The sequence below is a fragment of the Bos taurus genome, chromosome 16, assembly GCF_002263795.3.
Source record: "Bos taurus isolate L1 Dominette 01449 registration number 42190680 breed Hereford chromosome 16, ARS-UCD2.0, whole genome shotgun sequence".
Lineage (NCBI taxonomy): Eukaryota > Metazoa > Chordata > Mammalia > Artiodactyla > Bovidae > Bos > Bos taurus.
This window is the reverse complement of record NC_037343.1, coordinates 6966910-7038998: the sequence shown is the minus strand read 5'-3', so window position 1 is coordinate 7038998 and position 72089 is coordinate 6966910. Positions and strand designations below refer to the sequence as shown.

The 72089-nt window shown below is 41.0% G+C and overlaps 1 protein-coding gene and 1 long non-coding RNA gene across 4 annotated transcripts; one reads left to right on the top strand and one right to left on the bottom strand.

Moving 5' to 3' along the window:
- Positions 1 to 14378: 14378 nt before the first annotated feature.
- On the bottom strand, positions 14379 to 37258 carry LOC112441816 (uncharacterized). Of its 3 annotated transcripts, none has more exons than XM_059875653.1 (10): positions 37091 to 37258; positions 26113 to 26238; positions 23507 to 23577; positions 23021 to 23045; positions 21318 to 21388; positions 20788 to 20863; positions 18896 to 18966; positions 18452 to 18476; positions 16721 to 16791; positions 14379 to 16269 (listed from the first exon to the last, which is right to left on the bottom strand). In XM_059875653.1, the coding sequence occupies exons 2-10, from the start codon at positions 26198 to 26200 to the stop codon at positions 16180 to 16182; spliced, it is 588 nt and encodes a 195-aa protein (XP_059731636.1). In that variant the 5' UTR covers positions 26201 to 26238; positions 37091 to 37258; the 3' UTR covers positions 14379 to 16179. The 3 variants fall into 3 exon arrangements, with proteins under 3 accessions (XP_059731636.1, XP_024832439.1, XP_024832440.1); XM_024976671.2 differs by lacking the exon at positions 37091 to 37258 and adding an exon at positions 28585 to 28683; XM_024976672.2 differs by lacking the exon at positions 37091 to 37258 and adding an exon at positions 28585 to 28683 and having other exon boundaries at positions 20839 to 20863.
- A 1222-nt stretch (positions 37259 to 38480) lies between these two features.
- On the top strand, positions 38481 to 68649 carry LOC132342440 (uncharacterized). Its single transcript, XR_009490813.1, has 3 exons — positions 38481 to 39260; positions 40235 to 40370; positions 67807 to 68649. It is a non-coding gene; the product is annotated as an uncharacterized lncRNA (long non-coding RNA).
- The last annotated feature ends 3440 nt before the right edge of the window (positions 68650 to 72089 follow it).

The following is a 72089-nucleotide window of genomic DNA, read 5'->3' as shown; positions in this document are numbered from 1 at the left end:
GAGATGGAGGTGGGGGAGGGTGGTCAAATTCTGAATGTTGATCTGCTGCTGCTGCTGCTGCTAAGTCTCCTCAGTCGTGTCCGACTCTGTGCGACCCCATAGACGGCAGCCCACCAGGTTCCCCAGTCCCTGGGATTCTCCAGGCAAGAACACTGGAGTGGGTTTGCCATTTCCTTCTCCAATGCATCAAAGTGAAAAGTGAAAGTGAAGTCGCTCAGTCGTGTCCGATTCTTCGAGACCCCATGGACTGCCGCAGATATTAAATGGGAAGGGAAAGAAAGTGAGGGATTAATCATGATTATCAGCTTTTTGTCAAGAAAAAACTGTAAGGAGTCTGTGGGGTTATGAAGTCAGGCAAATTGGGGCAGAGAAAGATCTCTTCTTCTGAGTTGTTGGCACACTTCAATGTTACTCACAAGTTCCAGGCAGAATATTTGGGAGACCCAACAAAGTGATGTTTAAATATGAGACCAAAAATCCATTAATTGCTTATAAAAGATGAAGTCATTTTCATTTTTTATTTACTTACATTGTAATACTGTAAGAATTTCTAAGGGTGTTATTCATTTCAAAAATTTTCATTTAAAGATAAAATTAATATTCTAACAGACATATTCTTGAAGAATACTATTATCAGAACTAGAGGAAAGTAAAAACAAAATGATATTATTTGAATAATATTTTGTAAATATTATGCAAATGAAATTTCTGTAGATGCCTTTGATTATTAACTTTTTCTCTTCTCATTTTCTGCCCTTATATTTATAACATGAACCACTGATGGGATTGAGTTTGTTGTTGTTTAGTTGCTAAGTTGTACCTGACTCTTTGCAACCCCATGGACTAGAGCCTCCAGGCTCCTCTGTCTGTGGGATTTCCCAGGCAAGAATACTGGGGCAGGTTGCCTTTTCCTTCTTCAGGGGGTCTTCCTGACCCAGAGATAAAACCCACATCTCCTGAATTGGCATGTTGTTTCTTTACCTCTGAGTCACCAGGGAAGCCCTGGGAATGAGTTCAATGGAACTGGAAGTCCCAGGAAAAACATACTGAGAGAAAATAAGATTTATGGGTATGTACATCATTGTTTCTAGTTTATTTCACATGTTAGTCAATACAATCTGTTGTCATTATAAGGTATATAAATAGTTAAAGTAATTTAGATTCAAAGATGTTTTAGGATCTTGTCTTAGTTTACTAGGGCTGCCATCACAAAATACCACAGACAGAACATTATTCTCTCATGTTCTGGAGGCTAGGAGTTAAGATCAAGTTGGTTTTTCTTGAGAAGTCCGTCCTTGGCTTTGAGATGACTGCCTTCTCACTGGGCTCTCTCATGTCTTTCTTTCTGTGTAGATACAGAATTAAGACTCCAACAGAAAAGTGTAGGAGGACAAAATTAAGTTCATAACACTCAAATGGCTATTAAACAATAAAACTGGGATTTTCCTTCTCCCAGATCCACAATGCAAGTTGTGCACATGTAGTGTTTGATGTCAGACTGAGGCCTGAGACTAGAGATAGAGGTAGGAGCATACAGTGGGAAGGGAGCAGGGGTCACTTGAAGAGTCTTATGTAATGGAGATATATAAATGGTGATACTTAAATTATTGCTTACTTTTCTTGGAGTCAAATTACCTGTAGGCCATTTAAAAATTTGTTTTTTGAATTAATATTTCATTTTTATTGAAGTATAGTTGATTTACAATGTTGTGTTAATTTCAGGTGTACAGCAAAGTTTATATATATATATATATCTCTGGGCTTCCCTGGTAGCTCCTCAGTAAAGAATCTGTCTGCCAGTGCAGGAGGTGAGGGTTCAAGCCCTGGGTGGGGAAAGTGCCCTGGAGATGGAAATGGCAAACTGATCCAATATTCTTGCCTGGGAAATCCCATGGACAGAGGAGCTTGGAGGACTGCAGTCCATGGGTTTATAAAGAATCGGACATGACTTAGCAACTAAACACACATACACACACACACACACACACACATCTCTATTTTTTTCAGATTCTTTTCTCTTAGAGGATATTGCAAAATACTGAGTATAATTCCTGGTGCTATACTGTAGGTCTTTGTCAGTTTTATATTTTATATATAGTATTGTGTACATTTTAATCCCAAACTCCTAATTTATTCCCCTTGCTTTACCCCTTTGATAACCATAAATTTGTTTTCCATGTTTTTTGGTTTGTTTTGTTTTGTATGTAAGTTTGTTTGTATCTCTTTTTATTTTTAAGGATCAACATATACACAATACCATACGATGCTTGTCTTTCTCTGTCTTACTTCACTTCGTATGATAATGTCTAAGTCCATCTATGTTGCTGCAAGTGGCATTATTTCATTCTTTTTTATGACTGAATAATATACCCTTGTATACATGTCCCACCTCTTCTTTATCCATTCCTCTTTTGATGGACATTTAGGTTGCTTCCGTGTCTCAGTTGTTGTAAAAGTGTTGCACTGAACATCGGGGTGCCTGTATCTTTGTAAATTATGGTTTCCTCTGGATGTATGCCCAGGAGAGGTATTGCTGGGTCATATTGTAGCTCTATTTTTAGATTTTTAAGAACCTCCTTACTGTTCTCCATGCTGGTTGTAGCAGTTTACATTCCCACCAACAGTTTAGAAGGGTTCTCTTTTCTCCACACCCTTTCCAGCCTTTATTATTTGTACATTTTTGGATAATGATTGGACTGGTGTGAAGTGGTATCTCACTATAGTTTTGATTTTCATTTCTCTAATAATTAGAAATGTTGGGCATCTTTTCATGTGTCTGTTGGCCATCTGTATGTCTGCTTCAGAGAAATGTGCATTTAGATCTTCTGCCCATTTTTGGATTGGGTTGTTGTTTTTATTTTTATTTTTTATATTAAACTTCATAAGCTGTTTTTATATTTTAGAGATTAATCCCTGGAGGTTAATCACATCATTCACAAACATTTTCCCCTGTTCTGTAGGTTGTCATTTCTTTGTTTTTGGTTTCCTTTGCTGAGCAGAACTTTTTAAGTTTAACTATGTCCCATTTGTTTATTTCCATTACTCTAGGAGTCAAATTCATAAAGATATTGCCGTGATTTATATCAGAGGTTCTATGTATGTTTTCCTCTAGTTTTGTAGTATCCAGTTTTATATTTAGGCCTTTAATTCCTTTTGAGTTTATTTGTATGTGTGTGTGTGTTGTTAGAAAATGTTTTAATTTCATTCTTTTACATGTAGTTATCTAGCTTCCCAGCATCATTTATTGAGGAGACTGTTTTTGTTCATTGTATATTCTTAACTCCTTTGTTGTAGATCAATTAACTCAATGTGCATGTGTTTATTTTTGGGCTCTCTATCTTATTCCATTGGTCTGTATTTTCATTTTTGTACCTGTGTGTCATTTTTAAATTAACATATAAATGCTTCTTGTAAAATCCCGAGTTAGTCTTCTGGGAAAAGGCAAAATATGGCAGTAGTGTAAAAGACTGCAAAATTGACCATCATCATCAAGCTATAGCAATGTTGTACTTCTCTTCAGTCATAAATATAAATCTTAAATATTTAGAGCAAACTTAAAAATTTGTGAGAGAATAAATGTTTACAAAAAATGCAAACTGTGCATTGGGACCTCTGGTATTCCAAACTTTCTTTTCTTTGTACATATTCATGATCCTATTTCTTATATCTATGAACACTGGATTCATTTTTCTGCTTTAACTTTTAAATAAAATGTGAAACTATTGACACTAAAGAGTATGAGATAAACACTGGCCTAAAAAAAAAAAAAAAAAAAGCTGATTGTGCATGTGTGTGCATGTGTGTATTTCTGTGTTGAGTTAAACGATGCTTTCATTAGATGAAATGAGATCCAAAGAAAAAATTTGGTTTTATCCAGTAGATAAAATTAGGTACTTTGAGAGACAGGAGGCCTTTACTAAGTTGCTGATAGTATGGCAAGTGAACAATAACTTTTAATGCCTGCATTCAGCGGTCTTTTCCTCTTCAGGAGATATAAACACAGATTTAGATGTAGATATAGAAATGGTGAGATATACATGAATATTCTGACCTATCATAAGATGTACAAACCCACAGCAAACATTATCCTCAATGGTGAAAAATTGAAAGCGTTTCCTCTCAAGTCAGGAAAAAGACAAGGGTGCCCACTTTCACCATTACTATTCAACATAGTTTTGGAAGTTTTGGCCACAGCAATCAGAGCAGAAAAAGAAATAAAAGGAATCCAAATCGGAAAAGAAGAAGTAAAACTCTCACTATTTGCAGATGACATGATTCTCTACATAGAAAACCCTAAAGACTCCATCAGAAAATTACTAGAACTAATCAATGATTATAGTAAAGTTGCAGGATATAAAATCAACACACAGAAATCCCTTGCATTCCTATACACTAATAATGAGAAAACTGAAAGAGAAATTAAGGAAACAATTCCATTCACCATTGCAACGAAAAGAATGAAATACTTAGGAATATATCTACCTAAAGAAACTAAAGACCTATATATAGAAAACTATAAAACACTGGTGAAAGAAATCAAAGAGGACACTAATAGATGGAGAAATATATCATGTTCATGGATTGGAAGAATCAATATAGTGAAAATGAGTATACTACCCAAAGCAATTTATAGATTCAATGCAATCCCTATCAAGCTACCAACAGTATTCTTCACAGAGCTAAAACAAATAATTTCACAATTTGTATGGAAATACAAAAAACCTCGAATAGCCAAAGTTATATTGAGAAAGAAGAATGGAACTGGAGGAATCAACCTACCTGACTTCAGGCACTACTACAAAGCCACAGTTATCAAGACAGTATGGTACTGGCACAAAGACAGAAATATAGATCAATGGAACAAAATAGAAAGCCCAGAGATAAATCCATGCACATATGGACACCTTATTTTTGACAAAGGAGGCAAGAATATACAATGGATTGAAGACAATCTCTTTAACAAGTGGTGCTGGGAAATCTGGTCAACCACTTGTAAAAGAATGAAATGAGAACACTTTCTAACACCATATACAAAAATAAACTCAAAATGGATTAAAGATCTCAACGTAAGACCAGAAACTATAAAACTCCTAGAGGAGAACATAGGCAAAACACTCTCTGACATATATCACAGCAGGATCCTCTATGACCCACCTCCCAGAATACTGGAAATAAAAGCAAAAATAAACAAATGTGACCTAATTAAACTTAAAAGCTTCTGCACATCAATGGAAACTATAAGCAAGTTGAAAAGACAGGCTTCAGAATGGGAGAAAATAATAGCAAAAGAAGCAACAGACAAACAACTAATCTTAAAAATATACAAGCAACTCCTAAAGCTCAACTCCAGAAAAATAAATGACCCAATCAAAAAATGGGCCAAAGAACTCAACAGACATTTCTCCAAAGAAGACATACAGATGGCTAACAAACCCATGAAAAGATGCTCAACATCACTCATTATAAGAGAAATGCAAATCAAAACCACTATGAGGTACCATTTCATGCCAGTCAGAATGCCTGTGATCCAAAAGTCTACAAGCAATAAATGCTGGAGAGGGTGTGGAGAAAAGGGAACCTTCTTACACTGTTGGTGGGAATGCAAACTAGTACAGCCACTATGGAGAACAGTGTGGAGATTCCTTAAAAAACTGGAAATAGAACTGCCTTATGATCCAGCAATCCCACTTCTGGGCATACACACTGAGGAAACCAGAAGGGAAAGAGACACGTGTACCCCAGTGTTCATTGCAGCACTGTTTATAATAGCCAGGACATGGAAGCAACCTAGATGTCCATCAGCAGATGAATGGATAAGAAAGCTGTGGTACATATACACAATGGAGTATTACTCAGCCATTAAAAAGAATACATTTGAATCAGTTCTAATGAGATGGATGAAACTGGAACCTATTATACAGAGTGAAGTAAGCCAGAAAGAAAAACACCAATACAGTATACTAACGCATATATGTGGAATTTAGAAAGATGGTAACAATAACCCTATGTATGAGACAGCAAAAGAGACACTATGTATAGTACAATCTTCTGGATTCTGTTGGAGAGGGAGAGGGTGGGAAGATTTGGGAGAATGGCGTTGAAACATGTACAATATCATGTATGAAACGAGTTGCCAGTCCAGGTTCAATGCAAAATACTGGATGCTTGGGGCTGGTGCACAGGGACGACCCAGAGGGATGGTATAGGGAGGGAGGAGGGAGGAGGGTTCAGGATGGGGAACACATGTATACCTGTGGCCGTCTATTTTGATGTTTGGCAAAACTAATACAATATTGTAAAGTTTAAAAATAAAATAAAATTTAAAAAAAAGAATAAAAAAAAATGTACAGATCAGATCAGATCAGTCACTCAGTCGTGTCTGAATCTTTGTGACCCCATGCATCACAGCATGCCAGGCCTCCCTGTCCAACACCAACTCCCAGAGTTCCCTGAGACTCACGTCCATCGAGTCAGTGATGCCACCCAGGCACCTCATCCTCTGGTGTTCCCTTCTCCCCTTGCCCCCAATCCCTCCCAGCATTAGAGTCTTTTCCAATGAGTCAACTCTTCACATGAGGTGGCCAAAGTACTGGAGTTTCAGCTTTAGCATCATTCCTTCCAAAGAAATCCCAGGGCTGATCTCCTTCAGAATGGACTATTTGGATCTCCTTGCAGTCCAAGGGACTCTCAAGAGTCTTCTCCAACACCACAGTTCAAAAGCATCAATTCTTTGGCGCTCAGCCTTCTTCATAGTCCAACTCTCACATACATACATGACCACAGGAAAAACCATAGCCTTGAGTAGACGGACCTTTGTTGGCAAAGTAATGTCTCTGCTTTTGAATATGCTATCTAAGTTGGTTGTAACTTTCCTTCCAAGAAGTAAGAGTTTTTTAATTTCATGGCTGCAGTCACAATCTGCAGTGATTTTGGAGCCCAGAAAAATAAAGTCTGACACTGTTTCCACCGTTTCCCCATCTATTTCCCATGAAGTGAAGGGACCGGATGCCATGATCTTCATTTTCTGAATGTTGAGCTTTCAGCCAACATTTTCACTCTCCACTTTCACATTCATCAAGAGGCTTTTGAGTTCCTCTTCACTTTCTGCCATAAGGGTGGTGTCATCTGCATATGTGACGTTACAATATTTCTCCCAGCAATCTTGATTCCAGCTTGTGTTTCTTCCAGTCCAGTGTTTCTCATGATGTTCTCTGCATATAAGTTAAATAAACAGGGTGACAATATACAGCCTTGACGTACTCCTTTTCCTATTTGGAACCAGTCTGTTGTTCCATGTCCAGTTCTAACTGTTGCTTCCTGACCTGCACACAAATTTCTCAAGAGGCAGATCAGGTTGTCTGGTATTCCCATCTCTTTCAGAATTTTCCACAGTTTATTGTGATCCACACAGTCAGAGGCTTTATCATAGTCAATAAATTAGAAATAGATGTTTTTCTGGAACTCTCTTGCTTTTTCCATGATCCAGTGGATGTTGGCAAATTGATCTCTCGTTCCTCTGCCTTTTCTAAAACCAGCTTGAACATCAGGAAGTTCACGGTTCACATATTGTTGAAGCCTGGCTTGGAGAATTTTGAGCATTTCTTCACTAGCGTGTGAGATGAGTGCAATTGTGCGGTAGTTTGAGCATTCTTTCACATTGCCTTTCTTTGGGATTAGAATGAAAACTGACTTTTTCCAGTCCTGTGGCCACTGTTGAGTTTTTCCAATTTTCTGGCATATTGAGTGCAGCACTTTCACAGCATCATCTTTGAGGATTCGGAATAGCTCAACTGGAATTCCATCACCTCCACTAGTTTTGTTCGTTGTGATGCTTTCTAAGGCCCATTTGACTTCACATTCCAGGATGTTTGGCTCTAGGTCAGTGATCACACCATCATGATTATCTGGGTCGTGAAGATCTTTTTTGTACAGTTCTTCTGTGTATTCTTGCCATCTCTTCTTAATATCTTCTGCTTCTGTTAGGTCCATACCATTTCTTTCCTTTATCAAGCTCATCTTTGCATGAAATGTTCCTTTTGTACCTCTGATTTTCTTGAAGAGATCTCTAGTCTTTCCCATTCTGTTGTTTTCCTCTATTTCTTTCCATTGATCACTGAAGAAGTCTTTCTTATCTCTTCTTGCTATTCTTTGGAACTCTGCATTCAGATGCTTATATCTTTCCTTTTCTCCTTTGCTTTTCACTTCTCTTCTTTTCACAGCTATTTGTAAGGCCTCCCCAGACAGCCATTTTGCTTTTTTGCATTTCTTTTCCATGGGGATGGTCTTGATCCCTGTCTCCTGTACAATGTCATGAACCTCATTCTATCTATATATATTTGTGTATTTTAAAGGTCCTTATTTGATTTAATTTTAAAATAGAGCTTGCTATTGTTGATCATAGAATCTTCCATGCATAGAAATAAATAGTTTGGCCTTAGAGAATTTTTTTCACAGCTTAATCACACAGAAAACTAAGTGACACCAGGGACTCATTCAGTATTAGAGCACTCAATAACAGACAAGTAACAAAGCAAATACCCTTAACATATATATATTTACTGGACAAGAGAAATAATGTCAGAAGACTTTCTCTACAGGGAATAAAAATCCTTTTATTATATTATTATATTTATTATATTATTATATTATATTATATGTTACATTCAAGTCACTCTTAAAGGAAATCAACGTCAAATACTCATTGGAATGACTGAAGTTGAAGTGCCAATATTTTATCCACTTGTTTTGAAGATCAGACTCATTGGAAAAGTCCCTGATGCTGGTAAAGATTGAAGACAAAAGGAGAAGAGGGCAGCAAAGGATGAGGTAGTTAGAGGTAGTTAGTTAGCATCACTGACTCAATGGACATGAATTTGAGCAAAGTCCAGAAACAGTGAAGGACAGGGAAGTCGGGCATACTGCAGTCCATGGGGTTGTGAAGAACTGGACATGACTTACTGACTGAACAACAACAGCAGTGTCACACAGTGATGGTTTTAGGTTTAAAAGTAAGATCAAGACTTATTTAATTACACTCATATCCAGCAGACTGTATTATACAGGAAATATTTTCAATGAGAAATAAGTGATGCCAGGTGCTCACTAATGGATTTAATTATGATACAAATACAATAATAAGTGAAGGACTAGGAAACCTCGCATGCTGCAGTCCATGGAGTCCCAAAGAGTCCGACGTGACTTAGTGACTGAACAAGAAGAAACTGTATTTTAATAAGTTCTCATCAATTTTACCCTGGCTAATACGCTTGCAAATAGGAATAAGCACATGTCTGTATGTGTTCAGGGGTCTGGGTGTCTCAGGGGGATCCCAAGCTGATAGCAGTCTGGGATGACTTCTAGCCCCTCACATTGTTACCATTACAAGATTAGTCATTATAATATATACTCTAATATCATTGAGCAAAACATCCGAAAGATTTGATTTGTTGTCATTATCATATTTGTCCTTCATTAAAATGTACAATTGTAAAGTATGTATTAATAAAAAGGTATTATCAAGAATGCTGAGGGATTATTTTTACTGTTTCGTTTATTCAGAGGTTCTTCATGAATAAACCACAATGTAAAATGATTAGCAGTGCATGTCTACCAGATCAACAGATTTTCTTTTGTTTATTTTTCCCTTTCTATCAAGAGTAAAAAAGCAAGAACTAGGGCTTTATGAAAAGGGCTTTAACAGTCCCCACAGTTTGTATAAACTTCAGACATTTGTAAAAACTAATTTGTCTTGGAGTACAGTTGCTTTACAATGTTGTGTTAGTTTCTGCTGCACACCACAGTGAATCAGTTACATATATACACTCATTTTCGACTCTCTCTCTCTCTCTCTCTCTCTCTCTCTCTCTCTCTATATATATATATATATATATATATATATATATCAATTATAGAGTATTGACAGAGGAACCTGATGGATTACAGTCAATGGGGTCACAAAGATTTGGGCACAACTGATTGACTAAGCACAGCACATAGAGTATTGAAGAGAGTCCCCTGTGTTGTAGAGTAGAGCCTTATTAGTTGTCTACTTTGTATATAACAGTGTGTAAATATAAATCCCAATCTCCCAATTTATTCCAGACACTTTTTCTTGATCTCCTTATTCTTTGACCATCTACTTTAGAAGGTGTGTCAATTCCTTGTCTACCATGATGACCTGTGAACATTTTACAACCCAGGAATGTCTTTCTCGAGAACCTGTGAGCCCGCCTTCCCAAAAGTGATCATCTGAAAAATGGGTCCCTTTATCCCAGTCTGTGTGGAAAGGTGGAAGCTTCATTTCCACAACTGCCAATGACTAAGCACAAATGGGAACTTTGAGGCTGAGGGCCTGTGTTATGTTCTCATTAGCTCACTCAGTGTTTACAAATCCCCCTATCCCAGTCACTTTTTTCAGGGGAGTTGAGTTCAATCTTTCTCCTTGCAATAGTCTTGACCTTTATCACAATGTCTTGAAAAAAGTTTTCCTTGCCTAGTTAACTCTTTCCAGTGCAATGTTTTTGGGAGGATCTGTGGCTCCTTTCTATGAACTAAATAGCTAAAGAAAACTCTTTACTCTCAAAATCCATAATGATATGTGCTTCAGTCAGTTAGGGGTGTTGTAACAGAATACCTTGGATGAGGGTGCTTATACAATAATTATTTGTTTCTCATAGTCTAAAGGTTGAGAGTCAAGGTCAGGATTCAGCAAGGTCAGGTTCTGGTGAATGTGTCTTCCTTAGATTTTGCCGCCTTCTCATTTATCTTCATGTGGCACAAAGAGAGAAAGGATGAGCTCTATTCCTCTTTTTAGAAAGATGGTAATGTCATGGAGACTCCCCCCTCATAATGTAATTACCTCCTAAAGGCCCCACCTCCTGGGACCATCTCACTGGAGGTTAGGGTTTCAACATATAAATTTATGTGGGGACACAGAGGTTTAGTCCATAACAAGAATAGCTCACACTACTTATAGTCAGCAGAATTTAGTTAGGGTGTTCGAGGTACTATGCACTTAACAGAGTAATATTCTCTAAGTTGGTCCCGTTTCCTTGTTTTACATAATTTACCCTGTTTAATTATTATAAATATTCACCAACTTTTATAAATAGTTCTTGAATCAACTATAGGAAAACTTTCAAAAAGTCCAATATGTTGCTTGGTCAAAGAAAAACAAATATACTTGGCAAATTGGAGCTGTATTAAAACTCAGTGAATTCTCCACCATTGAAATCATTAATAGGACATAACAAATTTAATCACAAATTCTTGTAAAGTTCTTTAACTAACATGAATTGAACGTGCCCCTCTTTTCTCAGAAAACAACTGCAAGTTCATTATCTGATGAATAGACACATTGTAAATGACATTTGTTAAAATGACTTAATCATTGATATACCATCATTATCACTTCCAAAATGTTTTCAGGTTTTTGAGACATAAATTATCACATGTGTTTTAGAAAATACTCAGTTCCATTTATGACTGTATCAGGATATTTCTACTCTATATCATTTCTGGGAGGAAATTTCTATCATTACCCTAAAAAATTAATTAGTTCATTTTGACAAACATCTTTAGAAATATTTAGAATTGTTTAATAGAAAAGTTGTCTTTAAACACCTGCTGTTATTTTCCTATTTATTAAAATATGTTTAAAGGTGTACTTGGCCCTTAATAAAAATATTAGTCATAACATCCCTCCCCTTTTCCTTCTAACAATCAAAATAACAAAAATATTTAAATTACTGATGTTTTTGAAAATAAATGTCTTCATGATATAAGTAAAAGTAACCATAATAAAAAGACACTGATGGGACTTCCTTTGTGGCCCAGGGGTTCAGAATCTGCCTGCCAGTGCAGGGGACATGTATCTGATCCCTGGTCTAGGAAGATCCCACATGCCGCTGAGCAACTAGCCAGTGGACCACAGCTACTGACCCAGGGCTCTAGAGCCAGTGAGTTACAGCTACTGAAGCCTGTGCACCTAGAGCCTGTGCTCCACAACAAGAGAGAAGTCCCTACTCAGGACAGCTAGAGAGAAGACAAGCATGACAAGGAAGACCTAGCACAGACAAAAAACAAATAAACAAAAATAAAAAAAAACTTAAAGATAGTGATAAATTGAAAACATGCTTGCAACACACGACAAAAACGTTCATTTTTGTGAGAAGAATTTACAGGGGTCCAAATAAAGAGTACAAGTAGATACATTAGGTATGAAACTTAATTTTGTTTATAAGATTAAATCTTAGGCTTTGTTTCTTCTAGGGAAGTCTGGGGACTTGGAAAGAGTAGAAATGGGTGGAGGAGACTGTACTAGGGGTGGGGTGGGCCCACAGTCAATATTGTAAGACCTTCAGTGGGACCCTTAGCCTAGGGTTAGAGGTCATGCTCCACCAACAGGAAACCTGTCAGCAGTCCTCGCCAGAGTTTGATGAGTCTGGGACAGAAGCCTTCTCCATACTCTATCCAGGCCCTCTGGCCTCAAGGCAGGCAGGTGGATGGCAGCCCAGAACAGTTTGGGGACTGTGTCCCACAGAGTCCCAGAGCCCTCACCACTGGTGCCCACAGGCCAGATCAAGGCCACAAAGCAGCCGAAGTGAAAGTGAAATTGGCTCAATCTTGTCTGACTCTTTGCGACCCCATGGACTATAGAGGCCATGGTGTTCTCCAGGCCAGAATGCTGGATTGGGTAGCCTTTCCCTTCTCCAGGGGTTCTTCCCAACACAAAGCAGTGAACCTCTCCCCAGTCCCTGCCTCCATGACCTATAAGCTGCAGAGGACGATATGGGCATGGTCCCCAGAGCCCTAGGCAGCTGGAGGATATGACCCTGGCTACTAAGGGAAGAGTTTCCCAGCTCCTGTTTCTCCATTCACATTTCCACACTTGGTCCAGCATTGATCGGTTGTCCACCCCCAGGAGGTGGCAGGAGGTTAGGTTGGTGTGCAAGGATCTTACACATCATTTCAGGCTCGCCTCTGTGGTTGGGACCTCTGTCAAAAAGAGTAATTGCTGTGAACTAAAGATTAACCCAGTTGGAAGTTGCTACAAGTGTGTCTCTGCAGCTTAAATGAACAGCCTGAGTCCCAGCTGGGTCCTGGGCGCCAGGGGCCCAGAGAAATGAAAGTTGGGTGGGAGCTGGGACTTGGCTCTGAGGTGCTGCCAGCTGAGACCTGCCCCCTCAGCCAGGGCCAGGCACTGGATGGAGGACCCTGACGGGGTGCCGGATACCCTGCCTGCCCAGGACCCCCTCCTCCTGGCCTGGGCCTGGAGCCCAGAGGTAGATGGTGGTGCCTGGGACCTGATGCTTTCTTGTCAGAACTGAGAGTAGCGTTTGTTTTGGGGGGAGGTTTACAGCAACATTAGTGCTGTACAAAAAGGATCTTCATGACCCAGATAATCACTATGGTGTCATCACTCACCGAGAGCCAGATATCCTGGAATGTGAAGTTAAGTGACCCTTAGAAAGCATCACTACAAACAAAGCTAATGGAGTTGATGGGACTCCAGTTGAGTTATTTCAAATCCTGAAAGATGATGCTGTGAAAGTGCTGCACTCAATATGTCAGCAAATTTGGAAAACTCAGCAGTGGCCACAGGACTGGAAAACGTCAGTTTTCATTCCAATCCCAAAGAAAGGCAATGCCAAAGAATGCTCAAACTACCGCACAGTTGCACTCATCTCACACGCTAGTAAAGTAATGCTCAAAATTCTCCAAGCCAGGCTTCAGCAATACATTAACCTTGAACTTCCAGATGTTCAAGCTCGTTTTAAAAAAGGCAGGGGAACCAGAGATCAAATTGCCAACATCTGCTGGATCATCAAAAAAGCAAGAGAGCTCCAGAAAAACATCTGTTTCTACTTTATTGACTATGCCAAAGCCTTTGACTGTGTGGATCACAATAAACTGTGGAAAATTCTGAAAGAGATGGGAATACCAGACCACCTGATCTGCCTCTTGAGAAATCTGTATGCAGGTCAGGAAGCAACAGTTAAAACTGTACAAGGAACAACAGACTGGTTCCAAATAGGAAACCAAGTACGTCAAGGCTATATACTGTCACCCTGCTTATTTAACTTATATGGAGAGTACATCATGAGAAATGCTGGGCTAGAAGAACACAAGCTGGAATCAAGATTGCTGGGAGAAACCTCTCTCTTGTCAATATTTCACCAGCAAGGAATTGCATACATAAGTGCTAATATACATTGTCAGATTACTCTAACTGTATATTGCTGAATGAACCATAAAGAAGTGAAGAAGCATCTATGTGAGACACAGACAGTTGAGCTTACCTCCAGGGGTTGGAGAGGCGATTCCTCAGCCTCGGCCTGGGGCAGTTCCACCACGAGGTGGCTCCTGGGGAGCTAGAGGGAAACAGAAGGCCATCAGGACAGAGGAGAGGCTGCTTCCAAAGATCTCAGGTTTCTTGTTTGTTTGTTTGATGGGACATGGGGTGCAATGTGTACATCAGAGAGGTTAGTAACTGGGGACTGAGCTGCTCTTGAACCCTCCTCTTTGCTGGATGAAGTACAACAAAGGAGACAAGCAGGAAGGCAATGAAAGAGAGTGCCTGCATTTAACTGGTGATAACCAAAGTAATGGGAAAAGCGAAACATTACAATGCATGCCAGCTTTCAATGACAGAGACGCATGTCCCTCCTGGCTGTTAGAGCTTCTGGGAAATCACACCTATCTTCTGGATTACTTCCTAGATCACTGCATCCTCAGGATCCACTGTTTCAGCTATTGTACTTACCAAGTCTGTGAGACTTTATTCTCAATTAAAAGCAAACTCTTGTTAGAGGACTAAATTCAATACTACCTTTCCAAATAGCTATTATTAATCATGCGATGTTGTTTTCCAGGCTTGATTTTCCAAACAACGTTTGCAAGTCCACTGAGTCAGTGGCGGTTCACACTCACAGAAGTCACACTTTTAGTGGGACAGTTCATTATGGAGAGGAAGCATGGAGTGAACCTGACTGTCTCTGACCCAGCTGTGTATGAGATTTACGACAAGAGTCATGGTCACTAGACTATCATGTTCCACTGTGAGCTTTATTTGACCATTTCCCTCGAGTGTGTACTACAGGGTTTAATCAATGTGAGGTTATGGTAATGTTACCCAGTACAATGAAATACACCTCTGATGATAATATGCTTTTGTCCTTGTGTAAACAAAGACAGGAACACCAACACATATGGCTTACACTCTACAAAAGGCCACCCAACACTCAGAATCTGTGACTTTACCAAGAGGATGTGAGTCCCGAGATTCTCTTCCCAATGATGACTGTGCCAAAGTTGGCGATAATCCACCTATGGTTACCCTGGGTTCTTTGACCACTGTGCCCACCTTATAATTATAATGATGGGCACGATCTGAACCCCTGGGCCTGCTAGTACCTCCAGGGATGGATATAGATGCCAGGACCCCCTTTCCACATGACTGAGGATCACGTGGCTGACTGGTAGGAGCAGCTTACTCATTCAGAAGAGCCAAATTTGGATCAACCCTAGGTACTCAGTTTGGCTTTTCCACTAGGAGGTTAAGATTTTGGGCCATTTGTCCAATTGCCATCTTCACCTGAGGAAAATTAGTATTAAGCTATTTGGGGAAATGGATTCCCTGATAGCTCAGTTGTTAAAGAATCTGCCTGCAATGCGGGAGACCTGTGTTTCATCCCTCGCTTTGGAAGATCTCCTGGAGAAGGGAAAGACTACCCACTCCAGGATTCTGGCCTGGAGAATTCTCTGGACTCTAGTGCATGGGGCCGCAAAGATTTGAATACATACTGAATGGCATTCACTTTCACTTTCACTTTTGAGGAAAGACTGAGTTGAGGAAAGAATCAGGTAATGTATGGCCAGTGTGCAGTGGTAGTGAGAAGTGTTTAGAAAGTTCACAGTTGACTAGTGCTGTGTACCAGGGAAACATCTCCAGAGGCAACACCCACAGACACAGAACTTCAGAATCACACCACCTGGACTCACACAAGGGCCCCCAACCCTGATTCACACAAACCCACAACATCTAAATGATGTAGTTGCTTCCAGGTACCATAGAACACAGACACTGTTCTTTCCTGGGAGATCAGTCTCTTCTCTGCACCTACAGCTCACACCCTAAGTAGGAATCTAGCATCAGGGCCACTCTCCAACCAGAGCCAGTCAGAGAACCCCACCTTTATCAGTTGGATTGTCCCTCAGCAGAATGATGATCCCTGAATATTTACCGTGTTCACAGGCTTCCCCAGATTCCTGTGATTGCAGAGAAGAAAACAGAGTGAGTGTCTCAGCATCTTGAATTTTCTGCACTAAGTCTTCTGTTATCTGTTTTTTTTGTCCTCAGGTAACTAGCACTCTTCATTTCAGTGGCTCCAAAATAAAACAGTCTTCTGTTGGGAAGACTGGTCTGTTTCACATAAGATCTCTCAGTTTTAATTTGACCAACGTTTACAAATTGTTTTTCAAGAAAGAACACTTTCTGCTGAGCAAAGTACCTACAGTAGTAAATGATGCTGTCTTATTTAAATGTCCTTTTGAATCAGGACTGTGTTAATAATAGATTTATCCTCTCTACTTTCCCAGCCAAGGATTCGCATGCCTCAGTGGTAACATAAATTGTCAGATTACTATACCTGTGTTCGACTAAAAGGAAAATAAAGCAGTGAAGCCGCAGCCTTGCCCCAGTTAAGAGAGGTGCACTTACGTCCACAGTGCTCAGAGGCTCGTCTTCAGCCCAGTCCTGGGGCAGCTCCACCACCCTGTCCTCTTGAGGAACTGGAGGGACACAGAACAGCACAGGGACACAGGTAAGGTGCTCACTAACCTCTCAGGAGCCTTTTTTCATTGGAGGGGCATGGGGTGGAATGTATGCATAAGGCATTAGTAACTATGCACTGAGTTGCTGCTGAATCATCCTCTTTTTTGTATAAATAAGAGCAAATCAGAGGAGCTGGAAATAAAGAAACAAAACTTCTGTATTTTAACCAGTGATAACCTAACAGTTCGGGAAAAAAGAAACACTGAACTGCATGCCACCTTTCACTGACAGAGACTCATGAAACTCCTGCCTGTTTATATCTTCTGCAAAACCACCCCTATCCAGAAGGATTTCGTCCTAGATCACTGCCTCCCCAGGATTCAGTTTCAGCTGATGCACTTACTAAGTTTTCTGTGAGATTTTATTCTTGATTAAAAGCAATCTCTGTTAGAGGATTGAATTCAACCCTACCTTGCCAAATAGCTATAATCTATCATGTGATGTTTCTTCCTAGTCTTCACTGTCCAAACAATATTTGCAAGTCCACTGAGTCAGTGTATGTTCACACTCATTGAAGCCATACATTTCGTGGGACAGTTCATCATGGAGAGAAAGCATGGGGTAAACGTTGACCTTCTTGGACCCTGATATGCAGGAGGTTTACAACAAGAGTCAAGGTCACCAAGCAGAGTGTCAAGTTCTACTGTGAGATCTATTTGACACCTTCCCTTCAAAGTGTGCTATAGGGTTTAACCAATGTAAGGCTTATGGTAATGTCACCCAGTACAAAGAAATATCTCCCTGATGACAATCTGCTTTTGTTCTTGGTTAAGCAATGACACTAGCACCAACAGATATGGTTTGTACGGTCGAAATAAGGGAACACAACTTTCAGATCTTTGAATTGAATTGAATTAAAGATAGGAAACCCAAGGTGCCTTTCACAATAATGACTGTGCCAATGTTGTCAATAATCCACCTATGTTTGCCCTGGGTTCCATGACCACTGAGGCCATCTTACAATGATGGGCACAATCTGGACCTCTGGAGCTCTAGTACCTCCAGGCATAAACGTAGATGCAGGGACCCCCTTGCTCTATGACTGAGGATCCGATGGTTGAGTGATAAGTTCAGGGCAGGGGTCCAGAGCAAACACACTGTGACCACCCATAGGTTCCCATTTTGGCTTGTCCACTTAGGAGGTCAAGAGCTTGGGCTGTTTTTCTCAGCACCATCTCCATTTGAGGACAATGAATATTAACCAAACTTGAGGAATGGCTTAGTTGAGGGCAGAGTCAGGTAATATGTGAACAATGTCCAGTGGTGATGAGAAGTGTTGAGACAGTTCACAGTTGACTTGCGCTGTGTAAGAGGGAAACATCACCTGAGGAAACACACATACATAGAGCTTCAAAATCACAACACATGGGCCCACACATGGGCCCCCAAACCTGATTCACAGAAACCCACAGTATCTAAATGACATAGCTGTTTCCAAGTACCATAGAACAGTGACATTGTTCTATTCTAGGAGATCAGTCTCTTCTCTGGACCCCCGGTCCTCACCCCCCGTAGGAATCCAGCATCAGGGTGACTCTGCAAAGCTAGCTGGAAAGAGAGCACCAGAATCATCAGCTAAATTGTTCCTCAGCAGAGGGATGGTCGCTAAATATTTACCATGTTCATTGGCTGCTCCGGCTGCCTGTGATTAGAGAGAAGAGAACAGTGAGAGGGTTGCCAGCACCATGTGTTCTCTGCAGTAACTTTTATATTATATGATTTTTTGTTTTCCTCAGGTAACTAAACTCTTAAAAAAATCAATCGTTCCAAAAGAAAACAGAGAGGACCCTTGTTGACCCTCTTTCACTTAAGATCTTTCAGTTTCCAGGAGGAAAAAAATTCTACTGAGGAAAGTACCTACAGTAGTAATTGACGGTATTTTTTAGTGTCCTTTTGAATCAAGTCTCTGTTGATAACAGAATTAACGTCAATATTTCACCAGCAAGGAATTGCATACATAAGTGCTAATATACATTGTCAGATTACTGTAACTGTATTTCACTGAATGAAACATAAAGAAGTGAAGAAGCATCTATGTGAGACACAGACAGTTGAGCTTACCTCCAGGGGTTGGAGAGGCGATTCCTCAGCCTCGGCCTGGGGCAGTTCCACCACGAGGTGCTCCTGGGGAGCTAGAGGGAAACAGAAGGCCATCAGGACAGAGGAGAGGCTGCTTCCAAAGATCTCAGGTTTCTTGTTTGTTTGTTTGATGGGACATGGGGTGCAATGTGTACATCAGAGAGGTTAGTAACTGGGGACTGAGCTGCTCTTGAACCCTCCTCTTTGCTGGATGAAGTACAACAAAGGAGACAAGCAGGAAGGCAATGAAAGAGAGTGCCTGCATTTAACTGGTGATAACCAAAGTAATGGGAAAAGCGAAACATTACAATGCATGCCAGCTTTCAATGACAGAGACGCATCTCCCTCCTGGCTGTTAGAGCTTCTGGGAAATTACACCTATCTTCTGGATTACTTCCTAGATCACTGCATCCTCAGGATCCACTGTTTCAGCTATTGTACTTACCAAGTCTGTGAGACTTTATTCTCAATTAAAAGCAAACTCTTGTTAGAGGACTAAATTCAATACTACCTTTCCAAATAGCTATTATTAATCATGCGATGTTGTTTTCCAGGCTTGATTTTCCTAACAACGTTTGCAAGTCCACTGAGTCAGTGGCGGTTCACACTCACAGAAGTCACACTTTTAGTGGGACAGTTCATTATGGAGAGGAAGCATGGAGTGAACCTGACTGTCTCTGACCCAGCTGTGTATGAGATTTACGACAAGAGTCATGGTCACTAGACTATCATGTTCCACTGTGAGCTTTATTTGACCATTTCCCTCGAGTGTGTACTACAGGGTTTAATCAATGTGAGGTTATGGTAATGTTACCCAGTACAATGAAATACACCTCTGATGATAATATGCTTTTGTCCTTGTGTAAACAAAGACAGGAACACCAACACATATGGCTTACACTCTACAAAAGGCCACCCAACACTCAGAATCTGTGACTTTACCAAGAGGATGTGAGTCCCGAGATTCTCTTCCCAATGATGACTGTGCCAAAGTTGGCGATAATCCACCTATGGTTACCCTGGGTTCTTTGACCACTGTGCCCACCTTATAATTATAATGATGGGCACGATCTGAACCCCTGGGCCTGCTAGTACCTCCAGGGATGGATATAGATGCCAGGACCCCCTTTCCACATGACTGAGGATCACGTGGCTGACTGGTAGGAGCAGCTTACTCATTCAGAAGAGCCAAATTTGGATCAACCCTAGGTACTCAGTTTGGCTTCTCCACTAGGAGGTTAAGATTTTGGGCCATTTGTCCAATTGCCATCTTCACCTGAGGAAAATTAATATTAAGCTATTTTGGGGAATGGATTCCCTGATAGCTCAGTTGTTGAAGAATCTGCCTGCAATGCTGGAGACCTGTGTTTCATCTCTCGGTTTGGAAGATCTCCTGGAGAAGGGAAAGACTACCCACTCCAGGATTCTGGCCTGGAGAATTCTCTGGACTCTAGTGCATGGGGCCGCAAAGATTTGAATGCAAACTGAATGACTTTCACTTTCACTTTCACTTTTGAGGAAAGACTGAGTTGAGGAAAGAATCAGGTAATGTATGGCCAGTGTGCAGTGGTAGTGAGAAGTGTTTAGAAAGTTCACAGTTGACTAGTGCTGTGTACCAGGGAAACATCTCCAGAGGCAACACACACAGACACAGAACTTCAGAATCACACCACCTGGACTCACACAAGGGCCCCCAACCCTGATTCACACAAACCCACAACATCTAAATGATGTAGTTGCTTCCAGGTACCATAGAACACAGACACTGTTCTTTCCTGGGAGATCAGTCTCTTCTCTGCACCTACAGCTCACACCCTAAGTAGGAATCTAGCATCAGGGCCACTCTCCAACCAGAGCCAGTCAGAGAACCCCACCTTTATCAGTTGGATTGTCCCTCAGCAGAATGATGATCCCTGAATATTTACCGTGTTCACAGGCTTCCCCAGATTCCTGTGATTGCAGAGAAGAAAACAGAGTGAGTGTCTCAGCATCTTGAATTTTCTGCACTAAGTCTTCTGTTATCTGTTTTTTTGTCCTCAGGTAACTAGCACTCTTCATTTCAGTGGCTCCAAAATAAAACAGACAGTCTTCTGTTGGGAAGACTGGTCTGTTTCACATAAGATCTCTCAGTTTTAATTTGACCAACGTTTACAAATTGTTTTTCAAGAAAGAACACTTTCTGCTGAGCAAAGTACCTACAGTAGTAAATGATGCTGTCTTATTTAAATGTCCTTTTGAATCAGGACTGTGTTAATAATAGATTTATCCTCTCTACTTTCCCAGCCAAGGATTCGCATGCCTCAGTGGTAACGTAAATTGTCAGATTACTATACCTGTGTTCGACTAAAAGGAAAATAAAGCAGTGAAGCCGCAGCCTTGCCCCAGATAAGAGAGGTGCACTTACGTCCACAGTGCTCAGAGGCTCGTCTTCAGCCCAGTCCTGGGGCAGTTCCACCACCATGTCCTCTTGAGGAACTAGAGGGACACAGAACAGCACAGGGACACAGGTAAGGTGCTCACTAAGCTCTCAGGAGTCTTTTTCATTGGAGGGGCATGGGGTGGAATGTATGCATAAGGCATTAGTAACTATGCACTGAGTTGCTGCTGAATCATCCTCTTTTTTGTATATATAAGAGCAAATCAGAGGAGCAGGAAAGAATGAAACAAAACTTCTGTATTTTACCTAGTGATAACAGTTCGGGAAAAAAGAAACACTGAAATGCAAGCCACCTTTCACTGACAGAGACTTATGAAACTCCTGCCTGTTTATGTCTTCTGCAAAACCAGCCCTATCCTGAAGGATTTCTTCCTAGATCACTGCCTCCCTAGGATTCAGTTTCAGCTGATGCTCTTACTAAGTTTTCTGTGAGATTTTGTTCTTAATTAAAAGCAATCTCTGTTAGAGGACTGAATTCAACCCCTACCTTGCCAAATAGCTATAATCTATCATGTGATGTTTCTTCCTAGTCTTCACTGTCCAAAGAATATTTGCACGTCCACTGAGTCAGTGTCTGTTCACACTCATTGAAGCCATACATTTCGTGGGACAGTTCATCATGGAGAGAAAGCATGGGGTAAACGTTGACCTTCTTGGACCCTGGTGTGCAGGAGGTTTACAACAAGAGTCAAGGTCACCAAGCAGAGTGTCAAGTTCCACTGTGAGATCTATTTGACACCTTCCCTTCAAAGTGTGCTACAGGGTTTAACCAATGTAAGGCTTATGGTAATGTCACCCAGTACAAAGAAATATCTCCCTGATGACAATCTGCTTTTGTTCTTGGTTAAACAAGGACACTAGCACCAACAGATATGGCTTGTACTGTTTAAACAAGAGAACACAACTTTCAGATCTTTGAATTGACCAGGAGGATATGAATCCCATGGTGCCTTTCACAATAATGACTGTGCCGATGTTGGTGATAATCCACCTACGTTTGCCCTGGGTTCCATGACCAGTGAGCCCATCTTACAATGATGGGCACAATCTGAACCTCTGGAGCTCTAGTACCTCCAGGCATAAATGTAGATGCAGGGACCCCCTTGCTCCATGACTGAGGATCCCATGGTTGAGTGATTAAGTGCAGGTCAGGGGTCCAGGGCAGACACACTGGGACCACCCCGACGTTCTCAGTTTATCCTTTTCCACTTAGGAGGTCAATAGCTTGATCCATTTTTTCTCAGCACTGTCTCCAGTCCAGCAAAATGAATATTAACCAAACTTGAGGAATAACTGAGTTGAGGAAAGAATTAGGTAATCTATAGCCAGTGCACAGTGTGATAAGAAGTGTTTAGAAAGTTCACAGTTGACTTGTGCTGTATAAGAGGGAAACATCTCCTGAGGAAACACACACAGACAGCTTTAGAATCACACTGCATGGGCTCACACATGGGACACTAACCCACGCATCTAAATGATATAGTTGTGTCCAGGTACCATAGAGCACAGACATTTTCTTTCCTGGGAGATCAGTCTCTTATCTGTACCCCCTCCCTTCACCCCTTTTAGGAATCCAGCATCAGGGCGACTGTCCAAACAGAGCTGGCAAGAGATTGCCGCCTTCATCAACTAGATTATTTTCATCAGAAGGATTATCCCTGAATAATTACCATGTTCACTGGCTTGTTCACGTGCCTGCAATTAGAAAGAAAAAAACAGTGTGAGGATGTCAGTGGCTTCAGTACTGTGCATTCAGGTCTTTTGTTCTCTTTTTCTTGTCAGAAAACCAAATGGGAATGTGCTGTTCAGTCTGTAGCCCCAAAAGAATAATAGAGGACACCCCAACATAATAATAGAGGAGGTTGGAGCTCCTCCTGAAAGAGGTCTCCAGCTCATTTTCACCAGTAATTAAAACTTTCATTTCAGGAAGGAACAGTTTCTGCTGAGGAAACTGCTCCCGATTCCAGTTTTTAATTTGTGTTGTCATTTTTGAAAACCATCCTTTTGAATAAGTTATCTCCTGGGAGAAATTCATCCATCAAATCAAAAACTCTTTATATGAACTGTCTTGCGTATTTTGAACCTTTATCTGAATTCAGCTAGAAAATAAAGTCATGAAGCAACACTTTTATCTCAGATGAATAGAAGGCACTTACTATGGAGTTGGGCGGAGCCTCCTCCTCCAACCTTGAAACGGATAGCCCCTCAAGATCGTCCTCAGGGAGCTCTAGGAGGACATAGAGGAATTGTCAGGACATCTGTGATGCTGATCGAGAAGACCTTGTTAATGTGGACACATCAGGGGAGTGTGTGGATGTGGGTGATTAATAAGTGTTGGCTGAAATCTGCTGGACAACCTTTCTCTTGGGTGGAGGAAGGCAAAGGAGATGAACGTTTCAGAAATGAGTCAGAGAGCCTTAAGCTTTCTGGCTAAGGGGAACCTGATCGCCTTGAAACTCGGTCTGACAGAGGGAAGCACTAAAAATCACACTATGCTTCAGTAGTCATATAGAGTTGTGAGACTTGGACCATTAAGACGGCTGAGTGCCAAAGAATTAATGCTTTAGAATAGTGGTGCTGAAGAGACTCTTGTGAGTTCCTTGGACAGCAAGGAGATCAAACCAGTTAATCATAAAGAAAATCAATCAGGAATATTCATTGGAAGGACTGATGCTGAAACTTCAATACTTTGGCTGCCTGATGTAAAGAACAGGCCCACTCCAAAAGCCCCTGATGCTGGGAAAGACTGAGGGCAGGAGGAAAAGAAGGGGCCACAGAGGATGAGATGTCTGGATAGCATTATCAACTCAATGGACATGAATTTGAGCAAACTCAGGAAGATAGTGAACGACAGGGAAGCCTGGTGTGCTTCTGTCCGTGGGTTCACAGACGTAACTTAGCGACTGAGCATTGTCATCAAAAATACATTGTATTTATTCTTTTCATAATTTTTAAGAGTTAAAAAGTTCCATCAGTTCAGTTCAGTTGCTCAGTCGTGTCTGACTATTTGTGACCCCATGAATCGCAGCACACCAGGCCTCCCTGTCCATCACCAAATCCCAGAGTCCACCCAAACCCATGTCCATTGAGTCGGTGATGCCATCCAACCGTCTCATCTTCTGTCATCCACATCTCCTCCTGCCCTCAATCTTTCCCAGCATCAGGGTCTTTTCAAATGACTCAGCTCTTCACATCAGGTGGCCAAAGTATTGGAGTCTCTGCATCAACATCAATCCTTCCAATGAACACCCAGGACTGATCTCTTTTAGGTTGGAATGGTTGGATCTCCTTGCAGTCCAAGGGACTCTCAAGAGTCTTCTCCAACAGTGCAGTTCAAAAGCATCAATTCTTTGGTGCTCAGCTTTCTTTATAGTCCAACTATCACATCCATACATTACTACCGGAAAAAGCATAGCCTTGTCTAGACGGACCTTTGTTGACAAAGTAATGTCTCTGCTTTTTTGATATGCTGTCTAGGTTGGTCATAACTCCTTCCAAGGAGTAAGCGTCTTTTAATTTCATGACTGCAATCACCATCTGCAGTGATTTTGGAGCCCAGAAAAATAAAGTCAGCCACTGTTTCCCCATCTATTTGCCATGAAGTACTGGGACCAGATGCCATGATCTTAGCTTTCTGAATGTTGAGCCTTAAGCCAACTTTTTCACTCTCCTCTTTCACTTTCCTCAAGAGGCTCTTTAGTTCTTCTTCAGTTTCTGCCATAAGGGTGGTCTCATCTGCATATCTGAGGTTACTGATATTTCTCCCGGCAATCTTGATTTTTCTGCATTCACAATTTAGTGTACCTATCAACACCATCTACATCTTTTTCATCAGATCCAATAGAACCTCTGTACCCATTAAGTCATAATCCACCTTCTCCGTTGCCTCCTTGCTTTGGTAATTTCTATTTCCAGCTTCCATGAGTTAGCCTATTCTGTGTACCTTAAACCATTGGAATCATACAATATTTATCTTTCTGTGCCTGCCTTATTTTACTAACTATAATAAATTTTTGTGTTAAATTGTCCACCCATTTTGTAGCATATTTCAATCTTTAATTCATTTTTATGGCAGGATATTATTCCATTCTGAGTACATATCACAATTCATTTATCCATTTATCACATGATGGTCTTTGGGTTGTTTCTAGTATTTAAATACTAATAATACACTGTGAACATTAGTGTGCAGATTTCTGTATGGTACTATAATTTAAATGTGCATATTTAAAATATCACTGAATATAACAATACAAAGTGTGAATGTTAGGTGAACTAATATGTTAGACTTTGAATTACTAAAAATATATTTTGTCACTAATTGTAAAAAAATGTACCACACATATGTTGTCTGTGAGTAGAATTTGATAACTGAAACTGAAATGATATGATATTGGAATTTTCTGTATAATCCATACAACTTTTATGTCAATGTAATCCTGCTTTAAATAAAGTCTAATAATTTAAAGATATCTTGAAACATGACTTCAGGGGGGAACACATCACACCTAGTGTTAAAAAATTAGCTAATGTCCAAACCATAGCTAGAGACAATCTTCACTTTTAAGCATGAACCAAATGCTGAATTTAGAATGCATCTTTCCTTTCATAGTTAAAGCAGTACCAACTGATATAGTTTCAATGAACACATGAAATAAAAGAACATTGCTTAATATTTCTGTTTGCTTTCTTAAATATGAAGCCCTGAACATACTACAATAATCATTCTTGAATGAACTTAATGAGAAAATTTCCACAGTACCTTCAGTCGAGTCACTTATAGGGTGCACCCTATTATGTGGCCAACAACAAACTCTCTTCATCCAGCTGGTTCTTGATGTTCTTGACATACGAGGGATGTTTCTTTTCGCCTTCTGGATGAGACCTCCTGTGAAATGCATTATAATGGTGAGAGCTGTCGACATCTTGCCGGCAGAGGACCACCCGGGAGCTAATAATAATTGATCCATAATTCAATCCTCTGGTCCCCTTCCTCACCAGATGCCTAGCAAGGCTTCCTGAATTCAAAGTGGACTTAGGAAGATCTGCAGTTTGATGTGCACTGAAAACATCCAACAGACTGGCTGTGTGTGCAAACATCTCTATTTAACTGAGACCTAGAAGCTCAGCAGAGCATGGTGACCATGACTGACGGACTGGATTCAAATCACATTTAGGAGAAGCAGGTACTTGGGAAAGACATATGGATCCCTCTTTGCCTCAGTTCCCTGTCCTGAGTGAGAGAAATGTTAACATGCCCTATTTTTAGAGCTATGAGGCCAAGAATGATTAAGTACAGGTAAAATATTAGAAAAATAAAGGAGGGACTTCCCGGGCAGTCCAGTGGGTAAGAATCTGCCTCACAATGCAGGGGATGGGGTTTGATTTCTGGTTGGCAAACTCCGGTCCCACATGCCTCTGAGCAGTTAAGCCCACATGTTGCAACTACTGAGCTCAAGCACCACAACTGAAGAGTCAGTGCCCTGCAATGAAAGATCTGCACAATGTGATGAAGATCCCTTGTGCCACAACTAGGACCCGATGCAGCCAAATAAATGATAGATAGACAAATAAATAAATAGAAAAGTAAAGGACTGGTGCTTCATAATGCCTCTGTAAGTGTTCAACCTTGAATGATGGCAAGAATAAGATGGACCTTCAGTAGTGGTTGAAAGCAGAGAGGGCATTTTGATGGCTCCAATAAGTGGGGATGGAAGCTTATTCTTCAGCTTTTTCACAGAAACAAGTTTTTATAGCTCATGGAGAGTATCTATTATCACTTCTTCTGACACCCAGCCCTGTTCAAGAGGAAGGGTGGCTAAAGTGTGGGCTGTAATCCATATGTTACATTAGACGGTGTTGAAATTTAGAGAGATGAAGTGATTTTCCAAGGGTCACACAATGATAAATAGTGGATCTGGGACAGGATTGTACATGGTTCCCTGAGGACACAGATGCCTGCACCCCTGAGACCTGTGCTAAAACCCCTTACCCAGGACCTCAACCCTACCTCCAACTCAAATTATCCTGCCCCTAGTTTTCTGGGGATGAGAGCTGATGCCCTGAAGAAGGTGCCTCAGCCTTAAAAAGAGCTCAAATCCTCCTTCTACCACTCATCTCTATGTTTCAGTTCCTGATCCAAAATACAAGTTTCCTCTGAGCAAAGCTTCTCAGAAAGACCACAGGATTCCAACTCTGTCCATCCTCCAAAGCTTCTTCACACACTCAATCATCTCACGAGTAGCCTTCCCAAAGCCCAGTTCACCTTGCTAAGTGACCAGTGGTCTGTTTGGCCAACAAGTTGGCTCAGAGCTCAGAACCTTCTAAACCAAAGGGCACATGATGGCTCTACCAAGAATTAGCTTCCTTTTAACTTGACCAAGTCTGGATGAGCACTTAATGTGAGTTAACTGGGGAGGTGGCCATCTGTGCTGGCCTTTGGAATCTTAACTAAGTCTGAGATGCTCAAAGTCTCACAACTGATCTGAACACTTATTTGACCAGCCTGGACCAAGTGATAGCTAAGAATGGGCAGGAGTTCAAACTTTCCCCACTAAAATTCTGACTCTATCAACTTCTCATCATGATCTAGACCCAGTAGTCAAGATTACAGAGCCCCATATTCTTTTTGAAAATCATCTCCATCCTCACAGCCTGGAGATTCTAACCCTAGATTCTCCTTGAGGATCAACAGACAAGCTCTCCTTCTCTCAGTGACCAAATGTTCTTCCTACTAACCCAACAACACTATGCCATCTCACTAAACTCCTTGGCAACAGCCAAACAATGATCCAGCCCACATCCACCCATGGGAATCCCACCAGTAAATCCCAGGTTCTTTCCTTCTTAAGTCTCTAGATTTACACTGCTAGTGTTTGTAATTTGGGCAGCAACATTTGAGAAGAGTTGAGATGTAATTCCCTTTTACTATAATGTCTGATGTTGGGGAGACATCATGGTTCTCCTCTGTTAGTTCTTTCCATCTGTTCTCTGGTGTACAAAACTGGCATTGGGAAATTGGAAATCTAGGAAGATATTTAAGGCAGCCAGCTGACAGTAGAATCAAAATATAATTTAAGGAATAATACAAAACTATAAAACACAGTTATAACTCTGTATATAAATTAGAGTGGTGGAAAAGAAAAATAATAAAAAAAAGATGAGGAAAATTCATCAGTAAAGGTTAACCAGCCCATTTGAAGGAACAACGTTCAGAGGAGCAGTGGGAACCTACCTCCCAAACAATTCAGGTTACCCATTTCTCTTTGCCACCATACAGCTCTCAGCTCACAAACACACTGAATGTGGAATGTGTATCACCACATTACCATGGTGACCACACATCACAGAATCTTCAGAATTGACTGGACTCTGCACAGGATGAGACCAACTGCCACTGTCCAACTGCTACCGTCATTCTATGGACAAGTTTGGCTTTTCAGAGTAAACATTTTATTTCAAAAATTGAATCTCAGGCTCACACATTCCTCTCTGATTATGAAAATAATTTATATGAGTGAAAATGTTCTGTCCCCAAGCATAGCTGATAGTGACCATTTCGGGTTGAGGAGGGACAAATCTAACACATTGCAAATAAAAAGAGATTCTATTCTTGATTAGAATATCATCTCGGTACTAATCACAGGTTTGTGCTCCTAACACAGTGAGGAGAGAAAGCCTTACCTCAGGGCCACACAAGGAGAAAAGACAGACAAACAAAAAAAGCTGAGCACCCAGAAAAATGTCAGCAAAGTGCTTTTCTAGGAAAGCTGAGGGAGTGGCCTGTTTACTTCTGGGGTCAGCGTCTTTGTTCTTGAGGTCAGGTCATGGTCAGGTCACTATGTTCTTGTGGTGGTGGTGGTGGTTTAGTCACTGAGTCAAGTCTGACTCTTGTGGCCCCATGGACTGTATCCTGCCTGGATCCTCTGTCCATGGGATTCTCCAGGCAAGAGTACTGGAGTGGGTTGCCATTTCCTTCTTCAGGGGACCTTCCCAACCCAAGAATCAAACCCAGGTTCCCTGCACTGCAGACAGGTTCTTTACCGATGGAGCTATGAGGGAAGCCCTCAGTGAGTTCAGTTCCTCAGTCGCATCCGACTTTTTGAGACCCCACGAATCACAGCACGCCAGGCCCTCTTGTCCATCACCAACTCCCGGAGTTGACTCAGACTCACGTCCATCGAGTCAGTGATGCCATCCAGCCATCTCATCCTCTATCGTCCCCTTCTCCTCCTGCCCCCAAACCCTCCCAGCATCAGAGTCTTTTCCAATGAGTCAACTCTTCACATGAGGTGACCGGAGTATTGGAGTTTCAGCTTTAGCATCATTCCTTCCAAAGAAATTCCAGGGCTGATCTTCAGAATGGACTGGTTGGATCTCCTTGCAGTTCCAAGGGACTCTCAAGAGTCTTCTCCAACACCACAGTTCAAAAGCATCAATTCTTCTGCACTCAGCTTTCTTCACAGTTCATCTCTCACATCCATACATGACCACAGGAAAAACCATAGCCTTGACTAGACGGACCTCTGTTGGCAAAGTAATGTCTCTGCTTTTCAATATGCTATGTAGGTTGGTCATAACTTTTCTTCCAAGGAGTAAGCGTCTTTTAATTTCATGGCTGCAGTCACCATCTGCAGTGATTTTGGAGCCCCAAAAAATAAAGTCTGACACTGTTTCCACTGTTTCCCCATCTATTTCCCATGAAGAGATGGGACCGGATGCCATGATCTGAGTTTTCTGAATGTTGAGCTTTAAGCCAACTTTTTCACTCTCCTCTTTCACCTTCATCAAGAGGCTTTTTAGTTCCTCTTCCCTTTCTGCCATAATGGTGGTGTCATCTGCATATCTGAGGTTATTGATATTTCTCCCAGCAATCTTGATTCCAGCTTGTGTTCTTCTAGCCCAGCATTTCTCATGATGTACTCTGCATATAAGTTAAGTAACCAGGGTGACAATATACAGCCTCGACGTACTCTTTTCCCCATTTGGAACCAGCCTGTTGTTCCATGTCCAGTTCTCACTGTTGCTTCCTGACATGCATACAGGTTTCTCAAGAGGCAGATCAGGTGGTCTGGTATTCCCATCTCTTTCGGAATTTCCCAGTTTATTGTGATCCACACATTCAAAGGCTTTGGCATGTCAATAAAGCAGACATAGATTTTTTTTTTTAACTCTCTTGCTTTTTGGATGATCCAGCGGATGTTGGCAGTTTGATCTCTGATTCCTCTGCCTTTTCTAAAAGCAGGTTGAACATCTGGAAGTTCACAGTTCATGTAATGCTAAGGGCTCACTTGGAGAATTTTGAGCATTACAGAGTGAAGTAAGTCAGAAAGAGAAAAAACAAGTGTTGCATATATAAGGGATATAGAAAATGGTCCTAATGTATGTCTTTGCAAGGCAGGAATAGAGATTCAGGCATAGAGAAGAGACTTCTGGACACAGCGGGTGCAGGAGAAGATAGGATGAACTGAGAGAATAGCGTTGAAATATTTTCATTACCATATGTAACATAGATAGCTAATGTTAACTTTATGTATGACACTGCTGCTGCTGCTGCTGCTGCTGCTGCTAAGTCGCTTCAGTCGTGTCTGACTCTGTGCGACCCCATAGACGGCAGCCCACCAGGCTCCCCCATCCCTGGGATTCTCCAGGCAAGAACACTGGAGTGGGTTGCCATTTCCTTCTCCAATGCATGAAAGTGAAAAGCAAAAGTGAAGTCGCTCAGTCGTGTCCTACTCTTAGTGACCCCATGGACTGCAGCCCTCTAAGCTCCTCCGTCCATGGGATTTTCCAGGCAAGAGTACTGGAGTGGGGTGCCATTGCCTTCTCCATGTATAACACAAGGAGCACAAACTGGTGCTCTTTGACAACCTGGATGGGTGGCATTGGATGGAAGGTGGGAGGAGGATTTAGGAAGGAGGGGACATATGTATACTTATGGCTGATTTATGTTGATGTATGGCAGAAACCAACATAACACTGTAACACAATTATCCTCCAAATAAAAATGAATAATTTTTTTTAAAAAGTCCCCCTTAAAATTGACTGAAAAAATATACTTAGGAAGAAACCTGACTAAGGAGGCAAAAGAACTATATGCTGACAAATATTAAACATGGATAAAGGAAATTAAAGATGATTCAAAGAAATGGAAAGATATCCATGATATTTGATTGGAAGAATTAATATTGTTATAATGCCCACACTACAGAAGGCAATCCACAGGTTTAACGCAATCTCTGTCAAGGCAACTATGACATTTTTCACAGAATTGAAACAAATATCCCAAAATTTATTTGGAAACATAGAAAAAAAACAAAAACAACTGCAAAAGCAATCCTAGGGTAAATGATCAAAGCAGGAGCCATAACCTTCACAGACTTCAGACAATGCTACAAAACTATGGTAATCAGAACAGAATGGTATTGGCACAAAAATAGACATGTGGATCAATGGAATAGAAATAACCCACATATCTATGGTCTATTAATCTTCAACAAATGAGGCAAGAATACACAATGGAGAAAAGATAGTCTCATCCACAAATGGTGTTGGGAAAGCTGGAAAGTCACATGTAAATTGATGAAGTTAGTGTACACCCTCACACCATACACAAAAGCAAACTGAAAATGGCTTAAAGTTTTAAATATAAGACATGACATGACAGAACTAGAAGAGAATATAGCAAAACATTCTCTGACATAAATCACAGCAATATTTTCATAGAACAGTCTCCCAAGGCAATAGATATAAAAGCAAAAATAAAAAAGGAACATAATCAAACTCATAAGCTTTTCCACAGCAAAGGAAATCAGAAACAAAATGAAAAACAATCTACGGAATGGGAGGAAACATTTGCAAATGGTGTGAATAACAAAGGATTAATCTCCAAAATATACAAACAGCTCATACAACTCAATAACAAAAAAAAACAAAGAATGCAATAAAAAACTGAGCAGAAGACCTAAATAAACATATTTCCAAAGAAAACATAGAGATGGCTCATAAGCATATAAAATGATGTTCAACATCACTGAGAAATTCAAGTCAAAACTACAACGATGTACCACCTCACAATAGTAAGAATGGTTATCATTAAAATGTCAATAACAAATGCTAGAGAGGGCATGAAAAAAATGGAACACCCCTCACCCCATACTGTTAATGGGACTATAAATTTGTGAAGCCATTATGGAATAGAGTAGTTACATTAAAAACTGAAAATAAAACTATTATGTTGCTATTGTTCATTTATTTAATCATGTCCAACTCTTTGTGATCCCATGGACTATAGCACTCCAGAGTTCCTTCACTATCTTCACTATCTCCCAGAGTTAATGAACAAACTCATGTTCATTGAGTCAATGATGCCATCAAACCATCTCATCCTCTGTTATCCCCTTCTCCTCCTGCCTTCAATCTTTGCCAGCATCGAGGTCTTTCCAAATCAGTCAGTTCTTCAAATCAGGTGGCCAAATTATTGAAGCTTCAGCATAAGTCCTTCCAATGAATATTCAGAGTTGATTGGTTTGATCTCCAAACTGTTCAAGGGACTCTCAAGAGTCTTCTCCAACACCACAGTTCAAAAGCATCAACACTGTGGTGCTCAGCCTTCTTTACAGTAGAACTCTCACATCCACACATGAATACTGGAAAACCATAGCCTTCACTATTTGGAGGTTGGTTGGTAATGTGATGTCTCTGCTTTTCAATACACTGTCTAGGTTTGTTATAGCTTTTCTTTCAAGGAACAAGTGTCTTAATTTCATGGCTGAAGTCACTGTCTGCAGTCATTTTGGAGCCCTCCAAAAAGAAGAGACGTTACTTTACCAACAAAGTTTTATCTAATCAAGGCTATGGTTTTTCCAGTGGTCATGTATGGATTTGAGAGTTGCACTGTGAAGAAAGCTGAGTGCTGAACAATTGATGCTTTTGAACTGTGGTGTTGGAGAAGACTCTTGAGAGTCCCTTGGACTGCAAGGAGATCCAACCAGTCCATTCTAAAGGAGATCAGCTCTGGGTGTTCTTTGGAAGGAATGATGCTAAAGCTGAAACTCCAGTACTTTGGCCACATCATGTGAAGGGTTGACTCATTGGAAAATACTCTGATGCTGGGAGGGACTGGGGGAAGGAGGAAAAGGGGATGACAGACGATGAGATGACTGGATGGCATCACTGACTTGATGGACATGAGTGTGAGTGAACTCTGGGAGTTGGTGATGAACAGGGAGGCCTGGTGTGCTGCGATTCATGGGGTTGCAAAGGGTCGGACATGAGTGAGTGACTGAACTGAACTGAAAATAAAGTCTCATTGCTTCCATTGTTTCCCCATCTATTTCTTATGGAGTGATGGGACTGGATGCCATTCAGTTCAGTTCAGTTTAGATACTCAGTCATGTCCAACTCTTTGCTACCCCATGGACTGCAGCACACCAGGCCTCCCTGTTCATCACCAACTCCCAGAGTTTACTCAAACTCATGCCCTTGAGTCAGTGATGCCATCCAACCATCTCATCTTCAGTGGACCCCTTCTCCTCCCGCCCTTAGTCTTTCCCAGCATCAGGGTCTTTTCAAATGAGTCAGCTCTTCACATCAGGGAGCCAAAGTACTGGAGTTTCAGCTTCAACATCAGTCCTTCCAATGAATATTCAGGACTGATTTCTTTTAGGATGGACTGGTAGGATCTCCTTGAACTCCAAGGGAATCTCAAGAGTCTTCTCCAACACCACAGTTCAAAAGCATCAATTCTTCAGTGCTCAGCTTTCCTTAGAGTCAAACTCTCACATCCATACATGACTACTAGAAAAACCATAGCCTTGACTAGATGGACCTCTGTTGGCAAAGTATTATCTCTGCTTTTTAATATGCTGTCTAGGTTGCTCATTATCTTAATGATATCAGATACCATTATCTTAATTTCTTCAATGCTGAGGTTTAAGCTAACTTTTTTTTTTTTAGTCTCCTTTTTCACATTTAGTTCCTTTTTGCTTTCTGTCATGACATTGGTGTTGCAGTAGAAATTACTAGGCAGTCAGTGTAAAACTCTGAAACCTCAGGCTTGTTTTCAGTAAACATCCTGCTCCACTGTCCTGGATTCCTGGAATGTGTCTTTAGTCTGCTCAATTATCAGCAGTCAGATCCAAAGAAGAGCAGCAATTAAATTCTGTTCCATATGCTTGAGGGAAAAACAATGGTGATCATTAATCTTAAGACCATACATCTGGCCCATGGTAAAATGGACAGAGGGCATGAAAAAGGGCAGTGACTTAATCCAAGGATCAAAAGAAGTCATAAAGATGATGTTAAGTATCTTGACCTTTAAAGTGAATGTTTAGAAATAATGTGATTTAAAGGGTATAAAAACCTCCTTGGGGTGATTCTTTACCCCCTCTCTATGCTGAGTGTCTATGCTGAGAGCTTTGCAATTTCTTCCTCTTTAATAAACCTTATTCAGTTACTACCACGTGCTTTTGCATGTTCATGAACTCCATTCTCTGGCTGCGTGGACAAGAACTCGGATTCCTGTCTCATCTTTTGGGGGCTTGTCTGGAAATCCTGAATGCCTACTCAAGGTAATCACAGACACTCACTCTCAAATCTGTCATTCACTTCTCATTACCTAATCTAGCTGCACAGTCTCTTGAGCCACTCTATTACACAACCCTGCACGAGTTCCAAAAGCAGACAGCATTAGTAGACAGTGGCCTCGGGTCTCGGTATTAGCCAGCAGATTGACCTGGGGTGCTGAGCAAAATCTCTGCTAGGCTGCTGCCTCAGTGAGAACCGCAGGACATCTACCATTTCTCTTTCCTAACATTTAGAGGTTTTGAGATTTTTCACTTAAGGTAGGATCATTTTGGAGTGTGTGTAAATACTAATAACCTTGTGCACTACATAGCTTGCTTTAGGGGAACTCCAGTTCAGGCACACCCAATGTTCAAGAGCACAGCAAGTCCACCAACTTAGGCTCTCACTCTATATCTGTCTCTAGGTGGAAAGGAAGATGGAGACAGGAAGAGGACAACAGTCTAGGGTAACCGGATAATGATGCTCCAGACCAGGTGCACTCCAGAGTTGAGGGAAGCATACTTTATTGGTGTTTCTTTGCTCCCACTGTGCAAGGTGGGGACACCCTCTATCAGAAGAATCAGAGAAAAGACGAAGAGCACTGGACACTGGTCTTTTGTCTTTCAGATGGGAGCCACCTCTTCTTGCCTTACACCCAGCTCAAAGCAGATGCCTTTGGCAAGTATACTGAAGAACTAGAAGAAGTTTGACCCTTAGACCTTGTTAAAGAAGTGTATGATCTTTTTCTGCACCAAGGCATAGCCTCAATAGGATCTATCTGATGGTGAAAAATGACCCCCTGAGGGCTCATTTGATTATAATACCATCCTCCAACTAGACCTCTTTTGTAGACCAGAAGGAAAATGGTCAGAAGTGTCATATATACAGATTTTGTCTTGAGAGAGACAACCCTCTTATCCAGGAGTTGTGGGCTTGCTACTTCCATGCTGCCTATAACTTCCTCCAAGTCCTCAGGTCCAAACTGTCGCCCTTAACGAGAGCTGCCCAAACCTAGCCCACAGGAGCCTCCACAATCTCTGGTAATGCCTTGGGCACCAGCAGCAGCTCCTACCCCAGTGGCTCCTAACCCAACACTGGTGATCTCTAGGCTGTATCCTCCCCTCCTTCCATTACAAGAAGCTCCTAATGGGGACTTGGGAGCCACAGGAGTCCATGTTTCTTTCCCCCTTCGAGATTTAAGGCAAATTAAATTAGACCTAGGAAGCTTTACTGAAGATCCTGACAATTATGTAAGTGTTTTCCAGGGTCTAAACCAGTCTTTGAAATGGCACGGAAAGATATTATGCTAATCCTGACTAGCGCCCTTACTGACAATGAAAGAAGTAGTAATTAAAAATGCCCAGGGATGGGGTGATGAGCGGTATGCTATTGGCATGCAGGGGAGACGTGACAGTGAATCAGCCTGGTTACCTACCGGGCTCCAGGCAGTGCCCATAGCCGATCCTAACTGGGCACATGACAAAGACAGTGATGACTGGAAGAGAGTTCACTTTATCACTAGCATTAAGGAAGGCTTAAAAAAATCACGGGCTACTCCAAACTATCTGGAGTGACTCAGGAAAAGGAGGAAATTCAAACAGCTTTTCTGGAAAGGCTCAGGGACGCACTGTGAAAGCACACTAATTTGGACCCAGATGCCTCAAACTTATTTTTAAAGACAAATTTATTACTCAGTGTGTTCCAGATATTCAGAGGAAACTCCTAAAACTGGCCTTTCCAGGTCCTCCTCTCCATACTATGCAAAACAAAGAACTCTGACCTGAAGAAAAAAAATGGACAATAAGGTTGATCACACCCAGCTCCTAGCTGGTCCCAGCTGGTCTCCAGAATTCCTTGCCCCAGCCGTTTATGAAATAACTACTCCGAACACTTCCCTGGCTTCCCTGTGGCTCAGACAGTAAAGTGTCTGCCTACAGTGCAGGAGACCTGGGTTCAATCCCTGGGTCGGGAAGATCTCCTGGAGAAGGAAATGGCAACCCACTCCAGTATTCTTGCCTGGAAAATCCCATGGACAGAGGAGCCTGGTAGGGCTACAGTCCATGGGGTCACAAAAGTTGGACACGACTGAGAGACTTCACTCACTCCAAACAACCTTGGAGAAGAACAGGCCCCCTTAACAGTAGATGTCCACATATATACCTATATATACTTACTCTTTTCTTGGGTTAGTGCAGCAGCTCACTAATCTGATGCTGCCCCTTCTTGCCTCATTAAAGGTGAATCCGTTCCGTAAAGTGCCGGTCTCCTTCTTTTTCCGAACCTCGCCTCCTCTGACTCCCTTACCCTACACTGGTAAGAGCTGCCACATCAGTATTCTTAAACAGAAATCAGGAAGAACCTAAAGAAAAAGAGAATAGAGATAAGAGAAAGGCCGAAGCTCTCATTATGGCCCTACAGGGAGTTAACTTTAGGGCTACAAATGTGGGAGGACACAAGCAGAAACCCGGCATCTGTTTTTGTTGTGGCAGGGATGGACACTTTAAGGGACAATGCCCCCAAGGCAAGCAGAGGCCACCACCAAGGCCCTGCCCCACTTGCAAGGGAGATCACTGGGAGAGTAATATCCCCAGGGACGTAGGTTTCAGGGGTCAGAAACTCAGACACAAGATCAAGATTCACGGGGCCCAGGGCTTCCCACTTTGGCTTCTGTCCTCATTACCACACGGGAGCCTCAGGTGACTCTAACTAGAGGAGGCCATCGTGTTAAATTCCTACTGGATACAGGAGCCACTTTCTCAACCCTCCTGTGTAATCCGGGTTCTCCTTCTACTAAGTCATCTACTAAAGGTGGCATTTCTGGAAAGCCAATTACAAAATTCTTTACACAACAGTTGAGTTGTAACTGGGATTCTCTTCTTTTTTCTCATGTGTATATGTGCATGTGCTCAGTCATATCCACCTCTCCGACTCTACGACCCCTTGGACTGCAGCCCACCAGACTCCTCTGTCCAAGGGATTTTCCAGGCAAGAATACAGGAGGGGGTTGCCATTTCCTCCTCCAGGGCATCTCCCCCTCTCAGGGATCGAACTTGCATCTTTTGCAACTGCCTGCATTAGCAGACTGATTCTTTTCTACTGCGCCACCTGGGTATCCCAAGTGAGCACAGGGCACCTGGCGTGCAGGCGTGGGGTGAAGGGCAGTGGCAGCAAAACTCCAGGAGGTGAAGAAGGGGGAGGGCGACCACCCGAGGCCGGGTGATCCGCTCCTCCCATGGGGAGGCCGAAGGATCCCCCACGCTCCATCCACGAGGGACGCAGCATCCTTCCCCAAAGTTCTGATGGGGAGACCCTCCTCGAGGGCCCGGTGGGCCGGAAGTGGGGCTACGGACACCAGCCGGGCACATCAGGGACAGCCGTGGCACCCTCACTTCCACCCCCCCGGGGGTGGTGGTATAGGCATGGCACTCCACTCCAGTACTCTTGCCTGGAAAATCCCATGGACAGAGGACCCTGGTAGGCTGCAGTCCATGGGGTCCCTAAGAGTTGGACACAACTGAACAACTTCCCTTTCACTTTTCACTTTCATGCATTGGAAAAGGAAATGGCAACCCACTCCAGTGTTGTTGCCTGGAGAGCCCCAGGGACGGGGGAGCCTGGTGGGCTGCCGTCTATGGGGTCGCACAGAGTCAGACTCGACTGAAGTGACTTAGCAGCAGCAAGCCGGTGACCTGCGCACACTTGGACGAGGGTACCGCAGGGGGCGTCACGCCGGGGGCTCAGGCGCTCTTCCTGGTCCAGCACGCGACAACATCAGCGGACAGAAGGAGGCAAAGGGCAATGGAGACGGGGCAAGGCGGGCCAGGGAAGTGTGACGCACTAGGGTGCAGCCCCAGGGATCAGAGGACAGGACGATCGAGGCACCAGTGAAGTGCTGCCACGTAGGCCCACGTGGCATAGACACGGCAGAGGCATAGAACCGACAGTGGGGGTGGGGTGGCCGCTAGCTACTGCGAGGGGCCCGGAAGTCATTCTGAAGGACCCGGAAGCGAAGCTGCTTCTGCGTCAGGACACGGAATCTCACCGCAAGAAGCCTCCAGCGCAGGACGGTCCCCTGGCACCCAGGATGTCTATTGACCTTCCTGGCCCCCATGGAGCCCCCGTATCGGGGCTTGCGCCCACCACCGCCAACACCCAGAGCCACAACTGGCCCAGGAGAGCACTTTCCCGCCATGTACCGGTGCCTCCACGGCCCTCACATGCAACTTGCTGTGCCCAGCTTCCCCCCTCGGGGACCGAGGGCACTTCTGTGCCCGGAGACACCACCAGCCATGGAGGCCAGGGAAGGACACCACATGAGGCAAGACCGGTTAGGTCCTAAACAGGGTAAGGGGGCACTGGGCGGTCACCTGTGTGGGGTGGGCCGGGAGCGGGGAAAAGCTGGAAGTGACGGGGAAGAGCAACAAACACGCACAGGGAGGGCCGGGGGACAGGAGCACGTGCGCTGTCTGGTGATCAGAAAGACTGAGTCACGGCCGGCCACCTAGTTCAAGTAGGAATATTGCTATTTTTAAACAAAAACACGTCCACACCTGTTAAAGGATTTTGAGAGGCAGATTGGAACCACTCACCCTTGTATGTACTATCAGCTGACCGAGTAGAATGATTTGAATTTGTTTCATGAATATAAAGATATTTTGCTGCTTTGTTTTCCTAACGTATACTACAGATTCCACTCCAAATAGTAACAGAGATGAATTTCAGGTGTTTAATACATTCATCACCTTTTGGTAATTTTTTTTCTTTTTTGTTTTATTCATCCTGTTGAGTATGTAATGGGTCCTAATTTTCTTGAATACATATTTTTCCTGATGACTAATGATATTATGCAAGTAAGCTTTTGGGTCATCACGTTCTTTTGCCAATTTTTGTTGGGTTATTTGCCTTATTAGTTCATTAAACTTCTTTATAATTGGGACCATGAGTCTTTTCTTAGAATAATATATATTTCAAATAACTTTATTCATACTTTGTCCTGTGTATTTACTCAGAAAATGCATTTGGTAAGCAGAAGTTCTTATTCATAATACATTTCAGTTCCTTGTATTTTCCTGTGTAGTTATTACTTTTCAAATCCTGGATAAGAAAAAATTCCTACTCCAAGATTTTGAAAATGTTTCCTTATGCTTTATCTTCTAAGAGACAATTCTATTTTTATTTGCACTTATATCTAAAATCTATCTAGAATATATTTATGTGTTTAGTGTGAGGTTGCTGTTGTTGTTCAGTCACTAAGTCCAACTCTTTGTGACCCCATGGACTATAGCCCTCCAACCTCCTCTGTCCATGTAATTTTCCAGGCAAGAATACTGGAATGGGTTGCCATTTCCTCCTCCAAGGGATCTTCCCAACCCAGAAATAGAACCTGTGTCCCCTGTCTCCTGCTTGGCAGGTGGATCATTACCACTGAGCCACCTGGGAAGCCCTTAGTATGAGGTAGGTGGTTACATTATTATTATTTTTTATGTGTACTTATTTAAACAAACTCATTCAATTTCTTAAAAATAGTACAATTTCCTCTCACTTCACTGCAGTGGAGCATTTCTTACACATAACATAACTTTGTGAAGTATTAATGTATGTTTGTCTGGCTTCTGTTTTACTGGCCATTTTTTTTCTTCCTATTTTTACACTAATGCTTCACAATCTTATTTACCAATGGTTTATAAGAGCCTTGATATCTGGTGGTAAATGATGATGATACCAGCAATTGATGTACCGGGCTCCTCTGTCCCTGGGATTCTCCAGGCAAGAACACTGGAGTGGGTTGCCATTTCCTTCTCTAATGCATGAAAGTGAAAAGTGAAAGTGAAGTCGCTCAGTAGTGTCTGACTCTTAGCCACCCCATGGACTGCAACCTACTAGGCTCCTCCATCCATGGGATTTTCCAGGCAAGAGTCCTGGAGTGGGGTGCCATTGCCTTCTCCAAAAATTGTGTTTACTAATCTTTATAATAAAGAAACTACTTAATCAGATAGTTGTATTGACGGCTATGATGATGTATGTTAATATTTTGAAAAATATAATATTCTCTGAAAATGTATGTATGTATATACACTCTTGAGAGTCCCTTGAACTCTCAAGACCTTGAGAGCTCAAGGAGATCCAACTAATCCACCCTAAAAGAAATCAGTCCTGAATATTCTTTGGAAGGACTGATGCTGAGGCTGAAGCTCTAATACTTTGGCCACCTGATGCAGAGCACCAACTAATTGGAAAAGGCCCTGATATTGGGAAGGATGGAAAGCAGGAGGAGAAGGGGACAAAAGAGGATGAGATGGTAGGATGGCATCACTGACTCAATGGACGTGCGTTTGAGCAAGCTCCAGGAGTTGGTCATGGACAAGGAAGCCTCATGTGCTGCACTCCATGGGATTACAAGGAGTTAGACATGACAGATGGAGAAGACAATGGCACCCCACTCCAATACTCTTGCCTGGAAAATCCCATGGATGGAGGAGCCTGGTAGGCTGCAGTCCATGGGGTCGCTAAGAGTCTGACACAACTGAGCGATTTCACTTTCACTTTTCACTTTCATGCATTAGAGAAGGAAATGGCAACCCACTCCAGTGTTCTCGCCTGGAGAATCCCAGGGACCAGGAAGTCTGGTGGGCTGCCCTCTATGGGGTCGCACAGAGTCGGACACGACTGAAGCGACTAAATAGCAGTACCAGCAAACATGACAGAACAACTGAACTGAACTGATACATCAGTTCAGTTCAGTTCAGTCACTCAGTCGTATCTGACTCTTTGCGACCCCATGAACTGCAGCACGCTAGGCTTCCCTGTCCATCATCAACTGCCGGAGTTTACCCAAACTCATGTTCACTACACAGGCCTCTAGGGCTTCCCAGGTGGTTCAATGGTAAAGAATCAGCCTGCCAAGCAGGCTGACCCGCTTCAGTCTGTGGGTTGGGAAGATCCCTGGAGAAGGAAATGGCAACCCTCCTCAGTCTTCTTGCCTGGGAAATCTCATGGACATAGAAACCTAGGAGGCTATAGTTCATGGGATCACCAATGAGTTGGATATGACTTAATGACAAAACAAGGAACGGAAGGTTCCTCTAATCTCCACAAAAGAGGGAGAAGGGGTGGAAGAGAGATGGGAGGTAAGCAGGTTGACAGGAGTCTATCAAAGTTACAACTCATTCTCAGGGCCTTCTTTCCCAATCCAAACTGGAAATTTCAAGTCAAAGAACATTTGAAATTACATTATAATATTGCTACTCTCATGATTAGAATGGAGAACTTAAATTCAGATAGATGTGTTTTCTGCATTTCCAAGAAATTAGAGACTCTGAGTATGCCCACAGAAGACGTTCTTTGGCCCAAAATCTATAGTGTGATTCCAGAAGAGTACAGGGGATAAGTTTTGTGGTTGCTGCTGTGGTTTGCCACTGAATTACATTAATTTCTACTCTCCCAGTTCCGTGAAAAATAAACCATTGCCCTCCTCTAACCTAACCAAAGTAGACACCCTATTCCAGATTCCAGCTTTAAGGGTCTCTTTCCTGGAATCACTTCTGTAGCATATGGTTTCTATTTTGTCTCTTTTTATCCTTGATTAATTTTTCAAGAAAACAAATTATTATATACTTGGTCATATTCATTCTCATATAACTTAACATCCATGTAGTTGTGTCATTTTTCTTCTCATTACTCCTTCAAATATAAATTTAAATGTAAATATTTATGGGGTAACTCTTCTGAAGAGGAAAGTGTATGAGAAACATATATATATATATATATATATATATATATGTATATACACACACACATATACACACACAGATGTGTAAAGTGAAGTCACTCAGTCGTGTCCGACTCTTTGCAACCCTATGGAGTATAGCCTACCAGGTTTCACCGTCCATGGGATTTTCCAGGCAAGAATATAGGAGTGGGTTGCTATTTCCTTCTCCAGGAGATCTTCCCGACCCAGGCATTGAACCCAGGTCACCCGCATTGTAGGCAGAAGCTTTATCATCTAAGCCACCAGGGATAGACAGATGTGTATATTCATACACACAAATGTATGAATTCTCCCCTGATATTTGAAGGTGATCTAGTTGATAAAAATTTTGATCCTAGCATTCATTATTTTTTTGTGATTTTTTAAAAAAGTTTCATTGGAATGTGGTTGCTTTTCAATGCTGTGTTAGTTTCTAATGTATAGCAATGTGAATCAGCATACTTATACATACATCCCCTCCCTTTTGTACTTCCTTGTTATTCAGCTCATCACAGAGCATTAAGTAGAGTTCCCTGTGCTGTAACATTCTCACTAGTGATGCTTTAAAAATACATAAAATATTGCATTATATAATTACTGAGCAGTCTGATGGCTAGCTCAATCCTTGTCAGAGTCTCAGATGCAGTCCTTGGGAATATCAGCCTGTTGTGTAAATTTGTGGGTGGGGAAACAGTTGCAGGCAAGACCCTAACTTGTACATATCTTTGCTAGTTTATGTGCAAATGAGTGCCCAATTTAAAAGACAACTACATGATGTCATGAAACTGGTAAAGATCATTTTTGATTACTTCCATGTCCAGCTTCCCCAAAGGGCAATTCCATTCATGGGACTGTAGATACACTGAATTCATGGTGACTTAGAAGGAAAGGAAGGAGAAAGTTGAATGTCCACAGATGTGTCGTTAGTTTAAACCAATATTCATCTCTTTTGATAATGACCTGTGAACACATAGGCTAGGTGTCAAATCTTGTGAAAGAAAAAGATCACAATTATCCTGGGGAACCAGAGAGAAATAAGAGGTCAATGGAAGCATTCCACACTATTCTATTTAATGCATATTCAGTATTCACTGCAACACTGATGCTAATTTTTCCAACCTAAGAGATTCTTTTGTGAACATTTTTGTACTTAAGCCTTTATATAAGAGCAATTCTAGGGTATATACCTGGAAGTGGAGTTTTGGGATCATGTACAAGGGCATCTTAAACTTTCTCAGATATTAGCCAAATGTAATCTAAAGTACCGTAAAATATTTCTATTTATATGCCAGCAGTGTGTTAGAGTTTCCTTTATATTTTTATAAAAGAGTAATATTTTACACTATTTTAAATAAATATTAAATAGGTGTATAGTAGTATCATTGTCATTGTTGTTCAGTCGCTCAGTTGTGTCTGACTTTCTGCAGCCTCATGGACTGCAGCACGCCAGGCTTCCCTGTCCTTCACCATCTCCCGTAGCTTACTAAAACTCATGTCCATTGAGTTGCTGATACCATCCAACCATCTTGTCCTCTGTTGTCCCTTCTCTTCCTGCTTTCAAACTTTCCCAGGATCAGGGTCTTTTCTAAGGAGTCAGCTCTTCACATCATGTGGCCAAAGTATTGGAGCTTCAGCTTCAGCATCAGTCCTCCAATGAATATTCAGGACTGATTTCCTTTAGGATTGACTTACTTGATATTCTTGAAGTATTCTCCAATGCCACAGTTCAAAAACATCAATTCTTCATCACTCAGCCTTAAAAATTAGTATTTTAGACTATTTTAAATCCATATTATAGGTGGACAAGGGTATCATATAATCTTTTAATTTGAATATTCCTGATCATCAATGTGATTGATTATTCTTTTATTTGTTTTCTGACTATTTTGATTATTCTTCTGCAGATTACCTGCCAATCCAAATTTTGCATCAGTTATGCTCTTGGTCTTTTCCCTTTTTGTGTGTGCACATTTAATATGTATCTTTGAGACTAACATTGGTGATTTAGTTACATTGCATATTTGTCATAGTATTTAAGATCAATTTTTAAAAAATAAATTCTTTTCTTCTGTGTGTGTGTTTAGTCACTCAGTCGAGTCTGACTCTTTGTGACCCCATGGACTGTAGCCTGCCGGGGTTCTCTGTCTATGGGGATATTTTAGGCAAGAATACTGGAGTGGGTTGCCATGCCCTGCTCCAGGGGATCTTCCCAAACCAGGGATTGAACCCAGGTCTCCCACACTGCAGGCAGATTCTTTAGCATCTGAGCCACCAGGGAAGCCAGTGTTATTTTATATTTTAAATATATAGTATGTGGATTCCCCGTTTGTACTTCTCTCTTTTTGATTGGAATTATGTTTATTTTAGAGATTATTTAGGAAAAATAATTTCTATCAGTGATATTGTTACTGTACCACTTATCACCTTTATTTTTGCATGAGCACATTTTTGTTTTCAACTTCAGTGTTACTTCTGAGCATTTTAAAAGTGGCATCTTAATATTTTATGTGTTATATTATTATGATTTTTCATTTTCTGATCACTTTTTTCAAGTTTTTATATTCAGAATTTATAGAGAACTAACTTGGCATGTTTATTTAATTAATAAATCTTTTTATTCCTTAACACAATCTATCTATCTATCTATACGTATATATAACCTTGTGGCCATACCAAGTGGCATGTGGGATTTTAGTTACCCAACAAGAGATCTAACCTATGCCGCTTCAGTGGAAGCTGAGAGACCTAACCACTGGATCTCCAGGGAAATCCCTAACACCTGGCATGTTTTGAGTTTGCTTGTTTATTTAATTAATTTATTTTTAAAGAAGGATATTTGCTTTACAAAATTTGTTGGTTTCTGCCAAACATCAACATGAATTAGCCATAGGTATACATATATCCTTTCCCTCTTGAACCTCCCTCCCATCTCCCTCCCCAAACCACCCCTCTAGGTTGATACAGAGCCCATTTTTGAGTTCCCTGAGCCATACAGTAAATTGGCTATTTTGCATATGGTAATGTAAGTTTCCATGTTACTGTCTCAATACACATCCCACCCTCTCCCTCCTCCCTTCTCCCCATGTCCATAAGTCTGTTCTCTATGTCTGTGTCTCCATTGCTGCCCTGAAGATAATTTCATCAGTACCATCTTTCTAGATTCCATATATATGTGTTCAGTTCAGTTCAGTTCAGTCACTCAGCAGTGTCCGACTCTTTTCGACCCCATGAATTGCAGCTTGCCAGGCCTCCCTGTCTATACCAACTCCGGGAGTTCACTCATGTCCATCGAGTCGGTGATGTCATCCAGCCGTCTCATCCTCTGTGGTCCTTTTCTCCTCCTACCTCCAATCCCTCCCAGCATCAGAGTCTTTTCCAATGAGTCAGCTCTTCTCATGAGGTAGCCAAAGTACTGGAGTTTCAGCTTTAGCATCATTCCTTCTACAGAACACCCAGGACTGATCTCCTTTAGAATGGACTGGTTGGATCTCCTTGCAGTCCAAGGGACTGTCAAGAGTCGTCTCCAACACCACGGTTCAAAAGCATCAATTCTTCGGTGCTCAGCTTTCTTCACAGTCCAACTCTCACATCCATACATGACCACTAGAAAAACCATAGCCTTGACTAGACAGACCTTTGTTGGCAATGTAATGTCTCTGCTTTTGAATATGCTATCTAGGTTGGTCATAACTTTCCTTCCAAGGAGTAAGCGTCTTTTAAATTCATGGCTGCAGTCACCATCTGCAGTGATTTTGGAGCCCCGCAGAATAAAGTCTGACACTGTTTCCACTGTTTCCCCATTTATTTCCCATGAAGTGATGGGACCGGATGCCATGATCTTCGTTTTCTGAATGTTGAGCTTTAAGCCAACTTTTTCCCTCTCCTCTTTCACCTTCATCAAGAGGCATTTTAGTTCCTCTTCACTTTCTGCCATAAGGTTGATGTCATCTGCATATCTGAGGTTATTGATATTTCTTCCGGTAATTTTGATTCCAGCTTGTGCTTCTTCCAGCCCAGTGTTTCTCATGATGTACTGTGTATATAAGTTAAATAAGCAGGGTGACAATATACAGCCTTGACATACTCCTTTTCCTATTTGGAACCAGTCTGTTGTTCCATGTCCAGTTTTAACTGTGGCTTTCCTGACCTGCATATAGGTTTCTCAAGAGGCAAGTCAGGTGGTCTGGTATTCCCATCTCTTTCAGAATTTTCCACTGTTTATTGTGATCTACACAGAGTTAGGACACCATATTTATTTTTCTCTTTCTGACTTGCTTCACTCTGTAATAGGCTCTAGGTTTATTCACCTCATTAGAAAGGACTCAAGTGTTCCTTTTATGACAGAATAATCTTCCATTGTGTATATGTACCACAGCTTCTTTATCTGTTCATCTGTCCATAGACATCTAGATTGCTTCCATGTTGTAGCTATTATAAATAGTACTGTAATGAACAGTAAGGTACATGTGTCTTTTTCAATTTCTCTAACCTGGCATGTTTTTAATAAGCTTTATTTGTGGTAAATAATAACTATGAAATAATTAATAAAACGTATTCAGAGTTTGTTTCTTTTTACAATATTTTATATAAATATTGAAGCATAGTTAGAAAACATTTACCAGTAATTTCAAGAACTATAAAAGTATTATTAGGATTGAATCTAGATATCTGATCTAGTGTAGTTTAATTTCACTCTGTTTTATTCCATAGTTTATTACTCATTTAGGTATAAGTTATGCTTTCAGATGTAATTTTGAACATCATTTTCAGACTTATTTCAAAACTTTGAAATGTTGCTCTTTACAGATTAATTTTATCAGAAATCAGTGTTTAGCTGTCAACTTCATTGGGATTTTCAAGATTGCATTTCTTATTATTTTGTTTTAACTTTTGTTGAGAGTTCATTTTCAGCAAGAGCTTTTGGATTTTTTTTCTTTTCTTCTGTTTGGCATTTTGAAATTAATTAGCTCATAAGGAATTCCAGCCTTAAGACATGTTTGAGAGAGTGATTGCTAAGTCACACAGTCGTGTCCAACCCTTAGGGTCCCCATGAACTGTGCCCACCAGGCTGCTCTGTCCATGTAATTTTCCAGGCAAGAGTACTGGAGTGGGCTGACATTTCCTCTTCCAGGGGATCTTCCCAATCCAGGGAAATATGTGTAGTAGTATTTAATTATTTTCCCTTTTTTTATTCACTGATAGAAGTGGAAATACTGACTTGGAGTATTAAGTTAAACTGAGGCCCCCATAATCCTAACAATAACTTAGCATACCAACCAAGAAGGAGCAATACTCATGTGATAGACAAATTCCCTGTTCTTGGATTTATTTCATATATGAACCCAACTGTCCTTTTTAGCTTTCTTCATGTTTATAGTTGCTCTGATTTTAAATAAAAGGCAACATCAAAGCTAGAAATAACTTGCTGTACTGTGCCAGTTGTTTGGACTGAGTTTCAAAACTGTGTCAGAATCCAATAGAAAAAGCAATTTTCAATTATTAGAAATTAGTACAATATACCTTGACAATATAATAGGTAACCTAAACTGTATACAAAGGGTCATTCTATGTCATATTGCCTTCAAATTTATGATTTTGAGAAACCATCGAGAATTTTTATTCAGCATTAATTGCATTTTAATCTATGCTGATTTATTTATTCAGATTAGAAAATTTTATGTTTTCTAGTTTTGTGGATAACTTCTCAATAACATTGCTTGTGTAATCATATGTACTAGTACGTATAGTATATCAGCAACTTCATTTTTTAGTTTGAACTGTTTCTATTACATATACTTTATTTCTTTTTTTCTTTTGGAAAAGTTACAGTGACATAAACATTAATTTACTTAAATATACAAAATGTGTTTTAGGAACCAGAAAACTGGTGCCTCTCACTTTGGCCTATACAGACAGGATTGGAGATTGAAATGCTATGAGGAACTGATATTCTTTGGGAAGATTCAGCTTCAGCTTTTATCTATCATTAGTGTTTATGTGATAAGTGTATTCAGCTATTCATGAGTTCTGATGTTTGTTCCACAGTAAGAACTACCTAGTCAAATACCTTACCTTTATGACTAAGAAAAACAAGGATCAGATTTGTGACATTTGTTACAAGCTGTCACAAGTTGGAATGCATTCTTAAGATGATAAACATTTATAAGTAAATGGATGCAGTTCTTTGACATTAAGCATTGTAAGATTGTACACTTAAGCTTAAACTGTAAAACTCCCTGCCTTAACAGTTAAAAAGTATATTCAAGTTTAAGAACTGTGTTATAATGTTAACCTAATTATTTCTTACATAATACAGTAGCCTGTAGTTGGATTACTTCCATCAGATAATTCAGTTTTAAGAAAACATAATTTAGCAACGGACTGGAATATATAATGGCTGCTTGTACATACTGTTCTGCTTGAGTGCATGCTGTATGTTTGATTGTGACACCAAGGACTGCAGCCCTCCAGGCTCCTCTGTCCGTGGAAGTTTCCAGCAAGAATACTGAAGTGAGTTACCACTTCCTCCTCCAGGGGATCTTCCTGACCTAGGGATCAAACCCAATTCTCCTGTGTCTCTTGCATTGGCAGGCAGATTCTTTACCACTGACCCACCTGAGAACTTCATTCATTACTTGCAACAGTGCTGATCTACGCAAAACAAATTACACACCCTCATTATCCTAAACTGATGTCAGCCATGACGTCACCGGAATAACAACGTTTAACTTTCTTAGGGAAATTAGGTGTGACAGCAATGCAGATTTCCCTTACCAAGCAATAAATAATAGCTTGTTTTATTTTGGTTAGATTGTGTGACTTCAAAAACAAAAGTTAAAAATATTCCACAAAATGATTATTTTCTACATTATATAGATGTTCTGAAATAAAAGTTTTAGTCAGTACTTTTTATGCATATCAGAAGATGGAATGTAAACAAAATTTCCACTTGAAGCTGGAAGATTAACTATATTAATTTCGATCCACAAAATTTGTTATCTAAGGGTGAATGAGTGTTATCCAATTTTTATGTTTCTTTCTATAAAAATGAGATTTCTTGTTTTAAAATCGTCTGCTCTTGGATACGTGCCTTACTCCTTTTCATAGAATTAATGTGGTTTGCATCATTTCTCAGACAGGACTCTTGGTGTCTCTTTCTTTCATCTGGACTGGTGTGAGTCCTGACCTTCTGTAAGGTCTGTATAGACACAGGACTCTTATAGAAAAGTACACTAGGTAGCTCTGTAGAGAAAAACAAGTGATGTTCTTTCTGTTCTTCTTGGTCACATTTCTGTCTTATATCAGAAAGTTTGGGTTCATATTTGATCAAAAGAAGTGATATTTATTATGTCTTATCAGTTATTTTATTTTTTACTATAAAAGTACACTTAATTATACTTAACAAAGTTACTTGCTCACCTGTTTTCTGTATTGAAATCTAATTCTGTAATTTCTTTTGTATATTTTCCCTTGTGTACAGGAATAATAATAATTACATTTACACTCATTAGATGTAGCAACTAGTTTAAACACACACACATAATTTATTCTTCACAACAGTTTTATGAAATAGATGTTATTATGTCTCAGACTAGGAAGACAAGATAGGAAAAGGATGACTAACCACTCCTAGGATACAGACCAAGTAAAAGGTAAACTAAAGATTCATACTCAAACAGCCTAATTTCAGAGTTCATATCTTTTAAAATTTGTTTTGTATATCACATAGCATTTTTACTAATTTCTTCATTAAAACTATATAGAACATAAAACAAAGTAATTGTTCCAAACAACTGACGGTGTACTTCAGTTCAGTTCATTCGCTCAGTCATGTCTGACTCTTTGTGACCCCATCGACTGCAGCTTGCCAGGCTTCCCTGTCCATCACCACCTCCCAGAGCTTGCTCAAGCTCATGTCCATCGGGTCGGTGATGGCAGTGGCACTGAACAACCTCTCTATCTGCCAGTAATGCTTCTAGCTCCATTAGATCTGCTGACCCATGGGACTTAAGTGGCAGAGCAGTTGCAGCTGGTGCCCCTGGGCTTCCAGTCTACTGCAGTCTTCCTGTCTGACTGCTGCCTGTAGACATTAAGCTTCAGCTCGGTGTTGAATTTCTCTGACTCTTAATAAATATTGCTTGTACATGTGAGTAGAAATAGGATGTTTAAATTACTTTGCATCTTATTATTATTCATTTTCCTATTCCTGTTCATCATGAGGCAAGATATTCTGACCTACCAAAGTACAAAGTCAGGAATGTGTGACAGTGCTCCACTATCAAATGGAAGTGGGGATGAAGGAGACAGGGCCTGAGCAGGGATGAGAGAAAAGTAGCTTGTGTGAAGGAAGTAGTTCACATGTCCATGGCTCCAACTCATATATCACGTTCCTGAGCCCAGTAAAGACAGTACTGTGGGATATAAAGAGACCACCCAAAGCTGACAGCTGTGACCATCTAGTTTCTGTCTTGGGGTACCTCTAAAGGACAGGGCTGAATGGAGACTCGACCAGGAGACTTGTAACAGAGCACAGCCAAGAGCAGACCTCAGCACAGCCATACCTGTGAGCTATTACTCTGCACCCTGTTACCAGGCAACAAGTCCTGTTCAGCCATTTGCAATGGGCTCCTCCCCCCAAGGAAGCAACTGTCAGTGAGTGATAGTTAGTGGGGACATTCAGGCAAGGTCAGTGGAGCAGGGGTCGTCAGGTGGACAGTGAGGTAAGAGTCAATCTCGGCCTTCCCCCCAGGGTGCTCCAGTTCATCCAGCCACAGACCAGCAGTGATCTGGGGGCCCAAGGGACATGTGGGGGGCTGTGTCCTGCTGACCTCCAGAGCCCTCACTGTGGCCCCTACTGCCGGGCCCAGGCCTTGAGGAGCCAGTGACCCTCTCCCCGCCTCTGCCACATCCTGGCAGCACAGTCTGCCTGGGATGCCATCTGCAAGACCTGCTCCCACACCCCCCACCACATGGCCGGCCTGAGGAGCCTGAGGACCAGTTGCGTTTGGCACCCGGCTCCCTCAGCGATGACAGCTGAGGAGGGTCTGAGGGCCCAGCCCTGAGGGTGCTGCCAGCTGAGCTCTGACTCTTCCAGGACTGGACCCTGGAGGGTAAGTCGTGCCTCAGGACCTGCCCTTTCTTGTCAGAACAGAGACTACCACTCATGAGATAATTTATGGGAACAGTTACCTGACCATGACCTGGTCCCCAGATCTAGAGCTCTGACACCAAGATGTTTAAACACATCACCACGCTCCTGCCTCAGCTTTCTAGGAAAGGACTTCACTGAGAGCTTTCAGGGAGTTTGGGGTTTTTAAGGCATGAGCCACTCCTCTCCTTGCAGGGCCCTCAGTACATCTTTCTGGGCTCCACACCCTGACCTGCTGTTCTTGTTTAGCCTCCCTGTAAGTTGGGCATAGGGACTTGTTTTCAGTAAAAGGCAGAGCTTCAGCCAGGGTAATTGCCTGTTTGTTTTTGCCTATAAGGAGAAATGCCAAATGACCAGCTCGATACCAATTCATGAAATGTGGCCAATGGTTTGGTGGAATGATCAGGCACAATTGTAAGATTCATGAAAAAAGAGTCCTGAAGATGGTATGTAGATAGATGTCTTTGGAAACAGGATAGGAAGATATTTGTGTTCCATGTGAATTAGTAAAAAGAAAACAAACAAAAAAAAAGAGAGAGAGAGAGAGAGGGAGTTTAGCAATCAAGTGACTAAGACGGCCTCTACTATGAATGTCTTGTCAGCATCCTGCTCAGCCACCTCTGTTTTTGCTCAGTGACTCATGAACAAAGCAGCCCTGGTGACAAGGATGGGATCAGCATGAGCTTAGCAATGCTGAATTCCACCCCCAAGGCTGGCCTGGCTATAGACTCTGTTGAGTGTCCATATCCCAACAACGGAGACTGACCCTGAGTTCTCTGAGGTGATCAGCCAGATACCTGGTGGCAGGCTGACTACATTAAATCCCTTCCTTTATTGAACTGGGTAACATCTTGCTTTTCCTGGAAAATACACGCACTTAGAAAATGAATTTGCTTTCCTTGTCCACAGTGCTTCCCCCCGGACTACCATGACTGCTATATCCACCGTCATGGTTTCCCACACAGCTTTGCTTCTGAAGTAAATCGTGCAGAATTCCCTTTCTAGTGTGTTTCTACATCGGGTAGGCTGCAAGAGCTACACTCCTGTGAAACTTCAAGGAGGCCTTGAAATAACAATTTTATAGTGCACATACACACACCTCCTAATGACCTAGTTACACACTCATCTTTTCACTGCTGTTTAGGAATTTTGAAGCTGCAATGAAATTGATTTAATGAATCAGGCCTAAGCAGTCAATTTTATTTAAGTCAAGTCATCTTGGGTGGGCCAAATTTAATTAATCAAAAGGCCTTTAAAAGAGGATGTCTGCGTGTTAGTCACTAAGACGTGTCTGAGTCTTTTGTGACCCCATGGATGGAAGCCCACCAGGCTCCTCTGTTCATGGGGTTTCCCAGGCAAGAATCCTGAATCAGATTGCTATTTCCTTTTCCAGGGGATCTTCCTGACGCAGGGATCAAACCCAGGTCTCCTGCATTAGCAGGTGGCTTCCTTAGCATTGAGCCACATGGGAATTTCTGTTAAAAAAAAAGATAGACCCTTTCTATATCCAGAGATTCCAGGCTTTCGTTCATATAGTTTCCGGTCATGATCTTTAGCTCCTGACTGTATGCCTTGCCAAAGTTCTTGTCTTTAATCAGCCACCAGGAATGGGTGAACTAATCCCTTGTAATAAGTACTGCTTCTTTTATTGAATTTCTGTGCACAAAAGTAATTCATGTTATTAGAGATTATTTCTAACACCACAAGAAGCACTTTTATTAATTACATTTCTTTATCGTTGATTATAATTTTTACAACTGATGGACCAATGTTGTCACCTGATTATTAAGTAAGCACCATAATTTATGTTAGGCATCACTCTTCCTGTTGTACAGTTTTGTGGGTTTTGACAAATGCATCATGCCATCTGTCCACCGTTGTAATGTTGTATAGATAGTTTTAGGACCCTAAAGACCCCTGGGCTCCACTTATTCATCACTCTTTCTCCTCCCCTTCCAGCAAACTCTTCCACCAAACTTTTGTCAATCCCTGATCTTTTCAACACCTGTAGAGCTTTGCCTTTTCCAGAATGTCAGATAGGTGAAAGCATCCCTTTTGATTGAGGATTTTGAGAATGACTTCTTTCACTTAGTAATAGCTCTTTAAACCTTCTCCATTTCTTTCAAGGCTCAGTAACCCATTTCCTTTACTTACCAAATAATAATCTATTGTATGAATGCATCACAGTTTATTCACTTACTGAAGGACAACTTGATTACTTCCAATTTTTGGCAATTATGAATAAAGTTACTCTGAACATATGTGTGGAAGCTTTCATGTTTTCAGTGCATTTGGATAATTAACTAGGAGTGTGATTGCTGTATTACATGATAGGTAGCCTATATTTAGCTTCATAAGAAGCCCATAAAGTGCTTGTACTGTTTTACATTCCAACAACAGTTAGTTAATTGAGTTCCTGTTGCTCTGTATCTTCACCAATATTTGGGATTTTCTGTTTATTGGAGTTTAGCCACTGTGATAATTGTGTAGTGGTATCTCTTTTTAACAGAAATGAATTTTTCATTCTTTCTTACTTTACTTTAGACCTTATTCTTGTATTTATCTATTTAGTAGTGTAGCTATAGTGTAGTACCTGAAAACTTTAATCCCTAGATCTAGGTTTCTTAGATTCAAATTCTAACTCTACCTTTTACTCCTTGGTGACATAGGTTAGCTGTTTAACATGTGCTTCAGTAACCTGTGGGTTTCCGCAGTAAAGAGCTCAGATGCTAAAGAATCCACCTGCAGTACATGAGACCTGGGGTGTACCCTGGATCTGGAAGATCCCCTGCAGAAGGGAATGGCAACCCACTCCAGTATTCTTTGGTGAATCCAGTGTACAGAGGTTTTAGTCCATGGGGTCACAAAGAGTTGGACAGGAATAAGTGACTTTCACTTTTTTCAGTAGCCTTAATGATAAGATATACCTCACAGAGTTGTTAAAGTAATTAGGTTTAGATTATTCTGGAACATATAAATAGCAATGAGTATCTGGCCTGTACTAAACTCTTTTATTATTTAATTGTATAAAATCACTTTTTGTTAAGAGGAATCCATTTAGAATGTAATTCCAAATATAGGTAAAATAATGATCATTATTTTAATTTTAAATTAATTGTAAGGAAAACTTTCACATAATGATAAGATTCCGCCATTGCTGCAGCATTACCGTATTCAGCTATCACTATACTATTTAAAGTGTAATTCAGTAACTTCATAGTTGTAGGTCTTTTCACAAACCTTCAGTATTGAGAAGGGCAGCCTAAAGAATTCTTATTTATTTATTTATTTAATGAAAGGGAGAAGGATACATTTTAACCACCACTATTTTGTAATTTTGTTTGGTCATGGCTTTGATTTGATGAAACTGATTTCAGTATAATAAATGAAATTGCAAGTTCAAGATTTTGATCCTATATTTTTTGTTAACAATTCAATAAACTGAATTCTTAAAATTTCCATTCTCTGTAGAAGATGCCATAGCTAAGCATCTTAATTTCAATATATAAGCAGATTGTTATTGGTACTCTGATTCATCTACCACAACTGAATAGCCTGTGGCCTGACCTTAATAGGGCACAAAGTTCAGAGACTTAATTATTACAAACAGTATGTCTTCTGTTTTAATTTTCTAATGGAGAGTAATTCTAAGACACTTATGCAAGGAACTGACTTATGTTTCATGGCCTTGAAAAATGTTGCCACCTCAGTTAAATTAAGGGTCTACAGCTTTGACCATTTTGGGAGAACTGTCAGTAGTTATATGTCGTAAATGTGGCCAGTTTCATATGAGCATTGTTAAGACATTAGAGGACTTCCTCAGTGGTCCAATGGTTAGGACTCTGAACTTTCACTGCCCAGGCCCAGAATTCGATCCTTGGTCAAGAAACTAAGATCCTGCAAGCCACAAGATGTGGCAAAAAAATAAAATAAAACAACCCCACCTCCCTTCCGAAATACTGTTAAACTTCAGAACTAAGTTGTGCTTGTCACGGACATCATATTTAGGAGTTTTTCTATCACATCAAAATTTTCATTGACACTACCAAATTTTAGAGCTAATGGATTTTTTACTATATATATATTTACTACATATATAGTTTTACTATATATAAGTATCATAAATGGCTTAACTTTTTCATAGGATTTGTCCTGTGAATTTACAGCCTTGTCATGACACTGAGTAATGCTGTGTGTCTTCAATAATGTTATTTTTGGTTTTGGAATATGGGGCATAAATTTTCTCCTGCATTCAAGAGATAATCCCTTATAAACTCTCCATTCCTAAAAAATTTTAATGAACAGAGGATATTTTTCAATTCCTATGCAATTAGATTTTATAGAATAATTATATTTTTAATATTGATATTTTATAAATCTGGGGAATTTCTGACTATGCTGAAGAAATACCACTGGAAAAAAACAAAACAAAACAAAAATCAAATAATAATTCCCTGTACTATGCTGGGCTCTAAACTTGGCAGTTAAAGGTACATTTCTAAGAAAAGTTAATTTCAACAACAGTAATATCTTTAAGGTAAATATTTCCCTTAAACTTGCCTATCATACAACCATACAAAAAGTAGATAGATTAAAAAAAAAAAGTCAGAATTTTCTGTCTGATTGGTCAGAGCCAAAGGGGCAGTGATTCTTTTTTTAATATTAAACTAATAAATAAAATAGAGTGAAACATACTTTTGTAGTTTGTAAGTCAAAGCCATCTCTTAAATGATATTATATTTATCCTATTAAATTTTATTTTTTATGATGTACTTTCCAGTTTATTTATTTTCTTAATTGATTTCTTTTAATTGGAGGCTAATTACTTTACAATATTGTAGTGGTTTTGTCATACATTGACATGAATCAGCCATAGGTTTACATGTGTTCCCCATCCTGAACCACCCCCCCCCACCTCCCTCCCCATCCCATCCCTCTGGGTCATCCCATTGCACCAGCCCTGAGCACCCTGTCTCATGCTTCGGCCTGGACTGGTGGTCTGTTTCACATATGATAATATACATGTTTCAATGCTATTCTCTCAGATCATCCCACCCTCGCCTTCTCCCACAGAGTCCAAAAGACTGTTTTGTACATCTGTGTCTCTTTTGCTGTCTTGCATATAGGGTTATCATTACCATCTTTCTAAATTCCATATATATGCATTAGTATATTGTATTGGTGTTTTTCTTTCTGGCTTACTTCACTCTGTATAATAGGCTCCAGTTTCATCTACCTCATTGGAACTGATTCAAATGTATTCTTTTTAATGGCTGAGTAACATTCCATTGTATACATGTACCACTGCTTTTTTATCCACTCATCTGCTCTTTGGCCCATTTTTTGATTGAGTCATTTATTTTTCTGGAATTGAGCTGCAGGAGTTGCTTGTATATTTTTGAGATTAATTATTTGTCAGTTGCTCTCTTTGCTATTATTTCTCCCATTCTGAAGGCTGTCTTTTCACTTTGCTTATAGGTTCCATCATTGTACAAAAGCTTTTAAGTTTAATTAGGTCCCATTTGTTTATTTTTGCTTTTATTTCCATTACTCTGGGAGGTGGGTCATAGAGGATCCTGCTGTGACTTATGTTGGAGAGTGTTTTGCATATGTTTTCCTCTAGGAGTTTTATAGTTTCTGGTCTTATGTTTTGATCTTTAATCCATTTTGAGTTAATTTTTCTGTATGGTGTTAGAAAGTGTTCTAGTTTCATCCTTTTACAAGTGCTTGACCAGCTTTCTGAGCACCACTTGTTAAAGAGATTTTCTTTTCTCCATTGTATATTCTTGCCTCTTTTGTCAAAGATAAGGTTTCCATATGTGCATGGATCTATCTCTGGACTTTCTATTTTGTTCCATTGATCTATATTTCTGTTAAATTTTCAAACCCTAGTTTTCAAACAGTATTGAAAACAGAGAGATTAAGAAAAATTGCCAACACCTTTTTGGATACTTTCTTTTTTTAAAAGATAGCAAATGGTAGTTTATTTTTTTTAATAAATTGTGTACAATTTAGGAATACTTTCCATATACACTATTCTTGGACATTTTCTTACAATAGTAAATATTCAGAGCACTTCACGATATTCCACAATGACATTTTTAAGTTTATTTTCCATTCTATTCTGATCTCTTGTGTACATCTGTTTTTGTGCACATTAAGGAAAATGTCCAAGTGGTTTAGTATTACATTTTCATTACAAAAGGTAAGTTTCCATAAAGGAACAACTGTGAAAAAGATCAAACAGTATCAATTTTCTGTTTTATTGCCCTCCAAAGCAACCTGTGGACTTAAATAATTGCAATTTTGATCTCTATTGCAAATGATCAATCAGCTCAGACTTATTAAAAACTCTTAATATGACTGACAGAAGAACATACAATTGGGCCAAAAAATGGCCAGAGATGTATTGATCTTAGTTTTTAAAATCTTTATTTGCTCAATGACAGATATAAATATTCAACTCTTTCATTAAATTTATTCAATAAATACTTACGGTCTTCCCAGTGGTCATGTATAGTTGTGAGCGCTGGACTGTAAAGAAGGAAGAATGCCACAGAACTGATACCTTCGAACTGTGGTGCTGGAGAAGACTCCTGAAAGTCCCTTGGACAGCAAGGAGATCAAACCAGTGAATCTTGAGGGAGATCAACTCTGAATTTTCACTGAAAGGACTGATACTGAAGCTAAAGCTGAAGCTCCAATAGTTTGGTCACCTGATGCAAACAGACAACTCATTGGAAAAGTCCGTGATGCTGGGAAAGATTGAGGGCAGCAGGAAAAGAGGACATCAGAGGATGAGATGGCTGGACAGCATCACCAATGCAATGGACATGGGCAACTTGGGCAAACTCTGGGAGATAGTGAGGGACAGGGAAGCCTGGGATGCTGAAGTCCATGGGGGTCACAAAGAGTTGGATATGACTGGGTGAGTGAACAACAACAACATCGAATATTTATTTAGCAGCTAACAGGTGTTAGGCACTAGTCATTTGGGATCTAGAGTGAGACGTTTTAATAGCATAATAAATGGTGGCTTATCTAATAAAGTTACCTCCAGCAGGCCTCAGAAGAAAGTAAATGAATAAGCCAAGCATTGGGGATGAGCTCGGCAGGGAGAGAAGATGCCTAAAGCAAAGGCCCCCCTCTGTGGACTGGGCCTGCCAGGAACAGTGAGGAAGTCAAGGAAGTGGATGTAAAGTGAGGTGTTAGGTGGTGAATTAGGAGGAGTCAACAAGAGCACGCATGGCCTGACCTAACTTTGTGTGTGTCTGTGTGTGTGTGCGTGTGTGTGTGTGTTTAGATCTGATTAATCAGAAAGGGGGTAGGAAAAATAGCAAGGTGTATATCTGTGTGTGTTCTTTTTTTTTTTTTTTACCCGTTCATTCATTCCTTTATTCAAACACTCATTCATCCAGTGAGTCAACATATGTTGATTTACCCCCGACTGTGGTTAGGCAGTTTCAAGGCCTTAGACAGTGAACACAGCTCAGGATTCCCTGTCCTCTTGGAGCTGACATTCCATGGGGCAGATGGACAGTCAACACATGGATCTTTATAGCTATTGCTTAAGTGATGTCTTTGCATTCTGCCCTCATGTGACATGACTGCAGTTGCTGACCACAGAGAGGACTTAGAAGTTTACACAGAGACAAGTAGTCCAACTGATGCTCTCGGTCCTTCTTTATGAGTCTCACTGGCCCCTCCTCTATTCCCTAGGAATAGAGGAGGGGCCTGTGTGTGTTCTTATTCTTGCATACTAACAGTGCTAAGGAGAAGGCAGTGGCAACCCACTCCAGTACTGTTGCCTGGAGAATCCCAGGGATGGGAGCCTGGTGGGCTGCCGTCTATGGGGTCGCACAGAGTCGGACATGACTGACGTGACTTAGCAGCAGCAGCTTAGCCTCAGTAACAGTGCTAAATTCTTTATCTGATTCTTGGACATGCCTGATAGCTCAGTTAGTAAAGAATCCACCAGCAATGCAGGAGACCCCAGTTGGATTCTTGGGTTGGGAAGATCTGCTGGAGAAAGGATAGGCTACCCACCCCTGTATTCTTAGACTTCCCTTGTGGCTTATTTGGTAAAGAATCCGCCTGCAATGTGGGAATCCTGGGTTCAATCCCTGGGTTGGGAACATCCCCTGGAGAAAGGAAAGGCTACACACTCCAGTATTCTGGCCTAGAGAATTCCATGGTCTGTATAGTCCATGGGGTGACAAAGAGTCTGACATGACTGAGCCACTTTCACTTTCACTTTTGATTTCATTAAATAACTCTCTGTGTTAGAAATTTTATTTGTATTTTACATGTGAAAATATGGTCTTCAGATTCTTTTTTTTTTTTTCCTGCTTCCTAAACACCTCCTCTTACTACCTGCCAAAACAGTCTTTCTAGGATCCCAGGGAGGCCAATGAGAAGTGCTAAAGAATGCCTTCAAGGCAGCATGGTGCAGATAGGGTGTGGAAATTGGCCCCGGATTTATCTGGGTTTGAATCCCAATGTCACTGCTAGTTAGCTAAATTGACACTTATTCACAGAGCTATACAAATATTTCAGATGATCATTGGTTTCATTGTCTATGAAATGAGTGTAATAATTTCATGTATGTAAAGATGGGCTTCCCAGATTGTATAGAGGTAAAGAATCTGCCTTTCAATGTAGAAGAGGCAAGAGACTCAAGTTCAGTCCCTGGGCTGGAGAGATCCCCTGGAGAAGGAAATAACTGCCCACTCCAGTATTCTTGCCTGGAGAAATCCATGGACAGAGGAGCCTTGTGGGCTACACTCCATGGGACTGCAAAGAGGTGGACCCTACGGGCACACACACAATTAAAAAGGGAGCTAGCCTAGAATCCCCAGATGTAGGTAATACCAGTTCCTTTCTTCTCCCTACCTTTAATTAGAGATAATGGGGATCAGGTGATTTGATCAACCTGCTTTGGGGAAATTGATGGAGAAAAAGAGCATGTGTGGGATGGCCCTGTGAGGCAAAGCCCCCTTGCTGGAGGAGAGTTGAGGTGTGTGGTCTGATCCTTTGCAGGGTTTGTGTTTCAAGGACTGAAAAGAACTAATGTAAGGGGAGATTTGATTCAGAATTGGTGGAGGTGGAGGTGAGGTGGGTGGTCACATTCTGAAGGTTGAACTAGCAGATGTGAAATGGGAAGTAAAAGAAAGTGAGGGATTAATCATGATTATCAGCTTTTTGTCAAGAAAACACTGTAAGGAGTCTATGGGACTCTGAAGTGAGGCAGATTGCAGAAGAGAAAGATCCCTTCTCTTGAGTTGATGGCACACTTGAATATGACTCACAATTCCAGGCAGAAGATTTAGGAGCCCCAACAAATTGGCATTAACTAGGAAACCGAAATGCATTAATTGCTTATACAACAAGATAAAGACATTTTCATTTTCTATTTATTTACATTGTAATACTGTAAGAATTTCTAAGGGTATTATTCATTTCAAAATTTTTCATTTAAAGAAAAACAATAGTATTCTAACAGACATATTCATGAAGAATAGTATTACCAGAATGAAGGAGGATGAAATCAATATTATAATTAAAGCAGCATGTCCAAATTATCTTAGTCTGAAGTAATGCCACAAGGGTTTTACAGATAGGGAAGCCTCATATACACATAGCACCATCCAGGGTTTACCCCTACCTTGGAAGGACTGGGAGGAATGAAACCTGGGAAAGCTTGAGTAAAGGTCACAGAGTAGGCAGGACTGGGGTGTGGGGAGCAGGGGCAGGGCTGTCTGGATAGAGCATTGGGTCCTGTGGAGAACAGTGATCCTGGGTTCTGCTGCTCTGAGTCTCTGACCTAGGTCTGGTCAGTCCCAGGAGACCAGGTCAGCAGGGCTGTGAGTGCAAATGTGTTAAGAAAGCCAGTGGCTCCTTCAAATTTTCTACAATATGTGGCCATGTTGGTGTCTAGGGGCAGCTGGACATGGACTAGTCTCACTTGAAAGCACCTTCAGCACAGCATCCTTGGGTTGGAAGCTGAGATGAGTTCCAGGAGACTCAGTCCAGGCTGGAACGCCAGAGCCTGTGTGCTTTGACGTATCCAACCCCAAGAACACCCTTTACATGAGGAATAAACAATGAAGACAAATGTGAGAGGAATCTACAAATCCTGAAAATGCAGAGGTAGAGAGTTCATGTCTCACCCAGAACCTGACACTCACTGCAAGAACTTGGTCTGCAATGTCAAGTAACTATTAGACTTTTGGTCCCATTAAGGAATGGCCATCATAGGAGAATTTAAACATGAACCCAATGTCCCTTATATAAGACCCTGAAGGCACTGACCATAAGCCACTCTTTCATATTTGTCAATGAAAGGACAAAGAAAGAGGAGTCTTGTGAGAAAGGACATTTCTAAATGTAAAAGCAAGAAGAGATGTCTATAACAAGAGATGACTATAGGCACAACACAACAAAACACATGGACACATAGTCCTATTATTTCATTAAAATATGAGGAACATATCACAACTTTACACATATTCCCTTCTTCTTCTTCAGTTTATATTCACCTTCTTTTATCTCCCAGGTGGTCCATAAACCATCTCCCTCCAATTTAAATCCTCAGTTCATATTCACCTATTTTATCTCCAAAGAAGCAGGTATAACCTGAGTGGTTCAGGAACCCTCTTCCTCTAAATCCTACTCTCCCTGAGAACTGTGCCCTACCTAGTTCTCTTCTACATCACTGCTGCTAGTACTCTGTAGGATACATTCTGTAGAAAGACAACTACGAGCAATAATACAGTCATTATACAAGTTGACCCATCCATCTCTCCTCCTCTTCTTGGCTCACAAAGCATCTCCCTGGTCTTCCCTCCAGGTTCACAGACCTTCCTGTGCTTGGTGGAGTCAGAGCCCTTCCACAAGATGTTGATCACAGTTGCAAAATTTCACATGACAGAGAGATGCTGAGAGAATCACCTTTCAACCTTACATTTCCACATGCTCAGTATAGCTCTTACTTTCAACTTTATGAAACTGAAATTCCAACATTTATGGACACACTTGAAATATCACTAGTGTGACCAAGTAATTGTGTGGGTTTTGTGGGTTTTTTTAAGATAACACGTCTATTATTGTTTGAAGTATGTTCATTATAAATAGGCTTATCTGAGTAGTGGCTACTGCACTGGAACATTCAGCTCTAAGAGCTCCAAAGATAAGGAAAAGACACTGAACTGCTGTTCTGGTTTTTCTTTATTGCAGAAGATTTGATGGTCTGATATGCTTGTTCATATGTAGGTATACCTGGGGCTCTTGGACACAGGCCAGGCATTGGGAGAGTGCTTGTGGATATTTCAATAGTAAAGTGAACACTCAGATTCAAAGAAAATTCCCAGTTGGAGGCTTACTTGTAGGCAGAGGTGAAGGGCATAGCCCTGCACACCTGTACTACAAGTAACCAGAGGGCAGGTACAGAGGGGAGGGAGGACATTCCCTCTCTTCTTGAGCCCATCTTCCCGTCCCTGACTCAGATGACTCAAACAAGGCAGCGCAAAAGGCTCCTTAGGAAGTGAAACATTTGTGCACTGAAAACCATAGGACACTGTTGAAAGAAGAGACAAGTAAATGGAATGACATACCATATTCATAGACTGGAATATTTAGTGCTGTTGACCTTCTTATACAACTTAAAGTGATGTGCATATATATTGAAACCACTCACAAAATCTCATTTCAATTTTATAGAAATGAAAACAAACAAACAAAAACACCCAAAATACTAATACTTATGGAACCTAAAAGAAACCCAAAGAGAAAAAATCTTGAGAGCAAAGAACAATGGGGCCTTAAGGCTTCATGAATTCAAAACACATAAGAATGCCACAACAGTCAAAACAGCGTTGTACCAGCAACAAAAGAGGAAGAGAGACCAGTGAAACATAAGAAGGGAATTGCAAATAAATTGACATATGTGTGGCCATATGATCTTTGCCAAGGTTCTAAATTTACCAAGTGAAGAAAGGACAATCTCAACAATCAACAACAATGCAACCTATAGAATGAGAGGAAGTATCTGCAAAATTTGTATCTGAAAAAGGGGCCTATATCCAGAATATCAAAGAAACTACTACAACTCAACTTCAAAACAACAGCAGGCAAATACTGAATTTTCAGTCAGTTCAGTTGTTCATTTGTGCCCAATTCTTTGTGACCCCATGTGACCTGCAGCACGCCAGGCCTCCTTGTCCATCACCAACTCTTGGAGTTTACTCAAACTCATGTCCATTGAGTTGGTGATGCAATCCAACCATCTCATCCTCTATCGTCCCCATCTCCTCCTGCCTTCAATCTTTCCCAGCATCAGGGTCTTTTTAAATGAGTCAGTTCTTCGCATCAAGTGGCCAAAGTATTGGAGTTTCAGCTTCAACATCACCTCTTCCAATGAACATTCAGGACTGGTTGGATCTCCTTGCAGTCCAAGGGACTCTCAAGAGTCTTCTCCAACACCATAGTTCAAAAGCATCAATTCTTTGGTGCTCAGCTTTCTTTATAGTCCAACTCTCACATCTGTAAAAAGCTTCAATAATATTTCTTCATAGAAGTGATCAATATGCATAAGAAAAGTGCTCAAAATCACTAAGTATCAGTGAAACAGAAATCAAGTCCAAAAGAGATATCATGATATTTTCAAGATGTGTATTATAAATAGAAAAAAGCAGATATTAGCAAGGATGTGGAGAAGTGCAACTTTTGTACCCTGTTGGTGGGAATGGAAAATGACATACCCATGATGGAACAGTTTGGAAGTCCCTCCAAAAATTATTTAGATCCAAAATTATCATAAGATCCAGCAATCACTTATTTGAGTTTATGTCCGAAGGATACAAAGCTAGAATGTCCCAGGAAATATCTACAGTCTCTTATCCATTGCCACATTGTATACAACAACCAAGATGGAAATACTGTCCAGTGTCCACGGGCAGATAAATCAATAAAGAAAATGTGATATATACATACACTGGAATGTGATTCGGTCTTTAAAAATGAAAGAAAACCTGTCATTTGCAGCAATAAATGAAGTTGAAGGATATAGTTAAGAGTGAAAGTAGCCAGTCACAGTAAGACAAACAGCACATGATTCCATTTACCTGTGGTATCCAAAGGAAAACTCAAGAGGAGCAGACAGTGGAAGCGGGATTCCAAGAGCTGGAAGGAGGTTTACATTGGGAGGGTCTGTTAAATAGTTGTAAAATTTTAGTTGCAAGGTGGAAAAGTTCTAGAGACATGCAGAGCAATATGTTGCACTGAATTAACAGGACTGACTGGACACTTCAAAGCTTAAGAGGCAAATCTGTACTGAACTTCCTCCATCTATGCCTGGAGGCTCCTCCTTTCTCAGATTCCTCTAGATCTGGGTGTGTCGTGTGGGTACCACCAGGGGCTCCTGGTAGAAGGAAGGAGCCTCGCTAGTAACACTAGGTGCCTTGGGTGAGGGGGGAGGTCTCATTCTGAGGCTGGAATAGGAAAGAGTTTGAATGAGGGAAGTGGCATAGTGATGAATCATGATCAATCAAAAAGCCAGAAGACCTACTTAAGGGGTAAGATTTACTGTGAAATGAAGGTGTGATTGACCCAGTAAGGGGGCTTCTGAAACACAGTTTTGCTCATTAAGAAGCCTGTAGGTCTTCCCTGGTGGCTCAGTGGTTAAAAATCTACCTGCCAATGCAGGAGATACAGGCTCAATCCCTGGTCTGGAATGATTCCACATGCCCCGGAGCAACTAAGCTAGTGAGCCACAACTACTGAGCCTGTGCCCTAGAGCCCAGGAGCTCCAGCTACTGAGCCCGTGTGCCAAAACCACTGCAGCCCGAGAACCCTAGAAGTCATGTTTTGCAGCAAAAGAAGCCTCCAAAGTGATGTCTATGCACCACAGCTACAGAGTTGCCCTCACTCTTCACGAGTAGAGAAAAGCCTGTGCAGCAATGAAGACCCAGCAGAGACAATAAAAATATTAATAAAAATTAAAAGAATCCTATAAATATTTTCCTGGGTAATGATCTAAGTTGTCTTCCAGGTTAAAGGTTTTTTCTCACTATAAAATCAAATCCTACAGCAAATGTGTATACTTTGTTTAATTCTTATACACATACTCATTCATGGTACAATGGTGATGGGAATTTTTAGGGGGAAGATGACACCAGTAACAGTGACGTTTAGGGTAACATAAACCAATAAAAACACAACACAAAATAGTCACACACACACACAGAATTACACTCTTCATTACACATAGAGACATACCTATTCCCATGGACACAAACCTACATTATTAATCATAATACAGCTTCTTTCTGGAACTATAGGATTGGCCACATTATTCTACTTGCAAGCTACTTTTACCACCAGGGCCTCTATACTCATTCCAAGCAGGAATTTGGAATCAGTGTGCGTCTGCCCTAAAACCAATGAGAAAGCCCCAAATTTCCCATCTACAGAGCTTTTTTCTGCCCAAGTGAATGACTCTAGAATACCTACCGCTTTCCCATTCTGGAAGGGCCACCGGCAAGTACAGAAGAGAACACACTGTGAGGAGAAGACACAAAGATGCACAGTATTTGGTTCATTTGGTGACAGTAGAAAACCTGATGAGAAGCAGTGGTGGAGTCCAGGCAACCCAGCAAGATCAGAACACTGGTGCTCAGGATGTCAGAATGAAAGGCAAGACCCGTGCCTGGAGGATGGAACTCCCAAGTCCATTTGCGTTGGAAATTGCAGAATTCTTTTCCTAGGGGAAATGTTGCTGCAGGAGAGAGAACTCTACAGGGTTAATGGATGCTAGCAATTTTAATATCCTGTGGACTGAGGCATCATGAGTCGGTAAAAGACTCCCTCCACATTATCTCAACCAAGGGAATTGTCTCTAACTGGAACAAACACCGTCAAAGACTCATAACTTAATTCTACTGAAAGAGAAATGAAACAATATTTCTGTCTCAGACCAGAAAAAAACAAACAAAAAACCAAAACAGCTAGCCTTGGAGATACATGGAATCTCTTCTGTCCTGTCACAATGTAGGTTGACTGGCAGGTCCTCAGTTAGATCTAGAGGGGCACAGAATAGCTGTTACAACACTGGTGAGGCTGCTTTGCAAACATTTGGGGGGTTTTCTCTTCCTGTTGACACGGGGCGGTCTCTATGGCTGTGGGAGGTTAATGAGCATGAGCTCAATTTGTGCTCATCCATTCTCTTCAGAGGAGGAAGGAAAGCAAAGGAGAAGAGGAAAGAAATGAAAACAGAGCTTTGTCCTCCAGCTAAGAGAAACCTAATCAAAAGGAAATATTCAATCTAATAAAAGGAAAACTCTAAAATGAATGCTACTGTTCAATGAAAGTGACCTATGACTCCTCCTGCTTATTTTGAGCTCCTGTTAAATTGTCATTGTCTCTTGATTTTTCCCAGATCATTCTTCCTCCAGGATCCACAGCTGCTGCTACTACATCATGTTTTCTATGAGACTTTGTACTTGATTAAAAGTAAACTCTGTTAGAGGACTGAATTCAAACCTGAGCAAAATGTGCTATTCTATTAATTCACTAATCACTTGTCTTAAAGAAAATCAAATGCACAAGTTTTGATAATACAGAATTCCTACCATTTAAATACAGCTACTATCAATAATATCATATTTTTCTATAAATATTTGTTTTCTAAACAAATATGTTTTTTTCTTTGTGGATGTCCACTGAGTCATTGGCTGTCCATACTCACAGAGGCCATATGTTTAGTGGGACAACACCTTAGAAAAACCACAGAGTAAGCATTAACCATCTCTAAACCACACAGATAGGAGATTTTCAACAAGAGTCATGGTCACCAAGCTAACAATCAAGTTTCACTTTGAGTTCTTAGTTGCCATTATCCCTTGAGTGTGCATTGCAGGGTTTCATCAATTGAAAGACTTATGGTAATGTTACCCAATACAATAACACATCTTCCTGATTCTTATCTGTTTGTGCCCTAGTTAATCTGACACCTGCAGTGACGGATGTGACCTGTATTGTCTACATGAATCTCCACAATCCTCTGTGAGCTGACAGAAGGATGAGGGTCCAGAGGTAACTTTCACACTAATGACTGTGCCGAAGTTGGCCATTAATCCCCAGAGTAGCTGCCCTGGGTTCTGTGCCACAACTCTGGAGCTACTAGTACTTCCAGGCATGAACATGGAGCAAGGACCCCTTGCTCCATGACTGAGGATCACTCGTCTCACTGACATGGGCAGGTCAGGGGTCCAGAGCATTCATACTTAGACCCAGCCCTGGGTTTTCAGGTTGACTTTTCCACTTAAGAGATCAAAAGCTGAGAACATCGATCTCTGCACCATCTCCAGCCAACTAAAGGGAACACGAGCCGAACCTGGGGAAGAGCTATGTTGATGGCATAAGAGAGAATGCACAGAGACTGTGCAGTGTTAATGAGACTTTTTTGCAAAGAACATTGACAGTTTTATTGTCTAAAAGGAAATATCTCCTGAGGAAATACACAGACAGGCAGATTCACAATCATACTATGTGGGTTCACACAGCCCCACCTCCAAACACCCTCCTTCACACAATCCCACACCATCTAAATGATGCAGGTGCTTCTGGAGAAACTAGAACTGGGCCAGCACTTTTTCCTGGGAGGTCAATCTCTTGGTCTCACCACCTGTAGGAAACCCAAATTCAGGGCTCCTCCTCAACTTGAGGAGGCAAAGAGACCCACCTTCACCAATTAGATTGTATCTGAGAAGAGGGATGTATATCCCTGAATATGAAGAAATCTCTTTGGCTGTTTCATAAACCTGTGATGAGAGAGAAGAAAACAGTGTGAGAGTGTCAGCGTCTTTTATTCTCTGCACTAAGTCTTATTTTCTCTGACTTTTCTTCTTAGAAAACTAAAACTCCTTAAGTCAATGGCCCCAAAACAAAATAGAAAGGCTCCCCTTTTGAAAAGGGTGGCCTATTTCATGTAAGATCTCTCAGTTTCCATTTGACCAACGATTAAAAGTTCTTTTCAAGGAGGAAAAATTTCTGCTGAGGAAAGTACCTACTGTTATACAGTAGTAACATGCTTTCGTTTTAAAATGTCCCTTTGAATCACGTCTGTGTTGATAATAGATACACCCTCAATATTCCAGCAACCAAGTAAACTTGGTAAGTAAACAGTAAAGTAAGTAAGTAAACAGTAAACCGTTGTTTATACAGTAAACTACTATAATTGTATTCAACTGAATAAAAAAGAAGTGAAGCAATGGTCTTATCCCAGAGAAAGAGATGTGACCATACCTTCAGGGTACTCAGTTCCTGTTCCTCATTCCAGCCCTGGGGGGGTTCCTCCACCAGGTCCTCCTGGAGAACTAGTGAGACACAGAGTAGCTCTCAGGACACTGGTGAGGTTGCTCACCAATCCCTCAGTGTTCTGTTTTTCTTTATTTTTGATGAGGACACAAGGTGGAGTGTATGCATGTGGGAGGTTAGTAATTATGGACTGAGCTGCCATTGAATCATTCTCCTTTCTAGATGAAGGAAAGAAAAGGAGAGGAGCAGGAAAGAAATGAGGTACAGCTTCTGCATGTTAACTAACAATAACCTAACAGATGAGGAAAAAAGAGACACTAAAATGCATATCAGTTTTCAATGATAGAGACCTATGACCCTCCTATCTGTTGAGCCGTAATCCCTTTTTTTTGCATTGTCCATTGTTGGGGAGACCTCATGGTTCTCCTGCTTCCGATCTTTCCATCTGTTCTCTGGAAGAGTGTGTACAAAACTGTCAATAGGAAATTGGACATTTTTCTAATTTAGAAAGATATTTAAGGCAGCCATCTGTCCGAAGAACCAAAAAATATAAATAAAGGAATAAAACAAAACTATAAATACATTTATAACTCTGTACAATTCTGGAAATTTAAAAAAAAATGAGGAAAAAATGTCCATAAGAGTTAACCAGCCCATTTGAAGAAACAGGCTACAGAGGATCAGTAGGAACCTACCTCCAGAACCACAGTTCAGGTTGCCCATTTTCAATCTCAAGGTTGAAGGTGAGCTCTTCTCTGGTCCTACCTCCAGAACAACAGTTATGGTTGCCCATTTTCACTCTCAAGGTTGAGGGTGAGCTCTTCTCACGACACCATATGTGAACCTCTCAGCTCACAAAGAGACACCTGGTGCAGAATGTGCATTATCACATTACAGTGGAGGCGATTCATCACAGAACTTTCAGAGTGAACTGGACTCTGCACAGGATGAGTCCAATTGCTACTGTCCAGAAACTGTGTTTCTATGGACAAACTGGGCTTTTCAAAATAAACGTTTTATTTCAAAAACTGAATCCCAGGTTCACAGATTCCTCTCTGATTAAGAAAATAATGTATATGAGAGAAAATGGCCTGCCCCCAAATATAGTTGTTTGTGAACATCTCAGGGTGAAGAAGGCCAAGGCTAACACGTTGACAATAAAATGAATTCTATTCCTGTACATATATCATTTCCAATCATTTCTAGTATTTCTAAGTAACCAGATACTTCTAGATAAAATAGTTTAAAATATGTTCCAGTTGAAATAAAAAGCAGCATAATTGAATTTCAATTGCAAAATGTCATATTCTTACTGTAAAATGCATATACTTATCAAATTATGTAAATCCTCTCTCCTTCTGTACATATATAACTTCCTTTTCTCTGTATGCACCTAAATGTACAGGCTTACTTATCTCTCAATTTCTGCCAATTCATTTAACAATTTATCTGTTACTGTGTGTAAAGCCTGGCTATTGACTGAACAAATAACAAAAAAGAATTCAGTGTTTTCACCTGTAGGTTAGGTGAAAGTGTAGATATTGTTTTTCTACATGAAGAATTTTAGACAACCCAAAACTCTAGGATTAAATGTGTGTTCTGGATCATAATTCAACACCTAATCACTCCCCATTCTCGTGGTCATGAACAATGGCTATAGGATGATAAGTGACCAGCCACCTAAAATATAGAAGTGAAAATTTTAAGAGAAAGATGAAAAAGTGAAAGTGAAGTCGCTCAGTTGTGTCCGATTCTTTGTGACTCCATGGACTCTAACCTATCAGGTTCTTCCATCCATGGGATTTTCCAGGCAAGAATACTGGGGTGGGTTGCCATTTCCTTCTCCAAAAGTTGCCCCATTTAAAACAAAGTGGTTGCCCTTACAAGGTATGGAATCCTGTATGTGTGTGCTTATCTCTGTGTTCAATAGCATCTGATTCTTTGAAACCCCATAGATAGTAACCAGCCCTGTTCCTCTGTCCACGGGATTTTCAAGGCAAGAATACTGCAGTGGGTTGCCATTTCCTTTCCAGGGGATCTTCCTAACCCAGGGATGGAACTCTTGTGTCCTGTGTCTCCTGCATTGGCAGGCAGATTCTATATCACTGAGCCATCTGGGAAGCCCAGTTCAGTTCAGTTCAGTTCAGTTGCTCAGTCATGTCTGACTCTTTGTGATTCCATGAATCACAAGACGCCAGGACTCCCTGTCCATCACCAACTCCCAGAGTTCACCCAGACTCACGTCCATCGAGTCAGTGATGCCATCCATCCATCTCATCCTCTGTCGTCCCCTTCTCCTCCTACCCCAATCCCTCCCAGCATCAGTCTTTTCCAATGAGTCAACTCTTCGCATGAGGTGGCCAAAGTACTGGAGTTTCAGCTTTCGCATCATTCCTTCCAAAGAAATCCCAGGGCTGATCTCCTTCAGAATGGACTGATTGGATCTCCTTGCAGTCCAAGGGACTCTCAAGAGTCTTCTCCAACACCACAGTTCAAAAGCATCAATTCTTCAGTGCTCAGCCTTCTTCACAGTCCAACTCTCGCATCCATATATGACCACAGGAAAAACCATAGCCTTGACTAGACGGACCTTTTTTGGCAAAGTAATGTCTCTGCTTTTCAATATGCTATCTAGATTGGCCATAACTTTCCTTCCAAGGAGTAAGTGTCTTCTAATTTCATGGCTGCAGTCACCATCTGCAGTGATTTTGGAGCCCAAAGAAATAAAGTCTGACACTCTTTCCATTGTTTCCCCTGTTTCCCCATCTATTGCCCATGAAGCGATGGAACCAGATGCCATGATCTTCGTTTTCTGAATGTTGAGCTTTAAGCCAACTTTTTCACTCTCCTCTTTCACCTTCATCAAGAGGCTTTTTAGTTCCTTTTCACTTTATGCCATAAGGGTGGTTTCATCTGCATATCTGAGGTTATTGATATTTCTTCCAGCAATCTTGATTCCAGCTTG

What these genes read in the sequence shown, in the direction of transcription:
- LOC112441816 (XM_024976671.2), bottom strand. Translation starts at nt 28,609, where the DNA reads ATGGGTAACCTGAATTGTTTGGGAG. An exon ending in TAACCTGAATTGTTTGGGAG is followed by an intron (nt 26,239 to 28,584) that starts GTAGGTTCCCAC and finishes TGCATTTCACAG; the next exon opens with GAGGTCTCATCCAGAAGGCG. An exon ending in GGACAATCCAACTGATAAAG is followed by an intron (nt 18,967 to 20,787) that starts GTGGGGTTCTCT and finishes GTTTCCCTCTAG; the next exon opens with CTCCCCAGGAGCACCTCGTG.